The sequence below is a fragment of the Thrips palmi genome, unplaced genomic scaffold (assembly GCF_012932325.1).
Source record: "Thrips palmi isolate BJ-2018 unplaced genomic scaffold, TpBJ-2018v1 HiC_scaffold_2, whole genome shotgun sequence".
Classification (NCBI taxonomy): Eukaryota; Metazoa; Arthropoda; class Insecta; order Thysanoptera; family Thripidae; genus Thrips; species Thrips palmi.
In genome coordinates, this window is record NW_023144629.1 from 5,006,115 (window position 1) to 5,060,151 (window position 54,037).

The window sequence follows — 54,037 nt, forward strand, 5'->3', positions numbered from 1 at the left end:
TTTCCGGCCGTATCGGAGTGAAGCCGCCGCTGCGTCCAAAACGCTCGCCGGCGCCACAAAGGGAGTCAAAGGTAGGGCGCTCCGTCGCTCCGTCTCTCTCGCACCCCCGCGGCCCGGCGGAGAGCCCCGCGAGTGCGAGAGAGACGGAGCGACGGGGTCACCGCCGTCTGCTCGCTCGCGTGCCGACAAAGGGTGCCTAACAGTGTCTGCACTGTGACGAGGAAACAACAACAACAACAACAACAACAAAAAGGAGGAGCTTTACAAATTGTTGATCCGGAAACGCGGAGGCGCGGCAGCCCTGCAGCCGCGCGAAAAGTAAGGAAAACCAACAACAACAACAACAAGGACCAACAACCCTACCGCGCCGCGCGGCATATTTTGGGGCGTCGGAGTTAAGTTGATTGAGTTTAAGCCGTTCAGTGGAGGCGGTCGGGAGTCTGGGGTCACGACGTTGCCGCGAGGGGCTGGCCTGGTGCCCGTGCATGGACAATGAGGTAGCTGCAGACTCCGCCCGAATCACTCCGCCCGACAATTTTGCATCAACATGTTTAGAACAAAACACGCCGATATAAGTCGAGCGATGCACAAGAAAAAAGAATACGCGTTAATGTGCAGACTGCTGCTTCCTGCGTTTTCTCATACGTTTAATTAATTTCTTGTCTCGACTCGGTTTGCGTAAAAAAATCTCATCCAACGAACGTTAATGAAAGCAGATGATCCATCGCGTTTCACAACTGCTGTGATAGCCGAGAGGTTAGAGACGTGGGATCGAGTTACCGCAGGCCGGCGTTCGAATACCAGCGTCACAAAAGTTTTTTCGACTTGCTATCCTAAGGGTGGTGGTTCGAGGCCATGTGCCGTGTGCAACAGGCCCACATGCCGGAGGTTCGACTCCTAACAAATATTTCCATTTAATTTTACTGCCTCACCCAGTGCGGTTCAAACCCGTAAACGCGAGCCCTTTCCGAACATGGGACGTGGTGGTCCAGGGAGTAGAGGCGTCGGTTCCCAGTGCTAGGGTCGGCGGTTCGACTCCCTCAACTTCTTGCGAAATTTTGACCGGGTCGGTCGAGTCCTGTTGCGTCAAGAACCCACCTCACGCCGGTCCCCTCATCATGGGCCGCGGTGCGGTGGCCGAGAGCGTAAAGTCGTGTGATCCCGGTGGCGGGGTCCGGGGTTCGAATCTCACCAATTCGTTACATTTTTCGACTGCCTTCGTCCCACTGCAACTCAAACCCGTCGTCCAACACTCGGTCAGACGTACAAGCGTGATAGCGTAGTGGTCAGAGTCACATTCACCTGGCCACTCCGCTGTGGGTGTCTAAAAAGCAATCCGCTTCGGCGGGTTGGCCTCGGCACTGGAGCGATGGAGTATTTGATCCATCAATCCAGACCATCCGGTGTGTGGTTGCGGGTGGTGCCTCCTTGACTCGTCGGGGAGGCGATGATAAGTCCTTTGAAGCTGGCCTAAAACGCTGTATGTTCGGTACGGGAGCGCCGGACAGTGGGGGTACCATGGGGTACACAACCAACCCTACGAAAACAAGAAGCTCCCACCAAACCTCTTCTCTGTCTGAGTCTCTCTCTGTCTCTCTGTCGTCTCACTCTACGTCCCGCCCCTCTAAGAGCTTCGTACTGGGTGCTCTCACCCAGCTGCCTGAGCTTTGGGGTCCTACTGGGTCCCCCGGCGAACGCTTAGGGTCGCTGACGGGATTAACCCCAGGTACCTGATAGCACCGGTTCCCATCCCGAACACCGAAGTAAAGCAGGAGGCCTCCCCATTAAGACTGGGGAGGGGGTGTAGAGTTCAATTTTTTTTCTTTTCCCTTTCAAGCTGTTAACATTTTCACCTCTGTCGTCAACGGGCGGGGCAAAAGTGCCGCGGGGCCAGTCCAGGCGAGTGAGGTGGTGGCGTGGCGGCGTGGAGGCAGCTGAGCTTCGTCTTAAGGCACCGGGACGGCGGCACGCTCTGTCTCTCTCTCGCGCCACGAGGCGTCGCACAGGCCGCGCGGGTGCGAGAGAGACAGAGACTTGCGCACAAAGGCACACGGAACCGCAGCGCGCGGCCGGCACGGCCGGCAAGGCGCGAGGCACGTGCTGCTCCACTGTAAGGCAAGCGCACATCAATACAGTGTACGGTGGCGTGTCAATCCCAGCCAACATGTTGCTGGAACGACTTTTCACGCTCGGCGACGGAACAGCCCCTCGGGTCTCGGTCCGATTGGCGTGGCAGGGAGAGCGAGAGAGAGAGAGAGACAGAGAGAGAGACGGCCGGAGGCGCAGGCGACGCCACACCGGAAACGCGTTCGTCGCCGTACGCCTACGCGGACGAGGAGGGAGGGAGAGAGAGAAAGAGAGAGAGAGGGACAGAGGGGATGAGGGATGTGACCGAGGAGAGGCAGAGACCTATGAGGAGCTGCTCCCGGATCGGGAGCAGGATTTCTTTTCCAAGAAAACGGCAGGGGGTCACGGCGACGGAGAGGGCGTGGGGGACGGTGAATCCCAGGATGGGGTCGCGTGTCGCGTGGGGAGGATGACGCGGCCCGGACGAGCCGGAGGTCGTGGGGTCGTGGGGACAGGGGTCGTGGGGAAAGGGGTCGTGGCAAAAGGGGTCGTGGGGAAAGGGGTCGTGGGGAAACGGGTCGTGGCAAAAGGGGTCGTGGGGAAAGGGGTCGTGGGGAAACGGGTCGTGGCAAAAGGGGTCGTGGGGAAAGGGGTCGTGGGGAATTGGGTCGTGGCAAAAGGGGTCGTGGGGAAAGGGGTCGTGGGGAAACGGGTCGTGGCGAAAGGGGTCGTGGGGAGTGGCAGGCCGGCAGGCCGGGCTCGCCAAGAAGTGCCCCAGCACAGTCGATGGACCATGTCCATTCCCCATTTCCTGACCCCCTCCCCTCTCACCCCGGGCCCCGTCGGGCCCTGTCCGGGACACGCCGCTTGGCTGCGCCTGTCAACAGGCCGGGGAGGCGCGGCCGGCGTGGCCAGAGAGACACTTTCGTTCGACTGCCATGAATTTCACTTACCCTGCCAGCTCCAGCCCAATTTGGGATCGATTCAGTCGGAAGGGAAAGGGGGCATACGTCTGCAGTGGTGAAGTCTTGCCCCGTTTCCATGCCTGCCGCGAGTGAATCGGGGCCATCCGCAGAAGCCTCTATCCCTCCCTGTCCCTCCCTCCGTTCAGCAGAGGCGGCCACGCGCGGGTGTCGGGGTATTTTTGTGGCCCTGCCGCCCTGCCGCCTGCCGCCCTGCAAACCTTGAACCTGCCTAGCGGCTCCCTGGAATCGCTGGCAGGGCGATCGCTATGCAGCCTGATTCCGATACCCGCCCTCTGTCGCTCTGCCTCTCTCGCACTCGTGGGGCCATCTGATGGGTGCGAGAGGGACAGAGCGACAGAGGGTGGCTCTCGGAATGGGTCCGCTGGGCCCTGGCCCGGCCGGCCCCGGTCCGAAATACGCGTGGGACGACGGCAGCATGGCGTGGCACAAAAGTGCTGAAAGCTCGACCCGCGAAGCGGAGCGCGGAGCGCGGCGCGGCGCTGTAAGGCCTGATCCGGCGCACGGTCCGCCCCGGTCCGCCCCGTCCTGCAGCATCGCTTTGTGCCACACTCTCAAAGAGGCCGGAAAAGTGAAAGGAAAAGGACGAAACTCGAAATAATATTTTGGAGTAAGCGGGGCGCGAAGCGGGCCGTCCGCGGCCGGTTAAAATTTCAGTTGCTGTGGGCCCAGTCGACGGCCGGGCCGGCCTGTCCCTGGCGGGCTGCACTTAGCTGTCCGGCCGATACTCGTGCATTATTTGCAGGCAGGCAGGCAGGCAGGCTGGCAGGCAGGGGGTCTCGGACAAGGCGAGCGCGGTGGCAGCCGGGCAGAGCCAGGCAGAGCGCGCAATCAATAAAAAGGCTGTCCGAGCGAGCCGTGCGCCGTGCGGTCCCTCACTCTCTCTGCTGACGTGGATCAGTTGACCTGCCTCCTCCTCCCTCTCAGAGTTGACCTGCCCATATTCCTCCTCGAGAAACCGTGACTGGAATATTCTAAAAACATCTCCCGTCCCAAAGTATTTCTTTTCGTTATTTCTAGTGGGTCGGTCAGCTGACGTGCATCCCTCTCTGGCGGCGCGGCCGTGCTCGCCGTCGAAGCCTTCCATCCCCCTTCAGAGCCTGCGCGAACTGCGCGGCGTGCTCGGTGTCACTCCTAATCAGGCGCCGGCCTTGGGAAGCTCTCAGAGGAACAGGTAGCGAGGCGGCAGAGTGCAGACCTCCAGCAATAGATCTGTTCCGCCGGAGTGCTGTCGTCGCGCTGTCTCTCTCGCACTCGTGGGGCATGGGGTGCGAGAGAGACAGAGCCATCGTTGCGCTGGGATAAGCCAAGCCTCCGGCCGTCATCGGCCAGCGCGTCGCCGTGTCGCCTCCCTCCAGCCCGCGGGGCTCCAGCGGCTCGAGCAGCAGACTCATTCCGAGAGTCGTTTTTTCGTCGCTCAGTTAGTTTCTCTCGTAAGGGACGCCCGCCCCATGAGTGCGAGAGAGACGGAGCGACAAAAACGACTCTCAGAATCAGTCTGGAGGCTGGACCTGCAGGACCACTGTAAGGCCGTGCCCGCGGCACCCACGCCTCCCTCGTTACGAAATGCGCGACAACGTGTGCACAGTGGACCGCCTCCGGACAGCGCCTTCGTCGCGCTGCCTCCGTCTCTGTCGCTCCCGCGGGGCCGCCGCAGGGGTGCGAGGGAGACGGAGCGAGGCGACGGCGCCACTCCTCATGGCTGACGTGTCGCACAGTTTGGGCGATGCTGCGGTGCCGTACGCGCCGTGCGGTGCGACGCGAGCCGAGCCAAGGCCACGGCGTGCGAGTGAGAGAGAAAGCAGCAGCCCCGCAGGTGGGGCCAGCCTACGCCTGCCGCCATGCCGCGCCGTCTCTGTCGCTCCTCATGGCTCCAGCGGCTCCAGCCTCCAGCGCCCCCACTCCAGCCCCGCGCCAGCCTCGTCAGCGAGAACATCGATTTTCTACCTTCACCTCTGATGTGAAAATACTGTACAGGACTCGGGCTCAACGCCTCCCTCTCTCCCCCGCAGCCCTCAGCGTCACTCTGGGCTCCATCACCGGCCCCGCCCCACCCCGCCCCGCCCCGCCCCCCGCCCCGCCCCGCCCCGCCGCGCCCCGCTCCCCTTCCGTCCAGCACACGCTTTGGGCCGCTCCTGCTGTCACTCTTCCGTGCATCATCACGACACGACCCCTCGGGCAGGGCTGGCGGCGGGGGTGGGCGGCGCGCGGCAGCGAGGCCGCGAGGCCGTGTCGCGTTACCGTTACAACCGCCATCACGGCCATCACCACCGCCGGCAGCGTCACCGTCGCCGATGCTGATGGCGGACATGATGGTGGCGAAGAAGACGAGGCGATCCGGAAAGGAACGGGTGCCGTCGTGCGGCGAGAGGGCTCGATGGTGGTCGTGCACCTGCGATTCCTGGTTCCTGGCGCGCCAAGGGCCAGGGGCTGGGCCCGGCCGAGGGCCGCGCTGTAATGAGGAAGGCGCAGCAGGCTGATGCCCAGAGTCGCTCTGTCTCTCTCGCACCCACACGGGACGCCCCGTGAGTGCGAGAGAGACGGAGACGGACTCGGAGTCGGCCTGCAGGGGAGGGCGCAGGGCGGGGGCGCGGGATGGCGGAAAAGGGCTTCATTAGGGACTGTGATTTAGGGAGGGGCTGACCTCTCTTTCAGCGCGTGGCTTCGCAGGCTTCGCAGGCTTCGCAGGGGGCGGTCGCCCCTCCCCTCCCCTCCCCGCCGATCCAACAGGAGCGCGCGCTCCAGATTCCGCACCTGGCCTCTTCTTCCTCGCTCTCCCTCGCTCTCCGCTGCCCTCCCTTCGACCTGTGGATGGGCCGGGACGACCCGTGACGATGGCTCCTGAATCGCGCCCTTCTCCTCCTCCTCCTCGAAGGGCCGCCGCCAATCCATCCATCCCGCCCCGCGCGGGCCCAGCGCCGTGCCGTACGCCGGCGGGGCGGCCGGTAGGCAACCCTTCCGGCGCGGGGCGGGGGGAGGGGGAGGGGGCTGCAGCACTGGCCGCCGGCCAGCGAGGCCCGCTCGGCAACCGTCTCTCTCGCACTCACGGGGCGCCCCGAAGGGGTGCGAGAGAGACAGAGCGCTGCCGCTCGTCGACGTCGCGCGTACTCGCCGCTGTGTACAACAATATTCACTCTCTCTCTCGCTCTTTATTTTTACGCGTGACGTCGTCGGATCGTTCGATGAGTGGCTTGCCGCGGCGGTGGCTCGGCCCCGCTTCGCCCCGCTTCGCCTTCAACGCGAGGGCGGAAGGAAGCTTCCTCCATAATTCGACGAGGGAACTTGTCAATCAACCGCAGCGCGCGCAGCGGAAGGCGGGCGGCACGCCGGGCCGCCTGGCCGACCGGCAGCAGAAAGAGTGTGTCGCTCGAACAAAAGGGAAAACGAGGGAAAAAGCGGTGGAAATAGTGTGGCGGCGAGCGGGGCGTAACAAGTTGGGCCGCTCCGGAGGGTCGGGCCTTCGCTCTGTCCTCGTCGCACTCCAGGGGCGCGGCGCGGCGTGCGAGGGAGACAGAGCGACGGCGAGCGCCGAGCCGTGCGTTCACCTCCCCATTCTCGTGGCGTGGCCCATTGCGAGAGTGGCCGGCCCTGGCCGAGGCCCTGGCACAGGCCCTGGCCCTCCAGCTCGCCCTCCAGGCCTCCAGGTTGCCCAACCAAATCGATGCCGACGGCTTTGTGCAGCGATGGCCTCTCATTCAGCCCTCGCGTCAAACGTGCAGCAACCTTCTTCTTCTTCTCCTCCTCCCCCCCTCCTCCTCCTCCTCCTCCTTCTTCTTCTTCTTCTCCTCCTCCTTCTTCTTCTTCTTGGCGGCGGAAGTGGACGCTGGCCGCGCTGGCCACCCGAACCGGTCCCACGGGACGACGGGACGGGACGCGAGGGTTGGGTCGCGGGACGCGCGGGACCTAGAGCCATCGAGCTTGCAGTGTGCACGGGCGCCGAAATAGCCCGGCAATTTTTAGCGCGCCGGGAAGGAGAGAGACGGAGCACAGCGGGCGGCGGCGTGGGTGCGAGGGAGAGAGAGAGAGAGAGAGAGAGAGAGAGAGAGAGAGAGAGAGAGAGAGAGAGAGAGAGGGCCAGCGACTCGCCAAGACTTCGTCCTCACCGCGACCCGCGACCGCCAGAGTGTCTATTAGCGCCGCGCGGGTAGGCAGCCAGCGGACTGCGGGTCGCAGCCGTGCGCGCGGGATGCCTACCCGCGCGGCGGCAGGGGCCGGGGGCCAGCGCGCCGTGAAGAGGGAGAGAGACAGACAGAGAAAGGACACCACGACGTTCAAAGGCCGGAAAGCGAAGCGCTCCCTCATTTCTTCACTACGTTTTCCCCCTTCGGCGTGAGACTCTGCTGCCGGAACAGCGAAACAGCAGACTGATTCCGAGAGTCGTCGCTCTGTCTCCCTCGCACCTGTACGGGACGCCCCACGAGTGCGAGAGAGACGGAGCGACGTGAACGCAGAGCAACGCAAAGCAGCGGCGCGTTATTTTGACGGAATCCGCGTCACTGAATCGATGAGGCGCCCCGAACTACCTGGCCGGCTGGTCGGCGACGTGGGTGGACGTCAGCGCTGCCGGCGGCTGAGTTGACACGATTGGAAACGAACCGGCCAAAGCAAACACCGCGCTTTGCTTTGCCCATCCTCATCGGCAAGAGAGGCCGCTGTCTTTTTTCATCACTATTATTTCGGAGTATTCGAACCCGCGCCCCGCGCGCGCCGTGGCGCGGCGGTGGCGTCACAACCCTGGCAATCAAATCAAGGATCAAGCGCCGCTCTCTCTCCCAGAGCGCCGCAGAGCGCCTCCCCTCCCGTTGTGGTTGGAGCTTGCTCCTGTCCGATTCGTCTGTCTCCATTCCTGTCAGAGAGCGGCCGTGCCGGGCCGGGCGAGGGGAGGCGGGGAGGAAGGGGGATTAGAAACCACCCCTCGCCGTGCCAGTGGCGTGGCGTGCCACCCGTGTGGCTTCCAGCCTCCACGGAGCACTGCCAAGCCGAGCCGCCGCGCCGCGCCACGGCCCGGGGCTCTCTACCTGCTTGTCAACTATTAAGGCTCGCGTCCGAAAGCGGAGTCGCTCTGTCTCGCTCACCGCCCGTGCGGGTGCACGCCGCCCCTGGTGGGGGCGCGGGGCGGGGATTAGACAGAGACAGAGAGAGCGGCAGGGGGAGGGCTGAATCTGGTGCGGCCTGACGCAGCCGGAGCGAACGGGAGGGAAGGACAATCGCGGAGAGAGGGCGGATCAGCGCTCTCTCTCTCTCTCTCTGCCACTCGAATCAGCCTGCAGTGCAGCGGGTGCGGCGAGGACGGAATGCTTTTTGTGAGGGTCCGTGCGTAAAGGACGTGAAACGCTGTCGTGTGTGCTACACTGTGAGGTCGAGGAGTGGAGGCAGGTCCCCGAGGAGCAGCGATCGCCGTTCAGAGCCATGAATTGGTGCGAGCGGGCCGGGCAGGCGGGCTAGTCGGGGACCCCGTCGGGGCGGGCGGCGTACCGTGCGGTCAGCACAGCCCATGGGCAGCACGCAGCACGGCCTCCAGCACGGCCTCCAGGAGGGTCTCCAGGGAGGCAGGGCGCAGCGGCCCATCTGGACAAACAACTCCCCGGCCACTGCTCCAGTTTCCACCACGCCGCCCCCACCCCCTGGCGCCACCCGCGCCCCGTCCGGGCGCGCCGAGGACGGCGAGGACGAGGTGGCGTGGCGGTTTGGGTGCCTGCCGGCCTAGAGGCCTGCCGGCCGGCCAGCTTCGGCTGGCCTCGGAGCTGCCCGAAGTCCCGGCAGGCCGGGGCTGCAGCCAGCAGCAGGCCGTGTACCGGCCCGGGGTCCGGGCGGGGAGGCGCAGCTTACGTGGAACCGGCTGTAACCGCGTCGCTCCGCGCTCCGCCCGCGCCCACCCACCTATAGGCTTCGATCCGCATCCGCGAAGCGAGGTGGAGTCCGCGCCGCTCGCCGCGCCGCGCTGCACCCCACCACAGCAACACGCCACACGCCCCCTGCAGCGCTGGGCCGCCCCGCCCGCCCGCGCAGGCAGCCCCCAGCACTTCACTTTCACCCTCGGTGAAGGGCCGGGGCAGGGGCAGGGGTAGGAGGGCCCCGCGCCCCGCCCCACCGACCGCCCCACCCCGTCCGGGCCGGGCGTCCGGGCGCCGCGGAGGGAAGTGCATCCGAGCTCGCTCCGCGCTCCGCTCCGCCCGGGCCGCACCGCTGCGACGCCATCGCCATCCCATCCCTCAGCTAGGCCTGTGCCTGCTCCGCTGCCTGCGCCCTGCGCCTGCCTTTGCCCGGGAATCGACCGGAGCGGCCGAGCCGAGCCGGGCCGACCGGGCCGAGCCGAGCGGGCGCAAGACCGAGCGCAGCCGGGCCGTGCGACCACCACACCAACATCGCACGCAGCGCTGCAGCGCCAAACCCGATCTTCGGCCTCCACTTCTCCAAAACAAACCACCCTCCCTGGGCGCCCCTCCGCCCGTCCCCCTTCCCTTGCAGACAGACGGGAGCAGTCGGGATGACAAAATGAAATGCACGATTTAAAATGTTATCGCCTTTATTGGGGACCGCAGAGGACCCAAAACAATGTACACATAAGACGGCTGTTCATCCAGAAAACCTCATAACAACGGCCATGATGGACGGCCAAATCATACACAATTTACATCAATGTACAACCCCGGGAAGAAAAGAAATGCACTCTCCATACAGAGTGGAAAAAGTTGCTAAATTAATGACCAGATAATGAAACAAAAATTTTAATATCAGAATTCCGCAATTAGCAATGGGACAGACAACACTTGCCAAGACCAGCTCAGGTATTTACCAAAAGAACAACAAAGCAAGATATGAATAATTTGATGTTCGTGTGCAATTTACTACAATTTTCTAAATAATTTTAACCTACAAGAAGCATGTTGTTCTCCTTGAATTCATAGGGAGGGATCTCTAAGTTGAGGGGAGCGGGTCCCTTGCGGATGCGGCCTGCAGCATCGTAGTGAGAACCGTGGCATGGGCAGTAGTACCCACCAAATTCACCTGAGAGCATTGGGCAAAAAACAAAGAGGGTCAGCTCAGAAAGAAACAAAATAAACAGGAAGAAAAGCAGATCTTGAATTTAATTACCCACCTGCATTAGCAATTGGTACACAACCTAAGTGGGTGCACACACCAATTACAATCAACCACTGTGGCTGCTGGACTCGTTCAGAGTCGTGTTGGGGATCACGCAGAGAAGCAGGGTCAACAGCACGTTCTTTGGCGATTTCGGCAGCGTTCCTAAAGGCAACAGATAATTCGAGATAAGTACAGAAGAGGCGGGAAAAGGTCTCACACTAGATGAATGCAGAAAGGTTACCTGTGTCGGATGAACAGAGGTTTGCCTCTCCACTTGAATGTAACACTCTTGCCCTCAGGGATATCACCAAGGTTAACTTCGATGGAGGCCATAGCCAAAACATCGGCAGAGGCAGCCATGCTAGTGACAAACGTGCTCACAACATTCTTAGCAGAGTAGGTGCCAAGAACAAATCCAGCTGAATTGGTAGAACAACAAAATTACCATAAATTAGCACGCAATGCAAAAAAGTAAAAGCACTTGCTTGTTACATAATAGCTGTACTCACATGCAGCCAAGGCATAAGCAAAAGTCTTGCGCGATGCTTCAGAAGTTTCTGCCTTCTTTGACGGGTCTAGTGTTGAGCTCTTCCTGTAGTCCGAGAAGTCGGGAATTTTGACATCAGTGTGGGCGGACCGGACCTGGAAAGGGGCTGCAGGAAAAATAAACATGAATTAGATATATGTTGGTTGCCAACCAATTGGCAGCAGGGTGTATTCAAGTTGTGAAGAAAAGTGTTTGACAATTGAAACGACTTTGACAGTGCTAACGGAAGAATATACAATACATATAGGTGAAAATTCAACATAGATATGAGGCTGACTTTGACAAGTAACAAAACTAAAAACTAATAGATCATCTAAGGTTCAGAGGTTATGTTGTCAAGGCTCAGAAGGACAAGATCGTAGTCGTTGCCACCACAGAAAAATTGGCCTGACATCCTCCCAAACGGCTCGAAAAGAAATACGAAAGTGATAAAAACAAGTCAACTTAGTCGAAATTTCCACAGTAAAACTCGTAAAAGTTGCGAATGATAACCAGTGCGAATAGGTTATGTGCCCTAATAAGCACAGAGGTGTAGCTGTCAGGGCGAACAAGGCATCGGACCGTCCGGCGAGCACGTACCTGAAACTCCATATCGGACAGAGGTTTTTCCCCTGCACAAGGTGGAGTTAAGGGTGAATTCTGTCTTGTTCTGGGGCACTGTGGGCACGACAATTTTGTCTGTGGCCACAGTCACGGGCTTTGTCGTCGTTTTCAGGGTTGACACAACGGCCTGGCTGGTGTTCTTCAGGTAGGGAGCAAGGTTGCCCGATTTTGCCGCGGCCGATATCATGGTGAATCAAGCAAATTAAACTAAAGCCCAGACGAAAATTCGGTTTGGAATCGCCTTCACGACAGACGGCTGAAAGCCAGAAGGACAGAAACAGTCGACGCACGCTGATAAGTGCAGTCGCCACGAGCGCTGCAGTCGCGCCTGGCCTGGCGTATGAGAATCTTTCGTGTCAGAAATTCACACATTTTATGAATGAATTTTCCTGCGAAATGAATTGAAAACAGCGTTGCATATTTTTTTTAGTGTATCCCCCATTTTCCGCCAGATTTATTGCAACCATTGGCAACACTCCTCCACGGTCTGTTGTCGTCTGCAATGCGCAGATAACGATTTGCAAATTGAATGCAGTGGCAGTGGCCTTCGGTGCAGACTTTGCTGTTTCCGGCAGTACCTCAACAAATTTTTTTGCGTGTGGATGGAGCAGATTAAATATTTACATTGCCAGCGAAATACGACAATACCCGGAGACAACAGTGGGCGTGCGAGCGAACATGCATCAGTGAGTGCGTCGACAAGCGTTGGCAGTAAGTAAATAAGTCGGGATGTTGCGCCCAGCGCCCGAAATTGGCAGTGTAGCGAGTCGGCCGGCGTGAAGCCGACAAAATGGTCGCGGGCGACGGGTAGTGGGTACGCCCGTTGCATGATGCACCTGTCCCTTGCGGTTTATCTCCCTTGTCATTCCCGTCATGTGACACCTTTGGCGCCTCCGGCCCTTTGGCTCGGCGGCGCGATGTTGAGCCCCGCGGCGCAGCTGTGGTGCCCGGCGTATCTGGCGTCCAGGATTTGGCGTGAAACGCGATAACAGTGTAGTTTCGAACCTTCATGTCACCGGGGTGCGGGTACGTCCGGGTTAGCACGGGCTGTTCCGCGTTTGCTTCTTTTTCCTCTTTGTCTTTTCGCGGATTTGGGCATTTTTCCCAGTCGCTGCTGGACAATGGTCCGATTCTAACGTGTTGATGCGGCCGGTACCCAGGGGCCCAGGGGCCCTACCCGGCCGGTTTGGTGCGGTTGTGGTTGCCCGTGGTTCGCGGTTCGCTTGCGCAGGTCCGGCTCGGCTCCGCGCGGTGCCGCGGCCCGCGGGACTCGGCTGGGCGGCTGGCGTTCGGCTCGGCTCGTCGCCGTCGGGCCCTCGGGCGCGTTCGGCTCGGCCAGGCTCCGCTCGGCTCGGGTTCGGGCGTCCAGGCGGGCTTGCTGCTGGCACCTGCACGCTTGCAGAACTCGCTTTGCACGCTGAGCCGAGCCGGGACGAGCGGAGCCGAGCGGGGAGCGAGCCCGGCCGGGGCCTGTCGGCGAATCCGAGGCCCGAAGCCGCAGGAGATGGCGGCCTGGCGTAGCCTGGCGGGGGAGGGGGTACTGCTTGGACTTGTCGCGGTGGCGGTGCTGGCGGTGGCGGCGCGGAGTTGAGCCCGAGCGCGCCGCGAGAGAGCGCAGAGCGCCGCGCACACAGAAGTGCCGAGCGAGCGAACCGAGGCACCGAGGCCGAGCCGAACCGAGCCGAGTGGAGCCGTGCTAGCGCTAGCGCAGCGCGCCGTGCAAAGGAAAGGAAGGCACCGAACGCGCAACGCGCACCGCGACGCAACGCAACGCGACGCGACGCGCGAAGGCCGAGGGAGCATCGCGCAGCAGCAACACCAACCTGCAGCGTCCTGCAGTGTCTCTCAAGTTTTCCAGTGACTAACGCAGTGACAAAGTGACAAAGTGTGAACAAGCAAAGCAAGACCACGGCGACAGACAACAACAAGGATTGCATCCCTCGGCGCCAGGAGCGCTGGCACGTCCATGGAGGAGGATTAAAATGAAAAGTAAAGTTCGTTTCGTCTCGTTGTAGTGCGTTAGTGAGTGTGTGGCTGGAGGACGCCGTCAAGTCCTGCAGCAACCCCCTGGCTGCAGCGGGGGCAGCGGGGGACGCGCGCCGAGCCTTCCCTTTGTGGGCGCCCTGCCGCTGCGCAACCCCCTCGCCGCCCCCTCGCCGCCCCCCCGCCGCCCCGCCCCGCCCGGAACCTCCCCGGCATTTAATTGCGTTTCCAGCAAAGGTACCGGGTAGTGGGCACGGCGTACGCCCCGCGCCCCGCGTGCCCCGAACCGAACCGGCGCGGAGGACCTTCGAATTGCAATGTAGCGTAGCAGGCGTAGCGGCCACCTGTTCGGCCCCGCCGCCGCGGCAGGCGTGCGCTGGCGTGCTGGCGTTTCGGGCACGCCCGCGCGCGGCCGGCGTGCCGTGTGCACGCGCGTGCGTCGGGAGCGGCGTGCCAAAAAATTGGCGTGCCGCGTGCATGGCAATGCGGCGTGCGGCGTGCAGGCGTGCGTCGCGTGTCCAGCGTGCCCAGCCCCGTCGGCGTCGTCGGCGTGCCCCCCGCCCGTGTCCCGGGCGTGCCATTCGCCGTGCCAACTGGCGTGCCATGCAGTCCGGTCACTGATTTCAAGTCCAAGGTCATTTTCTTTGTGTGCTTCCTTCCAACTCCTTCGCCGCCGCGCGTCTCGCCCGTCCCGCTCCCACTCCTTCTCCATTCCCTCTCTCCCTCTCTCCTCGCCCGGTCCTTCTCCGCCTCGGCGCAGCCGCGCAGCGGGCCAGCAGGCGGGCGCGCCGGGTTTTTGCATGGAATCTCTTTTGTCGCGGCCGACGCGGCCCCCCTGTGCGTGAGTGCGAGTGAGAGGCGCGAGTGCGTGTGCGCGGCACTGCGGGGAGTGCGAGAGAGACGGGCGTGCGAGTGCACGTGGACGGCGTGGACGGTGTGGTGGACGCGGCGGCACTCGCGGACTCGCTCGCACGAGTGGGAGTGCACGTGGAGACGGAGAGGGAAGGCCATCGCCCCGCCGCCACCGCCGCGCCAAGAGCCATGCCGCCACGCCACTCATCAATTTGCCAACGCTTTGCCTGCGAAGCCTGCGAAGCCTGCGAAGCCTTCGCCCTGTCTCTCTCGCACCCACACGGAACGCCCCATGAGTGCGAGAGAGACAGAGCGACGACTCTCGGAATCGGTCAGCCTGCGAAACGGAATGGCGTGACAGCGCCCCGCGGTCCGGGCTTCGAATCCCGGCCGCGGCGTCGCTCCAACCTGTGCCCCCTGTCGGGGGTTCGAGTCCCGGCGCCGGCCGAGCCGATACCTCTGTTTTCCCTCCTCCCCGCTGCAGCGGTCCCGGGTTCGACTACCGGCTGCGGCCGGACCCCCTTTTGTTTTCGCGCCCCTCCGAATGCAGCGGCCTGGAGTCCCGGGTTCGAGTACCGGCCAGTCGCCTCCCTTCCCCCCCCCCCCCCCCCAATGCTCTGCTGGACACTTCCAGGAAAGCCGGAACTTGCGACAGGCTGCAGCACTTGCAGTGGAGGTCCTTGCGTGCGGGCACCGCGCTGGCACTGGCCCGCACATGGCGGCGCGGGGGGGTCCTATCCTTTGTCTTTGCTTTCCAGGCGTGGCGGGGCGTGGCGGGGCGCGGCGCGGCGGGGAGTTGCTATCCTCGCACAGCGCAGCGCGCGGCCCCCAAATATTATGCACACTGCGCCTGCAGGCCTCCGTGGCGAATTGGTTCATCCGCCGTGTGTGCGTGTATGTGTGTGTGTGTGTGTTTTTGCATGTGTGCGCGCGGCCGGGACCGTGTGGTGGACCCCCGAAAGAAAGGAATAACTTACTTTTTTGTTGCTTTCGACACCCCCCCCTCTCTTCTCTCTTTGTTCTTATCACTGTCATCCCTTGTCCACCTTAGGGTCGCATTCCGAGAAGAAGCGGCGTTCAATTTGGTCCGAATGTCAATGAGCGAGGGCTTTCGACGCCTTTACAGAGTGCATCGCTGAGAGATTTCCGGATGAGTCTCGGGGAGCGAATGTTTCGGCCTGTCGCCATGTTCGATCTGATCGGAATGCGTGGGTGGCGAATTTGGATTGGGAACACCGCGAGGAGTTTTCGGACGCAGCCGGACTCCGAGAGTCGTTTTCGTCGCTCTGTCTCTCTCGCTCTCACGGGGCGTCCCGTGCGGGTGCGAGGGAGACAGAGCGACGAAAACGACTCTCGGTCTCCTGTCTCCGCCTTGAGTCCTAATGAACGGTTGTCAGGGCGGGCGCGGTGCGGCGCGGTGCGGGCACACTTCGCACGCGGCCACCTTGGCCGTGAGAGCGAGAGAGAGAGAGACGCGGCGGCCGCGCTAGCCGCGCCACCTTGACCGTGAGAGCGAGAGAGACGGATGTAGCCTCGCGTAGCCTCGCGCGAGGCGTCGCAAAGGTGGATGACACCGAGCTGCAAAAATGACGGACGGGGAACGGGTCGCGCGTGCACTACACGGTGTGTACACTGCTCGACAACTGTTATCGACGCGGAAAGTGCAAGCAGCAGGTGGCGGATCGAAAAAAAAAAAGCTGAAAAGGAGTACAGCAACGTGCCGGTACTCGCGGCTCGCGATTACGAATGAGCCGCTACAGTGTAGCAGCCATTTGTTGAAACTGAGGAGAGGCGCTGCACCTCCCGCGGCACTCGTCGCTCTGTCTCTCTCGCACCCGCACGGGACGCCCCGCGAGGGCGAGAGAGAGAGACAGCGCGACGAAAAGGACTCCGTCGGGCACACCTCGGGGCGCGTGTTTGTTTTTGGAATTGGCGAACGGCGGATTTGGCAGTGTACTGTATACAGTGCGCGGCGCCATGGCGCACGGTTCGCGCGGTGTGTGACTGTGGGAGTGGACTGACTGAGTGGAGGCAGGCGCCGCCGCTAGCGCCGCTCGCCTCGCTGGGCTAGGCGGGCCAGGCTGCGCCAAACCATGCCGTCGATGCAAGGCTGCAGATGTGCTGTGTGCTCGCGTGCGGAGTGCAGACTGAAGCGAAGCGACGCGTCCTGCAGTGTCCCTGCGCCGAATCCTGTCTGTTGGCTGCCTGAAACTCACCGCCGTCTTGTTTCTTTTTCCTGTTTTGCAGGCCCTGGCGGCCCTCACAGTAGTTGCTGACTCTCTGGAAGTCCGGTGAGTTTTTATTGGAGTGCATTGGTCCTCTTTTTCATTTCCTCCTATTTTTTTTATTTTTACGTATCGTTGTTTCCTTGAGCGGCCGACGGACCGCACGGACGTATAAACGAGTTAACTCTCTAATTCGCGGATTGTCTGTGTCTGTCACTTGATGCACACCGTTTTTCATTTTGCCAAGTTCAAATGATCAGTGTGTTTAGATCTAATCTTGTCGTTTACTTTATTTTCGTGCACAGTCAATGCATTCACATGCGACTTCGCATGTGGTCTCACAATTTTTGCGTGTGGGAAATTTTTTTCGTACAGATTTGTACTGTTTGCAGAATTGCACAGAGCCGTGCGAAATCGCGTACTCAAATTTTTATAACATTGTGTTATACTTCATACAAAAATTATTTTGCAGAAATTTGGTAAAATAACTAAATTTAAAATCCTATAATAACTCTTAAATTTTTAACGCGTCAAGTTTTGCACGATTTACGCAACATGCTTTTCTGAAGTGATGAGTTGAAAATAAAAATGTGACTCGCTAGTAAATCGAATCTAATTTTCCCACGCCAAAGACCCCCGGGGTTGGCGTTAGGCCCCTCGTTGTTGCAGTGTAGTTGTCAGTCAGTCTTACTAACCCTTTCCGTCTCTCCCTTTCTCCCGCAGGCGGCGAGGCCCTAGAGCTCGGCGATGGGTTCGGAGCAGCAGTTCTGTCTAAAATGGAACAGTTTCGGCAGCAATTTGGCGACAGCCTTTGGGAATTTATTCAAGTCGGAGAGCCTGACGGATGTAACACTCTTCTGCGAAGGTGAGTCCTCGTCTTTGTCGACTTGCATGTCGCGGTCTCTCTCGCACTCGTGGGCCCCGCGCGGCGTCCCGTTGGAGGTGCGAGAGAGACGGGGGGCGGTGCAGCGCCTTGCATAACTAACCCTCGCCACGTGCGGCGCGGTGCAGCTCGCGGGCCAGTGCAGAGAAAAACATGGTGCGCGTCACGGGTCTGGCGTGGCGTGACGTGACGCGGAGCGGAGCGGCTGCACTTGAGCGATGAGCACAACAGGTGCAATTTGGCACTGCACTGGCCGCGGCGCCGCAGCATTCGCGGAGCTCCACGTGCATCGTCCGCGTTGCGTCACCGCGACCCGCGGGTCCTCATGCACTCGCTATTTTTAGTTGTTTTCTGTGTGCATAAATTTTTTTTTTTCGAATTTTTTTTTTTCACACTTTGGCGCGGCGTGTGTACTCTGTTGCATCATCGGCTCGGCTCGCTGGATGGATGTGAATGAATGGATGCACTATGACGTGCTCGCGTCGTAGTGTAGAAGCAGTCCACGTGTCGTGGCCTGTTGCATTTGAGGCCCCCGCGCGCGCGACGCGTGCGTCTGTGTGCGAGTCTGTGTGTGTGTACGTGTACGCGCCAAAATTCGACCTTGAGACACCACACTTCCTCGTCCTGCAGGGGGGAGCCGGCAAGGGTGTGCTCTACGTATACACCAGTGTGGTCGGCGTTGCAACAGCCCTCCTTGCCCGCTCCCCTTGCGAGTGTGTGTGTGTGAGTGTGTGTGCCCCTCAAGGCCGCGGCGTTTCCCCGTGGAATCGATCGTGGACTCGTCGATCTGGAAGCGGCAGGCCCATCGCACTCGGCGAAAGAAGACGCGTTGCGGGGCTCGAACGCTCAAACAGCCATTAATCCGGATTCATTTGCATAGTATCGCGTTTTCCACATCGTGCCAAAACTTTTACCCCCCCCGCCCGATAGTAGGGAACTATTTATCCTAGCGGCCCGCTCCGCTGGTACACCCGAAAAAAAAAAAGTTTGGCGACGGCCGGCTGGCGTTAGCCGCCCACACGGACGGTCGCGCGAGTTTCGGCCGACTTGGCCTTTTTTTATTAGTTTTAGTTATCAGGGCTTGGTGACCCCCACGTTGCCACAGGCAAATGATATTGTCAAGGCCGGGGCCCGCGGGGGTCGAACCCGTCGAACAACGATGTCTGTGCAGCAGTGCTGCCCCTCCATTTTTATTTTATTTTTTGTTATTTTTTTCGGCTGGGCCGTGAGTGTGAGTGTGTGTGTGTGTAACGTCGGCGGCGGTAAAAAAGCCATCAACAAGAAAATGACCATCAAAAAAATGGGCTCAAAAAGGGGCGCCGCCGCGGCGCTCCTCCATGGGAATCGTGGATAGCAGTGTGCCCGCGAATCGAAGTATCTGTGTGCGTGTGTGTGTGTGTGAGTGTTTGGTGGAAGCGGTCGAGGGGGTCGAGGGGGTGGTGGAGGACGCGGAGTCATAAAGACGACGAGGCCTATCGGATCGAACTGCAGCCTGAATTTCCTCCTCCGTCGCCGCGAGCCCCCGGGCCCCGGGCCGAGCGGCCAGGCGGGCAGCCAGGGCAGCCAGGGCAGCCAGCCAGGCGGCCGACCAACCCCCTTGGCGGCATGCATGAATATTGCAGGGCTTTCCCTTTCGGTTTCGGTCGGCCTGCTGGCTGGCCTGGCTGGCGCGCGCTGCCCCCCCCCCCCCCCCCGCCCGGCCCTGCACTTGCAGTGTCACTGGCGTGTCACTGGCGTGTCACTATGACGTCACCGGCGTGTCACGTGACGCGTCCTTATCTCTGCGGTGCATGCCGCGCTGGCCTACAGCCGCGCTGTGCAGGTCCTCCACTCCACTGCGAGTGGCGCTGGCGGTTGCGCTGCGCGCTGGGTGCATGCGTGTGGGCGCTATGCTTCGCTATCAGTGTACAGGATGGCAGGCTCGCGTTTCGCCGCGTTTCGCCGCTGTCACTCTCTGCCGGCCTGCAGACCGATTCCGAGAGCCGCTTTTCCGTCTCTGTCGCACTCACCGGGGCGCCCCGTGCGGGTGCGAGAGAGACAGAGCGACGAGGACGGCTCTCGGAATCGGTCTGTCTGTACTGCCTCGGCCCGCCGCGGCGGCAGTGGGCCGAATTGACGAGTCGCCGAGTTATCTGCAGTCTGTACTCGTGTAGGGCGGCGGGGCCAGGGCGGGGCATGCTCCTGTTCCGCGGGGCTGCCTTGGCCGTGTGGCGGACCGGCTTGGCTCGGCGGTAGCTATCTCCGCGGTGGCGCATGCGGCATTATCATGCCGACTGTAGTATCAGGGTCAGTGCAAGCGTGGGGCTGCGTGCAAGAGGAGCAATTACCAAAAAAGAAAAAGTTTTTTTTTTGCGTTTGAAATTTGGTTGCTCCGGGCGCGCTGCTGCCGCCGCCGCGGCTGCCAAACTGGCGTGTCCGCCGTCCGCCCTCCGGAAACGAGGTATCGGTGGCGTGCGCGGGATGCACCCGGAAACCGGACCCCGCCCGGAGTCCGCGCGCCGCGCGCTACGCCGTGCGCTGCCCAGTGTGGGCGCCGGCGGCCGAAACTCCAGACGCGTTTTGAGCTCCAGAGTCGCTAAGCAGAACTCGAACCGAGCGTGTGACCCCACCAATGGATTCCTCGTTCGGAGAGCAATCCATTGGTGGGGTCACACGCTCGGTTCGAGTCCCACTTAGCGACTCTGGAGCTCAAAACGCGTCCGGGATTTTGACCGCCTCCACCGGTCTTCTGGTCCACTGTGCGCCGGAGGCCTTGCTCTTGTTTTTCTGTCTGCCGTCGCTGCTGTTGTTGCTGCTGGTGCCGGGTCGGTTCATTGACTCGCCGGAGACAAAAGACTGCAGTCGTGTGCATCGCCCCGCATCGCCCCGCATCGCCATGTGCGCGCCGATGAATGGAGGCGTTTCACACACTGCGGCGTTTGCTTTCTCGGAACTGCAGGCCGATTCCGAGTGTCGCCGCTCCGCCTCTCTTTGCACTCGACGTGCGTCCGCCGGCACGAGAAGGACAGAGCGACGACGACGACGACTCTCGGAATGAGCGTGCCGGCCCGGGACGGACCGGGACGGACTGACGGTCCGAGGATGCGCTGGGCCGCGAGCCGCTGCGTGCGTGCACTTTGGCATGCAAATGAGCCGCCCCGTCGTCCGTCCTTTCCCGGTAGGCCGGTAGGTCGCCGAGGAGACGACCTCCGCGACGACCGGCGGGGGGGGGGGGTCGCTTTGTCGCTCTCGGCGGAAGGAAGAACGGCACGGTGTTGGATCGCGAATCGCGCGAATCGCATCGTGGGGAGAGAGAGAGAGAGAGAGAGAGAGAGAGAGAGAGAGAGGAGAGAGAGAGAGAGAGGAGAGAGAGAGAGAGAGAGAGAGAGAAACGGGCGCTCGCCCCGCTCCGAGCCCCGCTCCAACGGCTGGCTTGTGGCCGACAGCTCTGAGAAGTGCCTGTCGTCGTCGGAGGGCCCGCAAATATTGTTGCCGCCCGAGTAAAAGAGGAAGTGGTCCTTTTTGCGGGGAGCCCAAGTGAGCAGCGAACGCGCTCGCTGCACCCCTCCTCCTCCTCGTCGTCGTCCTCGTCGTCGTCCGGGCCGCAGCGCGTCCCGCCGCCGCCGCCCTGCCCCCTCTGAGCAGAGGTCACCTTCTCCGCTTTTGAGTGAAGAAAAGAGTTGCTGCAGCGACGGGCACGGCGGGCCAGCCCCCCACTCCCCCCTCCCCCTCCCCTCGTCCTTCCGGAAGGACGCACGGATGGGACGGACGAACGGACGGCGTGCGACGGAAAGCCTCGCGCAACCCTTCGTGTGTTTCTAACGCAGTTTTAGAGTGGGTGCGTGCGTGTCTGTGTGTGTGTGTGTGGGTGTCCTAGGGCTTCGGCGCCACCTCTGCAGGGGACTCGCGGGGCCCGTAATCCCTGCTGGCCTCACTGACGCCTTCCCCTTCCCCCGTCCTCCGTCTCTCCCCTCGCGACCGGGCTCGTGTGTGTGTGTGCGCGCGTGTGTGTCTGTGTGCGTGTGGGTGGGTGGGGTTGGCCGCGCACCTGCCAGCACTGGCAGTGCAAGCAAAAGTAAAAGGGAGGATGGGGGAGAGAGGGAGAGGCCGCGGCGGGGGTGCGGTGCGCTCCTCAAAGGAGTCGCCGGACTAGCCCGCCCCGCCCCGCCCCGCCCCGCCGCACCCCAACCCCTGAACGCCACGCCACGCCCTGCCCTGCAGTCTTGGAGACTGCGCCAAAGTGCGACGGCAAGCAGCTGTCGTGTGTGTGTGTGTGCCCTGTGTTTTGCTCTGGAGTTTTCCTCTCGCGTGTTTTTTTCATGTGTGGAAAAAACTTTAAAGGTAGTGTGGAAAAATATAAACAAAACCAAAACCCAGGCAATCAAAAACAAAAAAAAGGCAAATTTATTTTTAGTCCTAAAAATCGAATTTGAATTTTTGAATCGACATTTTTTTTGTTGTTTTCCTTTGAAGTGCTGCTTGGTTGTTGTTTTTTTTTTCTCAGTGCAATCGTAGCGTCGGTATCATTGTACGGTTAGCCCGGAGTGGTTTCCCAGAGGCTCCCGCTGCAAGCGCTCCGTGCCACGCCGTGCCACGCCGAGCCTGCTGCTGCGTCCATTGTGGGCCCCGTTGCGGTGCATGCGTCGTGCGTGGCGTGGCGTGGCGTGCCGTGCCGTGGCGTGCCCCGCATAGCGCCGCGGCGCCTGGGTACCGAGTTTAGGGGGTCACTGCGCCGCAGCGCGCCGTGCCACGCCGTGCCACGCCACGCCACTGCAGCGCTGCGCTTGCCTACTCCAGCAGACCGCAACGCGCTCCAGCAAGTCCCGCTGCGCCGCGGCTGCGCCATACTGGAGGCACACTGGAGGCTCGAGGCGGAGTACACGGCAGTGCATTACAGGACGGAAGAGGAGGAGGGGGGTGGGGCAGGAATGCCTCGTTTTGGGGCCTCCGTACACGGCGAGGATAGATTGGCGGGCATGATTGTGGGGTCTCTCTGTCTCTGTCGCACCTATGCGAGAAGTGGGTGAGAGAGAGAGAGAGAGAGAGAGAGAGAGAGAGAGAGAGAGAGAGAGAGAGAGAGAGAGAGAGGCGGCGAGCGCACTGTTGGAAGGATCCGGCAGTCGAGTCGCACTCGATTCCGACTCCGGCCGTCCCCGCTGCGTGCTGCGTCGCGCTGCGTCGTGCGACACGGGGGCGGCCGGGGGCGGCCGGGGGGCGGGGGGCTGGAGAGGCGCCTGGAACGGGGGCGCGGAGCGCGGACCCCGGGGACCAGGCCCCTGGGTGCAGTTTGGCGCGTTCTGATTGGTCCTGGCTGCGTCTGCGCCGTCTGCGCCCCGCGGTCCTGGTCCTGGCGCTGGGCACGCCGGGGCTCGGCGGCCGGGCCGTGGGGCCGTGGGGCCGGGCGCCACCGTGTGACGGCCTGGCGGCCTGGCATGGCGGGACGGCTGCAGTCGTCAGCAGGCCAGGGCGCGGGGTTTGGGGGCTGCGGGGCGGGACCGAGTTTGGGGTCGCGGGCTCGGTGGTGGCGCTGCTGCAGGCTCTGCAGGCCGCTGTGCGCTAGTGCGTCGCCATGGCCGTGCCATGCCCTCCACTGGGGGTGGCCGTGCGGTGGCGTGCGCCGAGCGTGCGTCGTGCGGCGTGCAGGGGAGGGACGGCCGGGCCCGCCCTTCGGCCCGCTAGCCCAGTGAAGCCGCCAAGCCGGGCCGAGCCGCCCGCCCTCGGTGGGGTGGGGGTGGGGGCGGCCGGGGGCGGCGCAGGGGGGTGGGAGGCGGGCCGGCGAAGGGCCTTGCTCAATCGATACGCAGGGTGCAGGGCCTGCCTGGGCCCGGGCCGCCTGCAGGGCTCCGAGGCCCACCGGAAGGACGAACGGGCACATGCAGGACGGGGACGGGCCACAGGGCGGCGCCGCGAGAAGCTCCGCGCGCCCAGGCCCTGCAGGGCCCCGCGGGGGGCCAAGTGGGGCAACTTTCACGGCGCGGACAAAAATGATGGTAGAAGTGCATCGGCCCGGCTGCGCTATGCGGCGCATTGCGGCCCCGCTGCGTCCCGCCCCGCCCCGCCCCGCCCCGCCACGACTCTGCCTTTCCCCTTCTCCAGCGGCGGGGACTACGCGGCGGCGTGGCGGCCTGCACGCGCAACGTGCCGTTGCAGGAACAGCTGCAGCGGACGGCGGGGCGGCGGGGCGGCGGGTAGTACTTGCAGCATCGCGGGCCTCCTGCCTGCCTCCTGCCTGCAAGCGCGCAACGCCGCGCCACGCCACGCCACGCCTCGGCGGTGCTGTGCTCCGCGCTGCGCGGTGCTGCGCGGTGCGGCCCGGCCGGGCTGGCGGTGCGGCGCGGTGCGGCGCGGTGCGGCGTGGTGGGGGGAACGGGTTGCTGCTCCTCGCAGTATCTACCACACGTGCCGATCTTGCAGCCGGCCCGGGGTGGCTCGGCGTGGCTCGGCGTGGCGGGGGGAGGCGGGGCGGGGCGGGGTAGTGACGGGGCGAGTTCGCATAGCGAAGGGCGGGGAGGGGGAGGGGGAGGGGAGGGGTGGGACCGCCCGGGAGAGGAGGGAGCGGCGTGGCGTTGGCGCTGCGGCGCTGCCTCTGGCTGCCTCGCTGCTGCAGTCGTCGCTAATACAAGTTCTCGTTTCACGTGAGCGTGCCCGCCGGCCGCGCCATTTTATTTTGCACGGCTCCTTCCTCCTCCTCCTCGTCTCCTTCTTGGGCCCGCGAGCGTGTCCTCTGCTGGTGATCCCCCTCTCGCTCTGCCCCGCGCTGCCGTGGCCCCCCTCTCCCTCTCTCTCTCTCCGTCTCGCAGTTCGTCCGCGCGCTCCAGCAGTCGAACCCTTCTCATTGTCCCATCCCCTCCACCGCCGGCTCCACTGCCGCTCCCAAATTTTAATAATTGGTCCCTGGGAGGCTGCGTGGCTGGCTGCGTGGCTGGCTGCGTGGCTGGCTTGGGGCTGGCCGCCCCTGCTAGTGCCGTGCCTTGGCAGGCTCGGCCGTGCCTCACCTTTTGCACCTCACTCACTGCTGGTGGCGTCCTGGCCTTTGTTTCTGGGCGGCCTGCTGGAGCCCGGCCTGCCCGGCGTGGAGGAGGCTTTGTCGTCTATTCGGGCCCCTTCTGCTGCCTCTTCTTCTTCTCCTTCTTCCCCTCTGCGCGCCAAATTAAGTTGATATGAACGCACCGTGGAGCGCACGGCGGCGCGGCCTCGGACGCGGGGGCCGCTTTGTAGTCCTCACAGACATGTATATGAATATTTGTATATCTGTACTCGGCCGCGCCGCTTTTCTCCTGCTCTTTTTCGTTTATCGTCTTTTTTTTTGCTGTCCTTTGGATTTTTATATTGTTTGTTGCGCGCTCGTCTTTTTTTATTGTTTTCCCGGCCGACCTTTAATTCGCTGCTTCTACTCCCACGACACTGGAAGTGGAAGATAGTCTGATAGTCTCGGGGCGCACCAGTGTACCGAGCGTCTCGGCCCGTGTGAAACCCGCGGCACCCGAACCCCGTACCGCGTCGCATCCTGTCCTGGGGATCGCCTGCTTGCCTGCTTGCCTGCTTGCCGGGCATATTCTGAGCGGGTGGAGGGCTGTGCCAGGGCTGTGCTAATTGCTTCAAGCCCGTCAGAGCGCGGCCCAGTGAGCTGGACAACCCTAGCCGAGGCTGGCAGCCCTGCCTGCCTGCCTGCCTGCCACCCTTCGTGTGTTGCGGGGCCGCGGGGCGCGCGGGGCCGTCCGGGCGGAGCCTGCCTTTGTCCTGCAGGCGCCCCTCCCCCTCCCTGACCAGTCCCCCTCCCCTCCCCTCCCCTTCACTGCCGATGCCTCGCCGCTCAACTGCCGGACGGACAGACGGACGGGCGGACAGGCGGGCGGACGTGCCGACGCGGCAGAAGACTCTTTTGCATGGCCGTGCCGCCGTGCCCGGGCTGACCGGAGGCCTCTCGAGGGCTGAGGCGAGCCCGCGCTTCGCAGTGGATGGCCCTCGGGTCCCTCGGGCCCCCTCGGGGGTGGCGCGGCAGCCAGCGGCAACAGCCCGGTCCGGCCGCGACGCCGGCGATGGCGGTGTCGTCGCCGGCGACCTCGACGGGGGCCCCAGGGAGCGCGCGCGTCGCGTCGCGTCACTGAGTGGAGCCTCTGCCGCCGAACGGGCCGGCGGGGCTGCGCTAGGGGCGGGCCGGGGACCGGGGGACGGTCGGCCGCTGCAGTGCAGTGCGCTGATGCGCTGCGCTGCACCGGACCCCCGGAGCCTAGGCAACCCGCATAGGCCCCTGCGTTACGGGACGGCCTACCCCGGCCCGCTAGGGGGCTCCGGCCGCCGCGCCGCCACCCGGTGACTGCGGCTGCTGCCGCCGTTGCGACCGTATCTCCGCCGCTGTTACGTGTTTTTCTGCTCCGGAGCGAAATTTGGCGACCGGATTGGTCCGGCCTGAGTCACTGCGGTACTGGCGTGGCTGGCGTGCTGCAGCGGCTCGGCGGACGGACGGACAGAGGGACGGGCTGCGAATCGCTCTTGTTTTGCTGCTTGGCCGCCGGTCGGCCGGCCGGCTGGCGGGTGGGCTGGTTCGAAACCACCCACAACAACAGCAGCAACAACAACAAGAGCACGCAGGCCGGCTGCCGGACTGCCGGTGCGAATGCTGCTGCGCTCGGCCCGCTCCGCCTCCCGACCACCTTCGCCTTCACCTTCACCTACCCTCTGCCCGTTGCCGCCAAAACGCCCCGCTGGAGGCAGGGGCCGCACCGGGGCCGCGCTGGAGTGAGCCCAGCAACACGGGCTGGGCTGCGCTACGGCGGCGGACTCATTCCGAGAGTCGTTTTCGTCGCCCTGTCTCCCTCGCACCCATTCGGGGCGCCCCGCGAGTGCGACGGAGACAGAGCGACGAAGACGACTCTCGGAATGAGTCCGCGGGTACGGGCAGGTACCGGCGGGTACCCGGCCGCCTCTAGGCGACCGTTGATTCCGCTCCGGGAGTATTTTTGCATTTTTATTACGTCTTCTCTTCTCTCTCTGCGCCGCTCTGCGCACCTCGTCTTCATCAGGGGCCTGTTCCGCCTTCGCCGCCCCGTCTACGATTTTGTCTTATTCTTTCTGGTTCGTCTTTTTCTCTATTGTTTTTCTTTTTATCATTGGCCGAGAGGGGCCTCTTGCCTTGCTCTGCGAACGCGTATTTTTATCAAGCTATAAATCCGTGAATCGTGTAGACGACGCGACGCGCTGCTCCGCCCTGCTCCGCGCACACCGGACCCGCAGGCAGGCAGGCGGGCAGGCAGGCGCAGGCAGGCACGAGGCGGCCAGTCGGACAGGCAGCCAGCCGGTTGGTCGGGTCCCCTCCTTCTCTCTCCTTCTCGCTTCCTTTTCCCTCACTTCCTTCTTTCTTTGACTGTCAAGGTTGTCGGCGGTGGCGCGGCGCGGCGGCCCGGCCCGGCTGCAGGCGAATCGCAGGCGAAGCGAGGCGGCGAACCAAACCGCCAAACGCGAGGCGGAGCGCGCAGCGCAGAGCGGCGCAGAGCGCGTCGGCCGGGGCCAAATTTTTATCGCGGTCCGCATATTCGCTAGCCTTTGCAAATGGCCGAATGTGAATCACACGGTCGTCGCTTCTTCCGTCTTTTGGGAGGCGATGCGTCCGTCTGGCTTCCGGGGAGGTGCCCGCCGTGCGTCGCCGTGGTCCGGGGAAGACCTCGCCGAGCCGTCAGCACCTTGCCCCGCGCCCCGCGCCCCGCCGGCCGCGGTCGGTGCACGCCGATTAGTTTGCTCTAGGCCGCCGACGTGTAGTTGCGAGTAGCGCGAGTTCACTCAACTTAAAAATAGGATTGCCGAAGTTTGGCTACCCGGCCGCCACCCGGCAGCCACCCGGCACCTCTCTGCAGACTCGTTCCGAGAGTGGTCGCTCCGTCTCTCTCGCGCCCACGACATCGCCCCGCGAGTGCGAGGGAGACAGAGCGGCGAAAACGACGACTCTCGGAATGAGTCCGCTGCCACCCACCGGCCCTTCGCGAAACGCAGGGCGGCGAGGCGCGACACCCCCGAAACTTTTGCACGTCGCGATGGCGAAGCGGAGCGGAGCGGGGCCCCGTCGACGGCGACGTCGCCCCGTCACGTCACCTCGTCGCCTCGCCAAGTTACTTTGCCACTATTACCCGCGGTGACAACGACCCGTTTCGTTTTTATCTAGCGTTTTTTGCCGTCTTTCTATTCAGCTCGTCCTGCGCTGGTCCGCCGCCGGGGCGTGCGTACTGCGTGCCTACAGTGTGGCGGCGTGCGCCACGTGCAACGCGCCAAGTCCAGCACCGCGCCGTGGGAAGCTCGTCGTCGTGTGCGTGCGTGCGTGTTGGCGAGGGGGGCGGGGAGGGGGAGGGGGGCCCAGCTCGTTTTTCGGCAAGCCTCGCCGTCGCGGCGGCTGCAGCGGCAGTAGTAGGACCTCCACGTCTCCTTGAGCTTGACCAGCCCACAGCCGTCCCCCCTTCCCTCTCACTCCGCGCTCCGCCGCTCCGCGCCCGCAGCGTCGCCGTGCAGCTCGCCGAGTCTCCTTGGCAGAACCGCCCTCCCCGCCGCGCCTCCGCCCCGCCCCGCCCCGCCCTGCGACGTCGTACAGTTCCGTGATGCTAAGTGTTGCCAAGCATCGCGCAGGCCTAGCCCGACCCGCCCGAGCCCCCGCGGCCCCGCGGCCCCCTGGCCCCCGCCTCGCGTGCAGTCCCCCGCGCCGCCACGCCGCGGCCCCCCGGCCCCGCGGACCGCGGTGGGGCCCGTCGGTCGTCGGCCGTCGGCAGCACTAGGACCGGCGCGTCGTGGCGCGGCGCGGCGGGGCACGCCACGGCTCGCTAGGCCAGGCCCACCATAGCCTTGGTTATGCACTCTGAAGGACAGCGGGCTGTAGGCGGGGGACGGCGGGGCGCGGGGCGCGGGCAGCTGCGCTCGTGTCAGCTGCTGCGGTGCGGTTGGTGGGCCCGCCGCCACGCCACGCCGCCACGCCACGCCGCGGCGTCGGTTCGGTTCGGTTCGCGAGCTGAGGAGAGGAATGGCCCGCCGAGCAGTAGACTGATTCCGCACAGTGCGGACGTCGCTCTGTCTCTCTCGCGCCCGTACGGGGCGCCCCGTGAGTGCGAGAGAGAGGCCCCCGCTCGGAATCAGTCTACAGGCGGGCAGCCAGGCCCCAACAAGTTCGGCTGTGGCCGTGCTGGCCGTGCCGGCCGTGCGTCGGGGCCCCGCCCGCCAGGCCGCCAGCCCGCCACGCAGGCCGGCGGGGACCTCATGGACGCCGCGAAGCAGCGCGAGGCAGGCCCCTCGGGGTGGGCCGGCGCCGACGTGGGGGCCCGCCGCGCCGAGGAGGGTCTCGGTGGCGGAGAGGAGCGCGTTGGGGGGCGGGGTGACGCGCGCGGAAGTGGGAGAGGGGGGGGGGCGTTCAGAGCGGGTATGCGGCGCAGGTGCGCCAGCCGTTCTCGCCCTCCCCCAAGCTCGGCAAGCTCGCCGACGAGTGGAGGGCGGGGTGGTCAGCCACACACGCGGAAGGGAAGGCAAAAGGACGCCGTCGACGGTGTAGGGGTCACGGGGTGCATCGGAATCGGCAGTCCGAAAGGACCCGATGAATGCTAACCGCAGACCGATTCCGAGAGTCTCGCTCTCTCTCTCTCTCGCTCTCGTGAGGCGTCCCCTGCAGGTGCGAGAGAGACAGAGCGACTCTCGGATTCGGTCTGCGTTTAATGACATCGTGCGAATGGCTGGGCACGACGCGGCCCCGCCGTCAAGGCATGCCGGAAGCACCGGGAAGAAATAGTAAACGAAACCGAAGTGTCTGGATGCTGGCCGCGCCGTGGCGCCGTGGCCGGCAGCCCGCAGGCCGCACAGTGTGCCCCCGGCCCGCTCGCCCCGCTGCCGTGAACCCGGCCAACGCCTCGCCTGCGTCACCGCGACTCCAGCGGACTCCAGCAAGGGGTGCCTTTGCTTAAGGGTTGCCACTCGCTCGCTTAATCTGATTGCCTTGAATACCCGCCGCCCTGGACGCGGGTGCGGCGGGGCTGCTTTAAGACCGCTGCGACAAAAGCCGCGCCACCGTGCAGTAATTACACTTTTCGTCATTTCATTATTATTTTTTTGCGCCTAGCGTAGGCTGTGCTGCGATGACGCCCTAGGTTTGCAGCGAGGGTCGTTTGCCTGCGGGCGCCGCGTTGGCGCGTCGGCTTGCCTCAGCCGGTTGCAAACTTGCAAATGGGTGAGCATGGTGTCGGTACACTGGTACAGTATTCGCACGCCTGGCCGGCTTCGCAGTGGCTTGGCCAGCTTGGCCCGGCCGGCCTGGCCAAGGACGCGGAGAAGGGCCTCGCGCAGCACTGCGCAGCGCGTGCCGCGTGAGCCAGGCCCTCGGTGCCCTCGGCCGGGCCGCGTGCCGCGTGCCGCCGGGCCGGGGGTGCCTCGCAGTGCTTCGTACCGGAACACGCTCCCGTCTCGTTGTGACGCACGCGCCAGCGCGCCACCCGCGCAGGCCAGCCGGGCTTGGCCGGCCGGGCTGGGTTGCTGGCTGGGTTCGTTGCCGTTTGCCGTTCCAGGCGTGGCTGCACTGCGGGTCCTTGAAAAGCGCCTAGTGCTGTCGGCGACTGGCTAGAGTGGAGCCATCGACGCGCGGCTGGTGCTAGCTAGCTCGCGGCGTCGCGGCTCGCGCTCAGGTTGCAGGGTCGGCTCCGATCTCCTTGCGGAAGGCGGGTCCTTTTGTTCCTGGGGGGCCGGCCGGGCCGGGCCGGGCGCGGGCGCCCGGGCCGCGGCGGGGCGGGGCGGGGCGGGTTGGATTGGTTTGTGCGTTGGGCCCGGCTAGCCCGGCCTATGGATGGGCCCGGCTAGCATAGCGTCAGGGACCGTGAGGCAGTCAGGGCCGACCGGCCAGTGAGGCCTAGGCCTCCACGACGCGGTCCGCCCGTCTGTCTGTCTCTCTCTCTCTGTCCGGCCCGCCCGTCTCCCTCCAACGCATGGCTGGGCTTGGTTTGGCTGGCGCGGCTCGTCAGGGCCCGGTGCCATGGGGCACCACGGGGCCCCGGCGCGGTCGGTTCGAAATTTGCGATAATCGCTCGCCGCGCCTCGCCTCGCCACGCTCCGCCCTGCTGCCACGCCCGCCCCGCCCCGCCCCGCCCCGCCCGCCTCGCTCCCCCGGCCGTGCCCTCCTGGCGTGCACGGGGCGGGGCGGGCCATGGGCGCAGCCGAAGCCTGCTTGCGAACTGAAGCGACCGTGCCGTGCCCTGCCGTGCCATGGGGCCGATGGGGCCGTGCCGAGGCCCTGCCATGATGCCGGCCTGCTCTGCTTTTGTTCTCTTACGTTGCCGAGCATGTGCGTGACCGGCAAGCTCAATCCCATGCCCTGCCCTCCTGCAGCACTCCTCCCCTCCCCCCCCCCTCGATCCTCGCCGTTTCTCTCCTCTTTGTTTCTCGCTGTTTTTCGCCGAGTGTGGCGGTGGTGGTGCTTCCTACCTGTCAACCGATCCTTTGGTGGCCGCTCCGTTTTGCGTTAACTTCCGACCGCCTCCCCCTTACCTCGCCCGGCCAGCCCGCCGATTAAAAATAAATGGAGATCAATTTCTCATACCTGTGACTTCCCCCGCGCACCCTGGCGTGCGAATTCGGGCGCCACGCCGCGCCACGCCGCGCGAGGGCAGCGGGCATGGAAATTGCGTGCACGTGTGGGGAATTCGATGGGACTATTTCGCCTTCCCTCCGCCACCCCCTCCCCCTCCCCCTCCCTGCCCTCGCCGTCCACGTAGCCCGTTCGGCCTGGCTGTCTGGCTGTGACGCAGGATGATATCTTTAGCTGCATGCGCAGCCAGCGGCAGCCAGCGGGAGTGAGTGCAAGGTCACACAGCTGTTGTGCATCCCACCCAGCAGGCCGGCAGGGCCGGCAGGGCCGGCAGGGCCGGCAGCCCAGAGGCCAGGCAGGCCCAGGGCTCGCCAAGCTAACGCCAAGCCGTCAAACGCCAGCGCGTGGCAGCCTGCGGCTTGCGGCGCGTGCAGAATGCAGATACCCCGCGACGCCGCGATGGCGATACCCCATTCAGACGTGGTCTCTAACGCCTCCTCTGCATTCTCTCTGTTTCAGGTGTGACGTTCAAAGCTCACAAGCTAATACTAGCAGCTTGCAGTAAACACTTCCAGGATCTATTTGAAACAGCTCCAGTATGCCCGAGCATCCTGGTGATCCTGGACGGTACCACCTCCAGCAACATGTCAGCGTTGCTGGAGTTCATGTACAAAGGAGAGGTGCATGTTTCACAGGACAGTCTTCCCAGCTTTCTTAAAGCTGCGGAATGTCTTCAGGTGAGAGACTTTTCAGAATATTTATGTGTAGTGTCGGTCGGTGGTTTGGGTGTCTGAAGATCTAATTTGTTGTTCTATTTTCAGGTCAAGGGGTTGTCCATAGAACATGAGAAACTTGCTCTTGTTCAAGAAAAGGAGGATGTGCCAAACAGTAGCGACAAGTTGGACTCACCAACTGGTCGTAAGATAGCACGATTAAACTCAAGTCTGAAGGAGGTGGCAGATAGTTTGAATAACAACTGTGGCTCAGAAAGCTCATTAGCACGAGCAGAGCACAATTCATCACAGATGGCATCTCCTTCGTCCCACCCATACTCACCCGTCCTGTCCCCTTACATGCACCACTACAGACCTTCGTATGAGAGAACGTCATCCACCGCACCACCGGCTCCATCTCAAGGGTAAGAATCTAATTTTTAATGTTCATACCATAACTTTTCAAAAATTGTCCTTTTGTTTTTCAAATAATTATAATTTTTATAGTCTCTTTTTTTCTTGTTTTCTGGTGCTTATTGCAAATTTGTGTTTCAGGTACGAAAATGCTCCTCGGAAGCGCCATCATCGTAGTCCAAGTGATGCTATCCAAGAAAGTTCATCAGCTGTGCGAGCATCGGTCTTACGAGATGGTAGCAGAAACCGACCCGCAAGTGACCCAGAGATGCATTACCACCCCAATAGTGGTCATGACCCAAGAGAAATGTCGCCAAAAGTTGAAGAGAACCATTCATACGGTCACAATTCTCCATCTACACACCGCTATGAAGAAGGACCTAACGGATCGAATGCTGCTTCGATGGTTTCATTTGACAGAACTGGTGCTGCGGATCCTCCAGCTGAGGGTAATAACATCGGTACGCCTGACAGTCACCACTCCTCTTCCTCCTCCGTAAACCTTGACAACCAAGACACTTTCGCAGAGGGTACAGTCTTGTTTCAGTTTACCACTAACTTTTTATAAAATATTACCAGAACAACTGTTTATCATGAAGCATTCTCTCCCTTTTCAGACTTGAGAATAAAACAAGAACCATCTGTTCGGTCATCTGTTGAAGAGACAACACAACAGACCTCAGTCCCCTCACCTTATATAGATCATCTGGCAACTGACAAAACTCCAGAGATACTGAGTCCCAGTATGTGGAACTCAAAAACAATGCCAAGCTTGAAGGGTCATGCTACGGGTAGTATGATTGATGGTATGTAGTCCTAAAAAAAAAATTCTTGTAGTGTTTATTTTTTTGCAAATGCTAATTCATCTATTTGATTTTTCTTGTCACTATTTAAAGGAGAGACAAAGATTGATTCTTTGAAAGGTTACACGGCACAGCGAACTCCTGATGGTAAGTTTCTATCAAAAATAATTCTAGGGAGGCACCTTCCCAGAAAATACTATCTATGTAGGGCCCTTATGCAGAAATTGGACCCTAAATTATTTTCATTATTTTTCCAGGCAAGAAACTTCAATGTCCGTTTTGTGAGAGGCTTTACGGGTATGAAACAAATCTCAGAGCTCACATTCGGCAACGTCATCAAGGAATTCGAGTCCCCTGTCCTTTCTGCTCTCGAACCTTCACAAGAAATAACACTGTGCGACGACATATTGCTCGAGAACACAAAACGGAGCTGACTCTGAAGGCGTATCAGCAAACTCAAGTCCTGAACCACAGCCCATGAGGCTTGCTGCTCGCGCCTTCCCTCTACCCGTTCAATCTGCAGCTTTAAATTTTAATTGCCATGCTGACCTTTTCTAAGTCCTTAGCACTCAGTGCACACCAACGTTGTACGGGTATAATCACGGGTAAACAAATTTATTATTATTGTTATATGATATTGGAGCAACCTGCTCCCTGTGAGATGTGACGGGTTTAGTGCTGCTTTGTGTGCTGAGGACAAAGAACTATTGTATAATTAAGTTATGGCATATACCTGTTTTCTTGTTTACTTTTTTTCTAAAGAGAGATGATAAAACCGAACTCAATCAGGATGACAGAATTACCTCATAATTATAGCTATTATATTGAAAGATATATTAAGAAAGTTCACAAAAAGTATCTATAGATTTATATATTTGATTGTATATGGACATGTTTATTATAATACCATGTCTCTGAGAATTCCTCAGGAACACTGCTCCATTTATTTAAGATTTTGGCTAGCATGTCTCTCTCTATCTCTCTCTCGCAGGGTTTGTAGACAAGGCTTAGAGAGAGATTTGCAAACCGCAACAACAGATACTGCCAATATTGAATAATCCATGAAAGTGTTGATAGCAAAGCCTCTAAATTCACTACCTCCTGTTGATTCATTTTTAGTTCCCACTGTTTTTCCCAAAGTCTTGTTCTAACAAGATTTGAAGAGTTAATTTTTGTTTTCTTTCATCTTCTGTGATTCATTTGAGGATTATCTTAAGTTACTTTCGCCTTCTCATATTCTGACCTGTGGCTTCAGCTGTATCACACTGTATGTGGTTTATTTACGATTGCATCACTTATCTCAGGGATCTGAAATCTCACAAGGTATCATCTGCTGTATATGTATAGAAATCATTTGGTGATACATAGTTAATTGTTACTTCTCTTTGCTGTGATGCTTAATTATCAGTCACAATTACTCAATTGTCTGGGTTTTTGCACTTGTGGATTCTAGAATTTTTTCTGCTATAAGGTAATGAATCGCATTCATTCAGTGATGGGACCATTTGCAAGAACATCCGTTATCTCTGCTTCAGGGAAATAGTCTGGGACAGCTTATATAAGTAGAATTGGTTTGGAATGGTCAGTACTCTTTCTTTGAAGAAACTAGTCATTTTAGAAACGCCCCCCCGGTGTTTCTCTGAATTGCTGTTACATTTTACTGTTTGATTGCACACTGCTCCGTAACAACTCCGTTATTGCAAGGGTCCATTGTTCAACATGACACCTGAAGAATAAGTTTGTGCCAAATCAATCTCAATTCAGGTTTATGTCTAACTTAACCCTCCCCAGAATTAGGCAGTGAGAAAAGAAGTCGTGATATTTTAAGTCTCCGGTCCATTTTTTCTTTACATATTGAACGGATGCATCAATGGTTCGGCGCGAGTTTTGTGAAGAGTAAGGATAAGAGTTCTAACTGTAAATAGTGTCACTTTTGACATCACAAATGTCTAATGAATGTTGTATTTCTTTAGATGCAAAGCATCTCAAAATTTTACTTTCTGTGTTGTGCAAGAAGAGTTAACGAGTGATTGTAAGCTTTGATATTTTCCCAGGTTGATGTGAACCCGATCCTAGTTGCTAGATTTCCTCTATTTTATGTGCTGGTTCTCTGTTAATTTTTTCCTTTAGAATTTGCATGTCTTCTTGTTTAATTGCAAAACATACTTGAGAGCGAAAAATTGTTTTAGTAGTTCACAAATATTTTGCTATCTGCTCCTAGTCAACGTATTTCCTCTAGTAAATAAGTACTTTGGTTGCACAGGTGTGTTCTATCATTGTGAAAGTTAAGGTTGCAGTATTTATATTGCTAAGAACTCTTAAAATATGTTGTGCATCATTGCACAATTCTATCAGGACACAACATCACAGTTCAGCACTACTTATGTTGCAATGTACAATCTACTTTAGCAGAACCATAGAAACCAACTACCTCAGATTTACCTGTGAATTTTATACATTAAGTAACAATACTCTGGTTATCGTACAATATCTTTTTTTTTTCCCTTATGTGAAGCACTTTTGAGAAATAGAATCTGATATGGTGGAATACAGACTCAATGATTTTGCAATTACATGTGCGCTTTTCAAGACATGCTCTTGTTATAAATTATATTTAATATCTCTGTATCTGTTAAATATTGTTGCAATGCCATTTCTTTAAACAGAACCGAAATTGTCTTGTGTTTTAAAAGTTTAAGATTGTTGTTTTGGATGGGCCACAACTTCAAATGTAAAACCCCCTGGCAAGAGGGTGTGCCATATATCAAAGAGGATTGCAATGCTTGTGATGTTATGTACAGTAAAATGTGATGTGCTTGTTATTTCTGTGTGAACAGATAGAATGCAGACACTCACAAAATGTTAAATATTGCAGTTTCTCTCCAATGATTCTTCTATGCGGGTATCTTATTTCTTCCATCAACTAAGTTTTTTTTTCTGAAAATCTGTTTTTTCTTTCTTATGTCTCAGGTTCTGTTTATCATTGGTTATATTTGTTTTCTGTTAAGTTGGTTAATTTTTAACACTTGTTTCTGCAGTGCTTTACCCTTTCAATTAGTTTGTTGATTTAGTTTTTACGTTTTTTACCTTTGGTGTTTGGTTATTGCATGACTAACTGAAAGATAATTTAAGTCTGTAGCACCTGATTGATGTTTTGGCATATTTTCTGTACTAACTCTACTATATTATTGATGTATTGTTTTAGGTTATTGTCTTGTAAATTAATGTGTCTGTGAGTGTTATAGCACTTATTGTCAAAACGGGTATGAGAAGCAGAGCTGCTCTCGAATTACGCTACAATTTGGCATTCGCATAGGTATGTCTCTTCTGTCGCTCCTAGTGAAAATGAAACTTGTTTAAGACGTTTAAGTTGTGGTGACTTTTTTTTTTCTTAAGTGGTGTGAAGAGGAACTGTTAAGAGCCTAGTGCTTAGCATGAAGTACAATGGGGTTGAGACATTGTTGCCCTTAGGAGTAATTTTATTTTTTGCAACAATGCCAATCAGTCATTACGTACCTTGTTGGCTCACATGGGCCATTCAAATTATCTTGCTGTTATCTCCAGTATTTTTATTGTTTGTGTATGTCACAAATGTTTGATCTACCTCATTCATACGGGTCAACTCTCCTTTGAAAATTGGAGAGCTAGCATAGGTTTTAAATCATAATTCAGTATTTATGAGAATACTTAAGGTGGACTGGGCGACTGCTGGCGTGTCGGAGGGGCAATAATGGGGCAGTCAGGGTGACGAGTTGCGTCTGTGATAGGGCCTTGTCTGACCAACTGCACGCCAGCTTAGTGGCCAGTCAAACACTGCTTAAAACGGGTAACTTAATGCAGTGGGTCCTCAGCATGGCACATTCTGTGGTCACTGCCTCTGCTCCTTATTTTCAGATAGTGTTTATGATAAGAGAGATAGGCAGAGCAGTGCACTGTTGGAATGTGTTGTGGTCTAGTTAGGATGCATCACAACGAGGAACCACTTGCAACTTTTTAGATAGTCAAATAATCTGGTTCTTTCTCAGATCTGATATCTTTTTATTCATGATGAGATGGACAGTTTAAATGTTGTCGGAACATTCATTTTTTGAAACTTTGTACAGCAGGTGCAGTTTGTCCTCTTGCGTAGTATTTAATTGTTAATGATATTTCAAATGTTACTGTTGTTACATACTTTTGAGGATATCGTGTCTTCAATTGAGCCCTATCCTTCCACATTCTGAGCTTCACTTCAGAAAAGCCCAAATGAAAGTTAGCTGTTAAAGTCAAAATTTTATTAGATTATGGCTGACAATAATTTCAGTTTGAATGCGATACATCACTGCCAAATGGTGTTACTGTACAGTTTATGAAAGGTAGTAGCGGACAGTCCTCACTGCCTGTCCACATTAGAACTACAACCTAATCGAGTTTTGGACAGGCTATCAAGGTTGTGTTCCGTCCACGGACGGCTTTTCCAGTGTATTGCTCAGACTTATTAACCCAAGAAACTTCTCAGGAATATTTATCAGGGATATAGGTATAGGACATTTTTCCAGTGTGGTGCTGGCTGAAGACTTATCCTCCTTAAAATTGGTTGTTACATAAATATCACATTACAGTGATCAGAAATGACATCACGCGACATTGTTTATCAGCAAGTAATGTATTTCTTACAATTAAGTTTCTTGTTTTCTTCTTTTTTTTCCCCTGTTAATCTATGCTTCCATTGAAGACACTTGACAGTACAAATCTAGTTTACCCCATGTGGCACCGTTTTATGTGCATACATCTATAAAATCAACCTCAGGTGGAACTAGAAGTTTTATTTCATCTATCTCCTCTTTCTTTCCTTTTCTTCCCTTGCTCTATGAGCAATGTTATATTCAGCTTATTGTTTATATTGAGGCTTTCTTTTATATTGCCTCCTGCTTACGGGTCTTATTGTTGATGTGGAATAAACGGGTGCACTTTTGTGTGTGTATATATACATACGGCATATACATGTCAATAAGTTTAGGTAACTAAACTGAAAACTTTCAGAAAACTGATGAACTCATATGCGACAATTTAGTCCTCAGATGAAAAATGTTGTGAATGTACATACATACAATAAGTTATAGATTTGAAACATTATCTACCTCATTTTCAATAATAGTATTGCCACTTCAATACTATTATTATAATTATCTAGTTTGCGATCTGCAAATAGTATTGGAAACCTATTATTTGATTAGGTTTATCTTCCATGTTCCTCGTCCCCACTTATTCAATGGGTCCAAGAAAAAGTAATTGACTGCTTGATTTCAATAATTAAGGTGAAAGCAGTTTATTATCAACCATCAGGCTACTGTCTGGAATGAGTATTGGGCGGAAGTTCAGTTTCTAGTGTGTATGTGTCTATTAGTACAAAGTTTTTGATGAGGATTACGAAATGTTGTTCATCGCTTGTTTTGTTATTTCACCACAACTTAGCGTCTTACTCTGCTTTGTGTGTTTATGTCAATCCCTGTCTGGTCTGCAGTGTGCTACTTTAATTCTTTAATGTGTTAGAAAAAATAGAAAATTCTATCAAAAAAAAATTCTTATGAAATGTGTCTGTGAACAAGTACAAGAGTTATTCGTAAAATACATGTTTGGGAGAGCAGATTTTGAGGGACATGCGACAATGTGCGGTGTCTGTGTGGATGCCGGCGTATTGGGGCAAGTGAAATTGTGTTATTTAGCATTCTGCGGATTTTCCTACTAGCTTTTGTAGTTGAATGTCTGAATGTTACTTCTTTGAATTCATATGTAGGTTGTTTGATTTGTAATGGATGCCATGTAATTCCTAGCTAGATGTGCAACTCAGTGTAAAAGGAGTGGCAGCGATGCTCAGTCGGATTGTGCCAATTGCCACTTGCTACTTGAGGTGTTTTGAATGAACGCTGTGCAAGTCAGTCAAAATAAGTAGTCAAGTAGTGTGTAGGGGAAGATTTGTGGTAGGTTGGTAACTATATTTATGTACAGATCTGAGGCTGAGAAGTTTTTAGCAAATGCTTCAGGTTGTCAACATTCTTTTAAAACATAGATTTGTTTTTAAAATAGAAAGAAACTTATGCATTTTGTAACAAAATAGTATTGCAGAGAAAATATTTTTGTATCACCAATTTTTGCACCATGATTGTCTAGGTTTGGAGACTGTGAAGCACTGGCTTGCAAATAGCAGTGGGATCAGAAATGGCATCTATTGCAGATTGAACTGGAAAATGGGACTTGACTTGGGACTGTAGCCACATCTACCCTGTCACGTTTCATTGCTCTGTATATTTAAGTCGCTCAAACTAGATCAAAAGGACTTGCAGCGGTGTTCTCACACCATAATCATGTCCGTCCTTGTGATTTGGGGGCGGAACTATGCCCCTCCCACCCTTGTCAAGTATGGAAATATATGGGAAACTTTGTTATCAATTTTAATGTGTTGAAGTATATGTGTGATTATTTTGCGCATTCATGCACCTCTAAAAGTGTGTGTGTGTGTTTGTGCTGTGTATGTTTGCCAGTGAATGTAAGTGAGCGAAGAAGTATGTATGAGTGAATGCCTGTGTTAATGTATATGTTTGTCAGTAGATGTGTAAGAACAACCATCCCTTTTAAATATGTTTTAAGTTTCTTTTTTACATGCCCAGTCAAATATTATTGTCCTCAGGAAAGTGAGTTTTTTTATACCGGTTTATTTTAGTTTAAGAAGTAATGTAAATGTGCAGTTTTTTGTTTGTTTCTTTTAAATTGCTAACATTCAAGTGGGCCTTTACAAGCATAGCTGATCATTTTTAGGCTTTAACATTGTATGTGTAGGCAAACATAAATTTCCAGATGTTTTGCATAATTACCTGCTGAGCACATGTGTCATATATGTGTGTCCTGCTATATAGATCTGAGTAAAATAAGGTGTTTCCCTGAAATATTTATCTCCCCTAATACTGCAGCTTGCCAAAAGCAGCTTGAAACCAGGCAATCAACTTTTCGGTTTTAGAGAAATGCTAGGTGGAAGTGCAAGTCAATCCTTTTGTACCAGACCGAAAAATTGACACAGCACTCAAGTTTAATGTGTTTTCAGTCATTCTGCAAAATTTGTCGGAAGTGTGTCAAGATTGTTCAAAGTCAGTACTTACTTGCATAAAAATACCGCTTGGCTAGCCATGGCCTGATCAATCAGATTCATGTCAGAGCTATATTCCATGAAGAGAATCCAAGATTCAAGTTAACAATTTTGGCATAACATGTGTGCTTTCAAAACATATTTCAATATTTATATATATATTTTATTTTGTATAAATTAGTCTATCATTAAAGTGATTGAAATCATTCAAATGTTAAAAGTTCGGAATTTTATGGATATCTAATTATACCAAATATATGGACATGTTTTATAATTTAAAATTTAAAATTTCAGTTAACTTGTGTTTGTTTTTCTCCATACATCTGGATAAAAATAAATTTTGCATCATTCCAATTAGGATTGTTAATTTACAATCGTGGCTACTGACTTAAATTTTAAAGCTGAAGTGACATTGGAACAGTTGCTTTTGTATTTGCATTGCTGGCCATGAATAGCAACATAAAATTTTACAACAAACCCATTTTCTATTTGCTCCTTATTTTTTCTTGTTTTGGTGTGTAGTGTCCAATCATGTGTTTTCATATACATAGCTAAATGTGACTTGAATGTTTTAAGAGATCATTAATGGTTTGTAATAGTCTGTATGTTTGATGTTTGTACATGTGGTATATATACAATAAGAACAATTTTGTTGTTTTCTTTTTAAAAAAATAGATCTGTGTGTAGATGAAACATTCTTTGATGTTGTTAGATGGTTTGAAATTATGTGTATTCAAAACTTTTTATGAAAATGTGTATTTTGTTGTATTTCATGTTCATGGAATGCATTTGTGACAGATTCAACTGTTTGAATGTGATTTTCGCCTGTCATTGAAAATTCACAGTGAACTGCTTTTTCTCCCAGTCAAAATTGAATTACAGTCTACCACATTTTGCTCTCCACATTTTGGAAATGTTGGAATAGTGAGTTTGTCGGAACAATGCCAACAGTAAGGTGAAAGTTTGTGATATGTAAAGCGTGCTCCCCATTGTTGGGAAGTGACAAGGCAGGGACAGTGTCATTGGGTTGATTGCCCTTCCAAGGAAGAGCAACATCACCATTGTTGTTACCTGCTGTAAGGCAAAAAATCAAGAAAGGAAAATGCTCTTTGCTGTGTATGTTTTGTATCCAGTGCTAGTCTGGCATACTATAAAACCTGAAAGTTGTTTCAATTTCCTTGTTTTCCTGTCTGATTTCAATGGATTAAATCCATCTTAAACATTTTTGATACCATTAAATGGTTTGTAATTGCCTGATTGTACCCATATGTAAGTTAAGATTGTACTACAAGTATGGCGTGAAAGGTTCAATCTAACCTTTGTGATGTGATCCTTAGGTTGTGTTTAAGTGAAACGTTTGTGACAAGTAAGTTTGTGATCCTGCTGTCCTTTTGTGTAACATTAAATTAATCTCCCCAAAATGCCCATGCTGGCTATTACGTCCGGTGAGGTGAAAGAAATGGCTGTCTGCATTCTCATGAAATGCATGTGCTTACCAAAGAAAGTAGCACGTAAGAAAATTTTACAAAAATTGATCAAGTTGAGGAAACTTTTGTTTAACCACTAGCAGGGGATCCAATTATCTTGTTACGACGTAATTGATAAGTTTGTCGATGTGTTTTGTTAAAGCTATGCATATGAATGAACCATAAAATAAAAATCTGTAAATTACTGTGCAGCTGCCTCCGATTCTGTCACTTTTTTTAGCCCGATGGGGTATAGTACCTGTTCAGCATCCGTTTTTTTAAATTGTGAGATTAACTTTTCTTTTTCTTTTTTTGTTTCTGTGTGATTTTGCACTTTGTGTACATTTGGATTCCTGCCTTGCGCCTGCATTGGATGTAGCTCAGTGTGGTTTGTGGGGAGAGTGTCTCATTCCTAGCAAAGAGCAAGGTGACAAAGAATTATGGAAATCAAATTATGCTTTGTTCTGTGATTTTTACGTACCTGTCAAAGGCTATTTTTTTATGTTTTGTGTTGGAGTTATTTTGGTTTCCTTTGCAAGATGCAAGGTAAGGACAAGGACATGGAGGAGCTGTAGGCATGGTTCATACTGAGTTGTAACACCTTTTTCCAAATTGTTAGGTTTTAATTTGCTTGGGCTCAAGCTGTTATTATTATTATATTATTATTATAATTATTATTATTATTATTCTTAAAACGTCAAGGGGCCATTTATCATAAAGTGAGAACAATTGATTTGGAGAGAAGGGTGAGGGAATGACAAGAACACGGGTAGGCAACTATGTATCATGTTTGTGGTAAATGGCCCTTCTATAATTTACAATTGGTTGGTATGTTTCTTTTTGTTACTGTTGCCCTTCGAAACAAATCTTTGTTATTAGTAGTAAATGTTGTATGTGTTTCTGTGTAGTAGCTAGAATTTTACTGGATAGGAATGTTACAACTTGTCATGTGAAGTGTGCTTTCATTAGGCAGTCCAGAGCATTGAAGGAATGTGTGAATGAAGCAGTTTGTTTGGTTGGGAGTCATGCATTCATGTTTTGCACCTAAAACATACTCACTAGCTGTAACTGGACACATGTAACTAAGAGTAAAATTGATGTCAGAAAATGGAACTTCAAAAGAAATCACAGATTACTAATAAACTAAATTTGTTGCTACAAGAAAATGTGTACTTGTCTTTTTATTTTTCCTCTACTTCCGAGACACGACACCCATTCGAAGCACACTTGAAGCGAAAATGCACATAAATCAGTAACCTGTCAAGAATTGAAAAATTAAGGGGACTCTACTCTACACTTCCCTCCCAGTTTTGGGAAGTCAAGTATCATTACGTGAATGGTGGGTGGCGCTGATCGCACCGCATGGAGAACCAGTCAATGAAAAGAAATGAGGGAAATTGGTCTTGGACGCCTGCCGTCGACGGGGCCGACTCTCCCTCCGTTCTTGGTTCTTGTCCTTGTCCGCCGATAACTGTCCCGACCGATACGCCACCGATCAGCATACGCGCTGCATCGCGCCGCGTGCCGCGCACTCCAACGAGGGCGCGCTTGTGAATCATCGTGTAACACCGTCCCGGGTGCGCGCCGTCTGTCTCCCTCGCACCCGCAGGCCGGCCCACCCACCGCCACCGCCGCGACATGTCGAGTTTAGGCAGGCCGGCGGGGCGGGCCGCGCCGCTTGGCGCTTCGCGGTTCGTTTCCATACGCATCATACACGCCGACATGCACGCCGGCGTACGGCCTGAGCGTCTCCGCCTTTCTTTCTCCCCCCCCCCCTCTTCCCCACCGCTAGCCTTTTTCGTCCTGTCTTTCTAAGGGAGCCCCCGGGCCGCATTCCCTCCGGACTAATGGAGATGGTGACACGGAGACGGGCACCTCTGTGCCGCGTCTGTCTGTCTGTCTGTCTGTCTGTCCGTGCCGCGGTGGCGGGAGGGGTGGGAGGGGACGGGGTATTGTTGGCAGCCAGTTTGTTTTGGCACTGGGATGACTTATGGGTCGTTGGAGGAGGAGGGGGGGGGGCGGTGTCCCCACTGGACGTCGTCCGGGGTGTCCCCTCCCCGCGACGAGTGGACGAATACGTGCGTGTGTGTGAGAGTGAGTGAGTGAGTGTGGGTGTGTGCCCTGCTGGGTGACCGGGCATATGTCCGGCGGCGCGACCCAGTGCTACCCAGTGCAGCAGTGGCCGAAACCGTGTCCAGTAGCGAGGACGAAGCCAGGACGACGAGAGCCGCTCCCCCAGGACACGCAGGACACGGTGCCCAGGATCCGAGAGAGCCCAGGACGCACTGCCTGCAGCACTGCCCACATCGCGACCACGCCGACGGAGGAACAGGTGAGCGATGGTCAGCGAGGACAGCCAATCAGAGCACTTGATGTTCCACCATTTTTTGTTGTATTTTTTTTAAAGATCGATGTTCGAGAGCGCACGGCGAATGGCGTTGGGTGGAGCGAGAAAAGAGAGTGGAATTGACAGGCAAAAGTGATTGGGAACGTATTGGTGCCGCCGCCTGCGGGCCGCGGGCGGGGCCGCCCCGTTACGCTTGCGCGTCGTGGGGTTGCCTACCCCGACTTCCGCAGGCGCTCCGTGGCGCTTCGCGCGGCCGCGGGTCCTTTGCCGCGCGCAGCGTGCAGCCAGCTGAACCGGAACTGCACCGGAAACCGGAAATCCGACTGAGACCGGTGCTGGAGCTCTGGACAAGGGTGCCGGGCGTGCCGGAAACCTAAATGCCCGCGAGGGCCCGGCCTGACGGGGTGCCGGAACCGGAACCGGACGCGTCCCCGTCACTGACGGACACTCTGTGGCGGCGGGCGAAGCGACGCGCCGTCGCGCGTTGGCCGCGTTTGCCGCCGTGAAGCGCGAAGACTGACGTCTCTGGCCGTCGGCCGCCGTCGGCGCCGCCGGTCGTTCTCCGGGCACTCCGTGCGCATTAGCATGCCGTGCACGGCCGGGGCGCCGCGCCGCGCGGGTCACTGGCGCACACAGGACAGAGCGCCCCCCCCCCCCGCCGCGCACCGCTGCCAAAAGACGCGTGTAGTGCGCTCCGTGTCCGGCAGGCCTTTCTGTACCCACGGCGAAGATGGTCAGGGTAGGGCAGTCCACGGAAAAAGAAAGTCCTGAAAAATTGAAGAAGAAAGTGTGGAACTGAGGACGCGAACGCCAGTTCTCGGGGAGGGGAGTAGGTAGCCTCTACGGCCTCGGCCACTGTGGCCAGTGAGAGGGGTGGCATTTTAGTTTATGCAAAGAAAGGCTTGGGTTTGATGCAGTGCCGCGTCCCCGCGGAATGATCGCAGGGGGTAGGCGCCACCAGCCCTGCCACCCCGCACGTCGATCTCGGTTAGCTCGGGCCTCGCCGGGGTCGGCGTGGAGCCCATCACCGCCAGAGCGCGCTCGCGGCGGAGGCCGGCACCAGCAGGGCCTTCCGGGAGGCGGGCAGCGCACGGGCTGCGCAGGGGCAGGGTGTGGCCCAAGTCGGTTAAGTCGGTCGGTGGGCCGGACGGTCCAATTTCTCATCTTGACGTGCGCTGCACCATCTATTCTCGCTCCGCACCGGAGGCAACCGGAGGCAACCGGAGGCAACCGGAGGCAACCGGAGGAAGCGGCAGGGCGTGCAGCACCGGAGGCCTCCACCGGCAGAGCCCCTGACCGACTTTCGGCGCGCGCTGAAAGGCAGAAAGCGAGCCGAAAGTGAACCAATTGTGGTCTAAACTGACCACCACGAGGAGCACGACGAGGAGGAGGACGCCAGGGAAACACACGGCGAGCTGCTCATTGAATTTCATGCTGGAGGAAAGTCCTCCCCGCGATGGCACCGCGCCACGCGGCCAGGCTTGGAGCTTGACCGCGACGGGCCGCGCCGTGCCGCGCATGCCGCACCTTGCATTCAAAACGACCGCCACACCTAGTGGCCGCGCCCCGCCCCGCCCCGCCCCGCCCCGCCACGCCCCGGCACTAGGAGGCGCCTGGCCGGGAAAGTACCTGGAACTAGTTCAGGTATTCGGTGGGAAAGGGTTGCCGCCGTCGCACATCGCACATTCCACCGACACGAGCAGCACAACATGGAACCGACCGCCAATCGGTCAGGCGGCGTCAGAAAAAAATGCTCTCATTTCAAATGTTTGTAAACAGAAAACACTACTAAAATCAAAGAAAATAAGCATAAAAAGTTATGTTTTCTCCTGCAGACTGGACACCGCCATGCTGCTGCTGCTGACACTGGCGTGGAGCGTGGCGGCGGACGACGCCGCCAGCCGCGCCAAGGACTCGTACCTGGACGCCTTCATGGAGTCCCACGCCGTGCAGGGGGTCGGCGGCAGCGGTACGTCCTAGCGCTGCTACTTCACAGTCGTGAGTGTAAAACTAACTTGAAATTTTTTATACGAAATGTTTGTTGTTTTTAGGAGCTGGTAGCGGGGTAGTGGCAGCCCAAGCGCAGGGGCCGTACCCCAACCCCCAGCCGCAGTACGCGCCATCCACGCCGCAGCCCCAGTACGGGCCGCCCGCCCCCAGCCCCCAGCCGCAGTACGGCGCGCCCGCCCCCACCCCCCAGTACGGCCCCCCGTCCTCCCAGCCACAGTACGGCCCTCCCGCCCCCCAGTACGGCCCCCCAGCCCCCACACCGCAGTACGGCCCCCTAGCCCCCAGTACGGCCCCCCTGCCCCCCAGTACGGGCCGCCGCCGACCCCCTACGGCTCCGCCACCGTCACCACCACCACCACCCCCGTCCCCTTCCTGGAGGGCCTCGGCGCCGGGCTCTGGAGCCTGCTGTCGCAGCTGCCGCTGCCCGACTTCCACACCGCCCTCAAGATCCTCCTCAAGGTGAGCCCATCCTCCACCGCCACCTTGACCGCCCCGCAGGCCCACTCTCTACATGCGCGTGTCGCCAGGTCATCGTCATCAAGGGCGTGCTCAAGGTCATCTCGCTGCTGCTGGTCATGCTGTTCATCCCCAAGCTGGAGGACATCCTGTCCATGGTGAGCAGCCTCATGGAGGTGGAGATGGACATGAACATGGACGGCGACATGGACAAGCCCAAGCCCCCCATGAAGCCGGACCACCACGATAGCCAGGACGAGGAGGACGCCAACGACGACGTGTCCATGGAGGACTCGTCGGCGCAGAGCGACAGCAGCCGGACGGCCCGAGGAGGTAAACGAACAATCAAAAATGTTTTTTTAAAAAAAGAGGGGGAAAAGGAAAAAAAAATTTTAGTGGGGATACGAACCCGGGTCACTCCGCGTGGTTTCCGCCCCCTAGAACCACTCGGCTATCGGCTTCATACCCCCATTTCTGTCGCAGGCTCAGCCCGCAGCCGCGCGCTCAACGCCCTGGCGGCGCGCGTGGAGGAGGCCGTGTCCCGGACGGCGGGCGCGCTGCAGAGAGACGCGCCTTGCGGGGCCGGCGCCGAGACCGCCAACGACAGCAGGTAAAAAAAGGCCCCACACGCCTCGGCAATCACTGTGGCGACAGATAAGGCCCGGGACCCTAACCCTAACCGTGTGACACTTTGTCTATTCCAGATGCAGCGCGCCCAGCCCGCCCAGCCCGCCCAAGAAGGCCAAGAGGAAGGTGGTGGGCAGCAAGCACTAACCAGGACTGACTATTTATTTATTGCCGTAATTTATTTTTCGTATTTATTGTAAGCTAATTTATTAATGACAGGGACACTGTGTAGATAAAAAGAAATAAAGATATTTTTTAAACATTTTGTCCGCCGTGACGGCTAGAGACTCGTGATTCTTGAAAGAACCCCGACCCCCCGATAAATGTTGCTGCGAGTTGCTCAATGGGGTACAGCGCGCCCACACCTGACTACTTTCTTGACCGATTGTCTGGTCGTCAGAGAGCACGCCTGAATCGCGCCTCCGCGGTGATAACGCTCGAGTGTGTGCGCACAGTGTCGCGGCGCGCAGAGCGCAGAACGCAGAGCGCCGCGACGCCGCCTGACACTCACTCTCCGCCATGGCGCGACTCACGACGCACGGCGCCGTCCTGGCCGCCACCGCCGTGGTCCTGGTGCTCACCGCGAGGCCCTCCGTCCAGCAGGGTGAGTCCAACGCCGACAGCCGCCGCCAGCGCACAGTGGGCCGGCCCCAGAGCCGCTAAACAGGACTCGAACCGGGCGTGTGACCCCACCAATGGATTCCTCTTTCCGAGAGCAATCCATTGGTGGGGTCACACGTTCGCTCCGAGTTCCATTCAGCGACTCTTGAGCTCGAAACACGGAAGTGAGGTTTGCGACAGGATTGAACCGCAGACCGGGCCAGACCAAAAATGCTATGTCATATTGAGATCCGATCCGCTGACCCCGGTTTCCGGTACCGGCGTCTCTACAGCCTGAGCCACCACTTCAGATGATCGACAAGTGGTGATGAGACTGGTTTGCACCTAAGTGGCAGTGTAAAAATGGTGTAGGATTTTTGGGAGTCGAACCTCAGCCTGGTGAGTGCTTGCCTCCGGAATAGACAAAGTGCCACACGATGTTAGGGTTAGGGTCGCAGTCCTTATCTGACGCGACAGTGATTGCCCAGCCGTGTCGGGTATCCGCCGCACCCTCCGGACGTTCCTCGCGGGGCTGACGCAGGGCTGACGTGCGACCCCGGCGAGAGCACCTGCAGACATGCCTCAATCTGGCTTCCGATGACGTAGCCAGCGCGGCCTTACGCAGAGGACTTCATTTCGGCCGCACCTCGGTATCCGGGTCTGCGGTTCCATTGACGGAACCGGCGAGCGATTAGCGGTCGCTAACGGTGGAGTGGTGGATTAGCCACCTGGACTGCACCTGGGCAGACACCCCAGACACCTGCAGCAGATTAGCACGCGAAACGCAGATAAGGGCACTGACCCTCCGCAAGGCGGCGGACCGGACTGCACACCTGCACACTTGAATGTTGCGGCGTCTAGTCCTTTTTTTGGTGGTTGGTTTTACATTGTCGCTGACGCACGCTGACGCACGCAGGCTCGTCCATCCAGCTGCCCTGCACGTCCGTGGACGACTGCGACACTGCGGGGGCCGTGTGCGACGCCGGGGCCTGCTCCTGCCCGCGCGGCCAGGTCATGACGAGCGACCTAACCCGCTGCCTGCCAGGTGAGTGGAGTGGCGCGTGCAGTGCCGCCGCACAGTGGGCCAGAAATCACGGACGCGTTTGGGGCTCCAGAGTCGCTAAGTGGGACTCGAAACGAGCGTGTGACCCCACCAATGGATTGCTCTCCGAACGACGAATCCATTGGTGGGGTCACACGCTGGGTTCGAGCCCTGCTTAGCGACTCTGGAGCTCAAAACGCGTCTAGAGTTTTCGCCGCCGGCGCCCGTCTTCTGACCCACTGTGTTGCCCACGCCGTCATCGTCGTCTTGCTCTTGTTGACGTTGCTGCTCTCGTTGCAGGCGCGGGCGAGTGGGGCGCGGCCTGCAGCGACGCGGTGCAGTGCGTGTCGCGGCTGCTCGTCGGCGGCTCCTGCTCCGCCGCGGAGGTCATCACGTCGGTGCTGGAGCCGGCCGCCCCGGCCGCCAACGTGTGCCAGTGCGCCCAGGGCTACCACTACCTGCAGGGACAGTGCTGGCGCAGCGCAGGTGCGTGAACCTCTGTCTCTCTCGCACTCCCAGGGCGCCCAGGGCGGTGCGAGAGAGACAGAGCGACGGAAGGACCCCGGGAATCAGCCTGCGGCACCAGATTAGGCAGACATAATCTCCCACGTGTGCACCGCACTGCACAGTGCAGCAGACGTCTCCGAGTAAAGTCTGTTTCCTCCCTCTGAATGATTAGTCAGCGGTAAACTGACTATGAACAAGCGCGAAAAGCCTGTCCCCCCTCCCCCTTTTCACTCGGCGGGCACGTGGCACTGTAATGAGCACCGCGGTGGTCATCGATCCAGAGTGGAGTCCGGTCGGGCCAGACCGCCCAGAGCGCCGAGTCCGCCGACGCCAAGGCCCAAGGCCCCTCGCCAGTGGCTAGGCCGGGCTACGCCCCCCTCCCTGTACCCCCTTGTACTGCCTCTGCCTCGGCCACTGCAGCGCGGTCAGGCTCGGGTCAGGCGCCACGCGTCGCGAAACGCCTCCATCTCACGCGCCTCGTGCCCTCCTTCTCCTTCTTCTTCTCCTCCACCTCCTTCTTCTCCCTCTCCTTCTTCTTCTCCTCCTTCTTCTTCTCCTTCTTCTTCTCCTCCTTCTCCTCCTCCTCCTCCCCGGCCGCGGTCACGCACCGCCTCCTCCCCGCCAAGCACGTCGCCGTCGTCGGCCCTTGTACGGTGGCGGCACTAAACGAGCGCCAGAGCGGCGCCGCATCCCCTGGGCGATGTTCAAATTGAAAAAAAAAAAAAAAAAAAAACAACAGTAAGAGAGGGACTTTCTAAGAGAAGTTTTGTTGTCGGCGCGCAGGTCTAGGAGCGTCGTGCAAGCGCTCGGAGAACTGCTACGCGAACCACGACAGCGAGTCGGTGGCGTGCAAGGACAAGGTGTGCGCGTGCGCGGACGGCTTCTACCAGCGCGAGTACTCGTCCTGCCGCAGAATCAGCACAGGTAAAGTGAAACCGAAAATCGAAAATGGAACATTATTTTGACGTTTTTGAAAAGACAGAGTCCTCGACGGCGTTGTGATTGCAGCGTACGGGCAAGAGTGCGGTATCGTCCAGGACTGCCAGTACGAGTTCTCGGCGTGCACCAACAGGCGCTGCCGTTGCGAGGCGGGCTACAAGTACGACAAGGACACAAGAAGTGCGCGCCGGCCGCCGCGCCCGCCACAGGTACACGCACCGCTGCGGACCAAACCCGATGCCTCACCCAGCTCGCGCAGACTAACGCTGTGCGTGTTCTAGTCCGTCTCGAAGTCGGCGAGGCCGACGACGTGGAGGACGTCCTGCCTGGCGTCGCGTGGCATGCGCTGTTCGGCGACAAGACGGCCCCGAAGGACGACCCGAAGGTCGCCGTCCACCACACACTGCGAGGTAGGCGCATTCCCTTTGCTAGTCGAGAGCGCTGGAGTCGGCCTGAGCGCGTTCGGTTCGTTCACTTCGCCATTCTCTCGGCCCTTTGCAGCCGTTGCAGCGGACGCGGCCTTGCACCACCGCGGCGGACTGCGGCGCGCACAGCGACTGCGAGAGCGGCGCCTGCGTCTGCCAGCGGGGCTACTTCAAGCTGGAGGGCGAGGCTGCGTGCCACCCCGGTAAGCAGTCAGCTCAGATCTTCAATCAATTACTTTCTTCAATTTATATTGGCTGGCTTTTACTGACTATTTTTTTTTGGCGCGCAGAGGTGCTGCAGACGTGTGCCCAGGACGCGGACTGCACCATGAAGAACGCCGTGTGCCGGGCCGTGGGGGACACCAAGGTGTGCTCCTGCAAGGGCGGCTACATCGCCAGCATGGACATGAGGATCTGCCGCAAAAGTAACGCCCTGCATCTTTGTTGAACTTTCAGTCCTGCAGACTGATTCCGAGAGTCAGCGACTTGACGTGTGCCTGTTGTTCGCAGTGTCGCGCGCGCTGGACTGGAGCTGCCTCCACGACGAGCAGTGCGGCTACTTCGGCCCGGGGGCCTCGTGCGTCTCCAAGCGCTGCAAGTGTGCCAGCGGCACCCACTGGCTGGCGGAGCAGCAGTACTGCTGGGTGTCTCGAGGTGAGGCTAACAGGGTTGGGTCTCTCTCTCTCTCGCAGCCGCCCGGACCGCCCCGCGAGTGCGACAGAGACAGAGCGACGGAGCGCCTGCGAGGCGGGCCGTCCCGCCGCACTCGGCAGCGCGCAGCCGCGTGGGTTGCCTACCCTGCGTCTGGCGGGCGCTCCTCCAGAACGAGCCCGCCAACTTGTTGTTTTCAAACTGACGCGCGTTTTGTTGTTGTTGTTCGTTTGGCAGTGGTGGGCGAGCAGTGCGTGGCGTCCGAGGACTGCGCGGGGCTGGGCAGCGGCGGCGTGTGCGGCTGGACCAACGCCGACGGCGAGGTGACGGGCGACGGCGGCGCCTCGGTGTGCGGCTGCGCGTCCGGCTTCCACGCGGCGGCGGACGGCGCGTCGTGCCGCGTGGACGCGGAGGGCGTGGGCGCGGAGTGCCAGCAGGACGAGGACTGCGTCACGGAGCACACGGCGTGCCGCCAGGGCGCGTGCGCCTGCCTCGCCGGCTTCATCCCGGACGCCAGCGGCAAGGGCTGCCAGCCGGGTACGCGCCGACGGACTGCCAGTGCGCCGGAAGACCGCCGCCGCCGGCCGAAACTCCAGACGCGTTTTGAGCTCCAGAGTCGCTAAACAGGCCTCGAACCGAACGTGTGACCCCACCAGTGGACTCCTCGCTCGGAGAGCAATCCATTGGTGGGGTCACACGTTCCATTCGAGTCCCATTCAGCGAGCTCAAAACCCGTCCGGGGTTTTGACCGCCTCCACCGGTCTTCTGGCCCACTGTGGGGCTTTCCGGACATGCAGGCCTCTGGTTCTAATTCGTTTTCCGACGCACAGGCGTGGGCGGGCCCTGCACGTCGGACTCCCAGTGTGCCGCCAAGGGGTCCCAGTGCGTCGAGTCCAAGTGCGCCTGTCCGAGCGACTACGTCTCAGCCGAGGCCGGCGACGCGTGTCTTGAAGGTGCCAGGACTTTTCATAACAACATCATCCTTCAATTTTTTTTCAAATTGCCTTTTTTGTAAACCTGTTGACAATATTTTCTTTTCGCAGAGGTGACCACCGTGAACGGGACCTGCACCGAGTCGGCGCAGTGCGCGCTGCTCAACACGGGCTGCACGGACGGCGCCTGCCGCTGCGCCGAGGACCAGCACTTCAAGGGCGACCGCTGTCAGCGCAAAAGAGGTACGTCATATATCCGAAAAGGAATGTCGCACCAAAACAAACAGTCCTCTTGACTTTGCCGCGCTTTGGCGCCATGCCCCCGCCAGGCCTGGGCCAGCGCTGCTCCTCGAGCTCCGAGTGCTACCTGCCGGACTTCCCCGAGCGCAGCGAGTGCCGTAACGGGGTGTGCAAGTGCCTGTTCGGGTTCAACAACGACAACGACAAGACGTGCTCGGGCGCCGCAGGTACGCCTCACTCATCCAGCGTCCACTTCTTTGGAGTCCCACCCCAGAGACTCATTCCGAGAGTCGTTTTCGTCGCGCTGTCTCTCTCGCACTCGTGAGGCGTCCCGTATGGGTGCGAGAGAGACGGAGCGACGACTCTCGGAATGAGTCTGCCCCTCGCTCCTAATCCCTCCAACCCGAACCTCGTTGTTGCAGGCCTCCCCGGCGTGTCCGCGTCCGCACTGGCGGTCGTTGCCTGCCTCTCCTTGGTGTGGTCGAGGCGCGGCTAAAATAGCCGCCACCCCTCGCCTCGCCGCCACGCCACGCCACGCCGCTGGCCCTGAGATGCCGTCTTGAGATAACGAGACAGTAGCAATTAAGTAGATGCGGCCGAGGCGGCAGATTTATTCGCGACCCGCCTGGCCGGGGAGGGGGGAGGGGGAGAATTGCGGCTTCGTGTGGGAGCCGCGGCCACGCGTGGGTGAAGTGGGGTGGTGTTGGGGAGGCTCAACAAGAAACTCCAACAGCTCTCTGTGATTTTTTTTTAGATGTTAATGTTAATTATATTTTTTACGCGTCTGTTGTTTGATAGACTGTAAGTGTGTGTGTGAGTGCGTGTGTGTGCGAGGTGTCCCGTTTTGCGGCTGGTGTGGATAGGCAATCCAGTTTCCTGTGCCTGGATTGCTCGCGATCGCTCCAAGAACGTTGTACTATTTGTGTGTCTTGTTTTGTTTGTTTGTTTGAGAGGTTGAGTGCGACTGAATAATGCGATTCCACGTCAGTCTGACGTAGAAGCATTCTCTGCAGTTTCCGTCCACGTTGTGCAGTGCATGCCGATTGCCATTGTACCTAAGATATTATTATAATGTAATTTATACCTGAAAATAAAAGATCACGATTTTTCCAACCCCGCTGTGAAAACTGACCTCTCTCCCTCCACCGACAGTATCATGACTACCTGCAATCGGTGAGTCGGGCTGGTTTGCGGGGATCAAAAGCCTCCCCCCTCCACCCGGAGGGGCGTAGGTCAACACAGCACGGCGCTAAATAAGCCCTTCCAGCCGAAGGGCCCGAAGGGAGGCGAGGAGGAGCGGGTTCGACTCCGCCTCCCGCCCCGTTTTCGTCGTCATCATCTAAAAGGGACCGTGGCACGGCGGCCTCTGCGGCCGGCCTGCCTTGGCACGGCTTGCTTTGCCTTGCACGGCATTGATCGCCTAACGCCTTGCCTGCCTCGCCGGCCAGCCTCGGCCACTATTACCTAACCCGAGGCCCCCCGGTACCTCCGGGCACCTCCGGCCCTGCACCCCCTCCCCTTCCACTCCACGGCTATTCCAGGGGTCAGCCTCCAGTCCGGCCGCACGGCCCGCACGCGAACTATGACGTCACCGGCCCCGCGAGCCCCGCGAGCCCCGCAGGCCGCCAGCACCGCCAGCCCGGACGCCGAGGGGTGTGTTCTGCGAGCACGCTCCGCCGCGCCACTACCGGTCAAAAGTGGTCGGGGTGTGGTCGAAGAGAGAAAACGACTTCAGACAGTGTGAAATGTATCTTGCCGCTGCGCGCGCTGGTTGCAATAGTTACGCCCACCACCTACGGGAACGCGGAGGGAGGTTTTCGGTGCACAAGGCGCACAGTGGAACCAGAAGACCGGCGGAGGCGGTCAAAATCCCGGACGCGTTTCGAGCTCCAACCGAACGTATGACCCCACCAATGGATTGCTCTCCGAACGAGGAATCCATTGGTGGGGTCACACGCTCGATTCGAGTCCTGTTTGGCGATTCCGGAGCTCAAAACGCG

The 54,037-nt window shown here is 57.9% G+C and overlaps 3 protein-coding genes and 1 pseudogene across 5 annotated transcripts; 3 read left to right on the forward strand and 1 right to left on the reverse strand.

Annotated features, from left to right (window-relative positions):
• Positions 1 to 9,558: 9,558 nt before the first annotated feature.
• Positions 9,559 to 11,585, reverse strand: LOC117647644 (cytochrome b-c1 complex subunit Rieske, mitochondrial). Its single transcript, XM_034389514.1, has 5 exons — positions 11,263 to 11,585; positions 10,646 to 10,789; positions 10,378 to 10,555; positions 10,150 to 10,298; positions 9,559 to 10,058 (listed from the first exon to the last, which is right to left on the reverse strand). Exons 1-5 carry the CDS (start codon positions 11,471 to 11,473, stop codon positions 9,919 to 9,921), a joined length of 822 nt encoding a protein of 273 aa, XP_034245405.1. The 5' UTR covers positions 11,474 to 11,585; the 3' UTR covers positions 9,559 to 9,918.
• Positions 11,586 to 11,772: 187 nt separating this feature from the next.
• Positions 11,773 to 42,431, forward strand: LOC117647642 (zinc finger protein chinmo). 3 transcript variants are annotated; one of them, XM_034389512.1, is made up of 9 exons: positions 11,773 to 11,997; positions 16,369 to 16,412; positions 17,070 to 17,211; positions 31,265 to 31,482; positions 31,567 to 31,883; positions 32,014 to 32,402; positions 32,490 to 32,678; positions 32,769 to 32,822; positions 32,933 to 42,431. In XM_034389512.1, the coding sequence occupies exons 3-9, from the start codon at positions 17,094 to 17,096 to the stop codon at positions 33,154 to 33,156; spliced, it is 1,509 nt and encodes a 502-aa protein (XP_034245403.1). In that variant the 5' UTR covers positions 11,773 to 11,997; positions 16,369 to 16,412; positions 17,070 to 17,093; the 3' UTR covers positions 33,157 to 42,431. The 3 variants fall into 3 exon arrangements, with proteins under 3 accessions (XP_034245403.1, XP_034245404.1, XP_034245402.1); XM_034389513.1 differs by having other exon boundaries at positions 11,773 to 11,972; XM_034389511.1 differs by lacking the exon at positions 11,773 to 11,997 and adding an exon at positions 12,885 to 13,275.
• Positions 42,432 to 43,375: 944 nt separating this feature from the next.
• LOC117647405 lies at positions 43,376 to 46,848 on the forward strand (annotated as a pseudogene).
• A 324-nt stretch (positions 46,849 to 47,172) lies between these two features.
• On the forward strand, positions 47,173 to 53,150 carry LOC117647443 (multiple epidermal growth factor-like domains protein 6). The gene is given in 16 exon segments (XM_034389188.1): positions 47,173 to 47,305; positions 48,218 to 48,346; positions 48,644 to 48,829; positions 49,634 to 49,774; positions 49,859 to 49,960; positions 49,963 to 49,983; positions 49,985 to 49,998; positions 50,071 to 50,199; positions 50,291 to 50,417; positions 50,505 to 50,639; positions 50,725 to 50,868; positions 51,103 to 51,402; positions 51,696 to 51,818; positions 51,909 to 52,040; positions 52,127 to 52,264; positions 52,460 to 53,150. Coding segments are annotated over 16 exon segments (1,980 nt in total). The 5' UTR covers positions 47,173 to 47,220; the 3' UTR covers positions 52,534 to 53,150.
• Positions 53,151 to 54,037: the final 887 nt, after the last annotated feature.

Coding starts and splice junctions, on each gene's coding strand:
- LOC117647642 (XM_034389512.1), top strand. CDS start 17,094: ATGGGTTCGGAGCAGCAGTTCTGTCTAAAATGGAACAGTTTCGGCAGC. Junction 31,884..32,013: donor CCACCGGCTCCATCTCAAGG/GTAAGAATCTAA, acceptor TTTGTGTTTCAG/GTACGAAAATGCTCCTCGGA. Junction 32,679..32,768: donor TACGGGTAGTATGATTGATG/GTATGTAGTCCT, acceptor CACTATTTAAAG/GAGAGACAAAGATTGATTCT.
- LOC117647644 (XM_034389514.1), bottom strand. CDS start 11,473: ATGATATCGGCCGCGGCAAAATCGGGCAACCTTGCTCCCTACCTGAAG. Junction 10,556..10,645: donor TGCTTATGCCTTGGCTGCAT/GTGAGTACAGCT, acceptor CTACCAATTCAG/CTGGATTTGTTCTTGGCACC. Junction 10,299..10,377: donor CCTCTGTTCATCCGACACAG/GTAACCTTTCTG, acceptor TGTTGCCTTTAG/GAACGCTGCCGAAATCGCCA.